The sequence below is a fragment of the Entelurus aequoreus genome, linkage group LG07 (assembly GCF_033978785.1).
Source record: "Entelurus aequoreus isolate RoL-2023_Sb linkage group LG07, RoL_Eaeq_v1.1, whole genome shotgun sequence".
NCBI lineage: Eukaryota > Metazoa > Chordata > Actinopteri > Syngnathiformes > Syngnathidae > Entelurus > Entelurus aequoreus.
Window position 1 is genome coordinate 23,563,002 of NC_084737.1, and position 72,089 is coordinate 23,635,090.

Sequence of the window (72,089 nt, forward strand, 5' to 3'; positions counted from 1 at the left end):
TGTGTTTGAATATAGAAAAATAATACTCTGAACTTTAATCAAGGGATTCTTTGGCGTACCACTAGATCAGGGGTCGGCAACGCAAAGCGGTGAAAGAGCCTGTGGAGGGGGGCGTGGTCTGCGGGCCTGACGCGGAGCGGGGTGTGTAAGGACTGGCCTCGAAGTCAGCGGCAGGTGAGTAGATTTCCCAGCTGGGGCTTGTTATCTAATCACCTGTTGCCCTTAGTAGCAGCAGCCGGAACGAGAGATGTGTTGGGAGTTGGAGCCAGAGAGAGACACACGCCAGAGACAAATATATATTGCTGGAAAGCAAGCCCACCCAAATAAAGCCTTGATTCAAACTGTCTACCGGGCTACCGAAGATCTGTCGGCCAGGAGAACCCACCACAGGAGGGCAACCTCCAAAGAGCCATACTGGACCTAAAATACAAAAAACTAACTTGTCTGGAGCCGCGCAAAATGAATAGCCGTATATAAGTCTTATAATGAAGTCAACACATGACGTAAGTGTCTATATTAGCTATAATAGCCTACTGTCAAAATGACTATGTGTGTCGCAGGCTGAATCAAATCTTTTAGAACATTAGAAACCATTAGTAAATCAGAGGCTACTCAGAAGGTAAGATAACTCCTGGAAATTACTGGCTTTTAATGGCCAGAGGTATAGATGTGTGTGTCCAAGTTAAAGGAAACAGCAGGCCGTCGTCTTCTTTTAGTGGATTTATTGCAATCTTTGGCAAGCTAGGTAATGTTTGCTGTGGTCTGGAACAACATGACACACAAACAACTATCTGAAATGCAGCCAATATTACATACAGATAATGTGTCATGAGACATTCAAACTAAATTATATACAAAGAGGATAAAAGTAAAGGATATTAAATGAGCTCAAACATACCTACAAATGAGGCATAATGATGCAATATGTACATAAAGCTAGCCTAAATAGCATGTTAGCATTGATAAGTTTGCAGTCATGCACTGACCGAATATGCCTGATTAGCACTCCAACAAGTCAATAGCATCCACACAGCTCACCTTTGTGCATTCATGCACAGCATAAAACTTTTTGTGGACAAAATGACACAAAGAAGGTGTGGAAGATTTTACATGTAAACAAACTGTTGCGTCACAGTCCACACTATGGTGAGTTCAAGAACCGCCGAAATTAGTAGGACAAAACTAAATTCACCAAGCAAACACACAATCATATTAAACAGTGGGCTTTCTAACAATTGGGAAGGTTTGTGTCATGTTTGTCCTCAAACAAAAAAACATACTAAAACAAAAAAAATCATTTTCCCCCCATCTTTTTTCATTTTCAATCCTTTTTTAAAAATGCTCCAGGGAGCCACTAGGGTGGCACTAAAAAACCCTGGGTTGCTGACCTCCGGTCTAAATGGAGCCCGCATACCCATTTTGATACACATACCACAGTTTGAGAATCACTGAGATATAGTCATTCAAGGTCCTGTGAGCTATGAAGAGATTTGTCTTATGTTGTTTTTTTCTTTTCTTTTGCAATGTCCCTGGTGATAACAGAGCCATTCTTTTCCTCGACAGTCCTGCTCATGTTTGACATGGCTAAACTGTTTTGCCAAGGAGACAAAAGAAAAAAGTCCTGTCTAGCAGGACGAGCTTCCAAGTCTGTGTCAGATCTAATAACACGCCTGCTGATCTTGTCGGGAAGTCCTCTGAGAACGCCACTGGAGTTCATCGGCGGGCCTTGTTTGAAAATGGCCGAGTGATATCAGGTTTTAAGTGAATCAAAAGACAAAACACTAGGGAGGCAGAAGAGGCTGTGTTATTTTTTTTTTCATTTTAAAGATAGACATGGTTTCGTGCTTGGTTCGACGTCCATGGAGACCTTTTTAATAATGACTATGCAGTGAGCCGTCCTAATGTGCCCAGTGGTGCTTACTGTAATCTCTTAGTACAATCCAAGAGTAATGGAGGCATTAAATACTTTTAAACACAGTCCACATTTCAATATCACAAATCCTTCTTACTGTATCTGTAATTAGGGATGGGTACCAATTTTGATACCTTATTAGAGATTGACTGAATTCCGTCAAGTAAAATCAAAACGGTGCTATATTTTGATATTTTAGTTTGTCGTGATGTCACGTCTTGCTGCACACTAAACACCGGCTCAAACACTTGGCGGAGAAAACTAGCTCTTAAGGAGCACTCAGAGCAGACTCAGCCAAACTGCCTCTAAATAATGTTACAATGTTCAATGTGTTACGGTACAGGGGGAAGAAGAAGACGGCACAGAATGCAGGGGTGTAGTTAGCTCAAATGATTAATATGTATAATACAAACCCCGTTTCCATATGAGTTGGGAAATTGTGTTAGATGTAAATATAAACGGAATACAATAATTTGCAAATCCTTTTCAACCCATATTCAATTGAATGCACTACAAAGACAAGATATTTGATGTTCAAACTCATAAACTCTATTTTTTTTTGCAAATAATAATTAACATAGAATTTCATGGCTGCAACACGTGCCAAAGTAGTTGGGAAAGGGCATGTTCACCACTGTGTTACATGGCCTTTCCTTTTAACAACACTCAGTAAACGTTTGGGAACTGAGGAAACACATTTTTTAAGCTTCTCGGGTGGAATTCTTTCCCATTCTTGCTTGATGTACACCTTAAGTTGTTCAACGGTCTGGGGGTCTCTGTTGTGGTATTTTAGGCTATTTTAGGTTTTTTCAACTTTGCACCTATAACAATCCGGAGGGTTCTTTTCCTCTTTGGTCCTGAGGACACGACGTCCACAGTTTCCAAAAACAATTTGAAATGTGGACTCGTCAGACCACAGAACACTTTTCCACTTTGTATCAGTCCATCTTAGATGAGCTCAGGCCCAGCGAAGCCGACGGCGTTTCTGGGTGTTGTTGATAAACGGTTTTTCGCCTTGCATAAGAGAGTTTTAACTTGCACTTACGGATGTAGCGACCAACTGTAGTTACTGGCAGTGGGTTTCTGAAGTGTTCCTGAGCCCATGTGGTGATATCCTTTACACACTGATGTCGCTTGTTGATGCAGTACAGCCTGAGGGATCGAAGGTCACGGGCTTAGCTGCTTACGTGCAGTGATTTCTCCAGATTCTCTGAACCCTTTGATGATATTACGGACCGTAGATGGTGAAATCCCGAAATTCCTTGCAATAGCTGCTTGAGAAAGGTTTTTCTTAAACTGTTCAACAATTTGCTCACGCATTTGTTGACAAAGTGGTGACCCTCGCCCCATCCTTGTTTGTGAATGACTGAGCATTTCATGGAATCTACTTTTATACCCAATCATGGCACCCACCTGTTCCCAATTTGCCTGTTCACCTGTGGAATGTTCCAAATAAGTGTTTGATGAGCATTCCTCAACTTTATCAGTATTTATTGCCACCTTTCCCAACTTCTTTGTCATGTGTTGCTGGCATCAAATTCTAAAGTAAATGATTATTTGCACCAAAAAAAATGTTTATCAGCGTGAACATCAAATATGTTGTCTTTGTAGCATACTCAACTGAATATGGGTTGAAAATGATTTGAAAATCGTTGTATTCCGTTTATATTTACATCTAAAACAATTTCCCAACTCATATGGAAACGGGGTTTGTAGTATGGAGTGTGAAAACTAATCCAAAATGTGTATGCTTGCGACTATGTGTAGGGATTAAATGTTGAGTGTTACCGGGAGTGTTGAGCTAGGTGCGGAAGTCCAAGAGGGGCAAGGCAGGCTCGGAGGTCTGTTGGCAGGCGTGAGGTCAAGGGCAGGGGTGAGGCGTCAAAATCCGTGTCCAGGCGGGAGGTCGAGACCCAAGAGGCAGCCAGGGAATCAGAGGGAATACGGGGAGACGAGACACACAGCTCGTGACGCGGGAAACGGAGGAATGCTGCTGGATGACGACAAGGGACACGAGACAAATGAACAAGGAGGGGGAGAAACACAGAGAGAGAGAGAGTGTGCATAGAGCTAGAGATTACGGCCTACTGTACTGGAACAGGTCGCTACGTTCTGGCCCGGAACGCAGGTTTGACCTGGCTTAAGAAGCCCAGGGAACTTATCAGCGACAGGTGTGCAGATTGCTGATTGACAGGAGTGGCGCACACAGGAGCGCGCCTGGAGGTGCACTCAGCGCAGGGCACAGATGAATACGCACTGGAATGTGCCCGGGCCGTGACACGTTGTCAACAAAGCAAATATGCCTGAAAAAAAAAAGTATACGTAAAGTAATACTCCACTTTTTCCAAAATGCGCTAGCCTGATGCCAATTTACATTGCCATTGCTATATCAAAGAAGTACTTCATTTATTGTCACATGTAAAACGTAAGTAAAGCGAGATTTAGTCCCAGCATTTGATCCATCCTCTCTTGAGAAGCAGCGGGCAGCCAACGTGCCATACCAATTAGCATTAGGGATTTTACATTGCAATTTCAATACCTTCAAATTTGGTAATGAAAAATACAGCTAGGATGCACGTTACAATCAAGCAGCAAGAGTGTAGCACAGTAATTACTTACAGGATAAACATGTTCTAGGGTGCAACATAAAACTTAACCGACATATTGCAGGATTTCTCCGAGATTACCAAAATACCTGTGGCGGTGGGGTTGTGGTTTGGGGTGTGGGGGGGGCGTGGTCAGCATGACATCATCGTATAATTTGCATAAGTTACTATGATGATATGATTTTCTGTAAAAAGGCTAATATACATACATTTAAAAACAAAGATGTGTTATTATTAATTAGTATTAACATATATGTTTTATATTATATAGTTTTGCTCTACTTTCAATTGTTGCTTCTTATTGTACAATGTATTTTGTTGAGAATTTTCACTAAAAGTCTCTAGAGACTTTTAGTCTCTAGAGACTTTTAGTGACTTTTTCTTCATTAAAACCAACTAGCAACAAATTAAGCATATTTTTCTGGTGTTATTGTAGAATGTACTCGTGTTTAGAGAATCTATACTTCTGTCCCTCAATGTCCCCGATGAAAATTCGAGCTGCAGCGAGCAAGACGACACATTTGCTTCGCGCTGCTGCTCCAGTTGGACTTTCTCTCCTTAAAAGCCGCAACTGTCCTCTTAATATTTGCACATTGTGTAGATTGCTCTCTGCGGGTATATCTCGTGTAAATTGAAGTATGTCCACATTGCAGACATGCTGCCTCCACTGGAGACAATCCTGTGCATATTGCCAACATCGTCAAGACATCCGGTTTAGTGCACAAATAATAGGCTTTATGTATCCATTCATACTGTAACGACCTGCTGGTGGTAATGTTTTATGTTCGTGTGGTTTATACTGTTGTTCGTCGTTCCCGTGATCGCGAATATAGCGTCCATGTCAGAAAGGAGATTGGCGGAGAATGGGGACCTGTTGTGTGTCTGGGAGTAAAGCACAAATACTGACGTGTGTGCACGGGAAGAAATATGTGTTTGAATTGGGCCCGGTTGTTAGCATAAGATTGGCAATAAAAGTTAAGAATAGCGTCAGAGTTTGTGTGACTTCTTCTGTAGGCTACAATACTTTATGTTACTTTAATTTGTTTTCACAGTAAAAAAAACGTATTTTTAAGATGTGGCAGCTTTAATTTTGCAGAGGCAGTGTGTCAAGATCACTTACATTAAGGGGAAACTCTTCATGGCAAAGACTACTTTCTGCCTAGGCAAAACACCGTAGTCTATGTAACGGGGCCGGGGTCGAGGAGGCATGGTGGTTACGCGGATTGTTCCTCCGAGATGATGTAGCAGGAACTCCGAAGACAGAGTGCAGGTAGGAGATGATTTATTCCAATAAATCATTCACGAACAAACAAACAACACAAGGAGAGTGTGTGCCTAGCACAAGGAACGCTAACTAAATAGCTAAGGTGAAAACATAAGACAAAACTTAGCTCAAGGAACACGGGGGACTACCGTAACAGTTGTGTAAAGCAAACAAAAGCATCAGACTCAGTGGCGGGAAAAGGCAGGACTAAATAGCTCTCTGGTTAGTGCTCGGGAACAGGTGAGCGTCCCGAACACTAATCAGAGGCAGGTGAAAACAATAAATAACCATGGCAACCAAGGAGACACATAACAGGGGTGCTGAAACAGAACTAAGCCGACAAGAGACATAAAACGTAAACAAATTATGATCCGGGCAACGGATCATAACAGTCTATACAATACTGCCATCTAATGTCTTGGAGTTTCAACTGCATGCAAAGTCTATTATATAATACTTGCAAATGATACTCAACAATTTAATTATAAAACAAGATATAACTAAACTAAATAGCAAAGTTATCACCAACTAATTTTATATGCTTCAATAGTATTTTTTTTTGTTGAGCAAAACAATTGACATTTATTACCACACACAAATTCACAGGAAAATGGGATCATATCTGCAATATCATGTGAGGAAAGTAACAAGCTCACACCTCCCTAAAACACAGTACTCCCACAAAATAGCACATCTGTTTCCTAGTCCTGTGTGGTATATTAGTGTAGACTTTTCTTCAAGGCAAACTAATTGACTTTCACCACAATCCATTTCTGACAGTGTATGGAGAAGAGTGTTGCGGAAGTGAGAACAAAAGAAAATATGTTTTTTTTTCCTTTACAGTTTCAAAAGCTTCAGGAAGACATCCTAAAAGTTTTTGGAGTGTGTGGAGATGTGTTCCTTAAGAACAGCGATGGAGTCAGAGGTCACTGTTCCCATAAAGTTGGAACATGATGGTCCAGCATGTCTTGGTAAGATTAAGAATTGATTACTAAAAGGTACACCAACGCCTGATTGGTTCATTTTAATTTGGCCCATCATTCACAATCCTTATGTGAGACATGAACACAAATGTATTTGTATTTTCTGTGTGTTCTATATAATACAAATAACTGCTAGCAAGAGGAGTCTAACAATGCAGGTAACGGGGATCCATATATTCTGCCTATAAAGCCCTCTAAGAAAACCTCTAAAAACCTGCCAACAACGGTTCATTTACATGCCGTGACCTGCATACTAACCAAGGTATAGTGACATTGTTATTGCAAGAGCTACCACAGAAGAACTACTTTTAGTAACACAGCGCCTTGTTCATAGAGTCGCTCACACTGCGCCTACAGCCATTAGCGAGAAGTAAGTTAGCAACTGAGCTATTGCTGCTGCTGAATCGCCTCTGAAATTATAAAATGTTGCGCTAGATTATAAAAAATGCCTCGCACTTGTTTAGTACAAGGTTGTGGGCATAAGCTAAAAAGTTGGTCAACTTTGAAAGTCAACTTAGGCCCGGAGACATTGCTAGGAAGACATGACACGTTGCTTGTTTCATCCCAGCATTTTAGTGAGGATTATGATAATTTCATCACCTAAACAGGGAAAACAAGTCTTGTGCTGAAATATGTAAACATCCCATCAGTCAGCATCCCACTGACAGCAGACATTGTACAGTAAGTTATTGTTTTACTCTCTTCGTAGTTTGTATTTCTTGTTTAGCACTTTGCAATACTGCTACATTATGCTCAGTGCTAAGCACCCAACTTCTAAAACGTGTACCTCATCCTCCGTATGTTCAGGGACGGCGTGGCTCAGATGGTTGAGTAGCTGTGACAGCCACTTGAGGGTTCCAGGTTTGATTCCAGCTTTCGCCATCCTAATCAGGGCGGTTGGTTCTTGCACAGACACTTTTACCGCCTTGCTCTCAGTGGCACCCACATTGGAGTATGAATGTGCAGGACTACCTTGAAAAAGAGGTTCTTAATCTCAATGGGTCCTTTCCTGGTTAAAAAAGAGTTTTAAAAAAAATGCTCAAAAAGATAAAGTTCTGGATCATCATTTGTCCCAAAGTATTGGCCCTCACAAAGTCTGCCATAATTAGTAGTAGTTGTTTCTGAAAGAGTCTGTTACTACATTACATACATACTTACAGCATGTATATAAAATGTTGTTGGCGGTTTTTGGATGTTTTTTGTAAAGTGCTTTATAGGTGAAATCGATCTTACCTGTACTGTTATCCGCCTCATGATAGACATTTTTTTCCCCTTTAGATTGCACGAAACAGAGAACGACATGAGTGTTGCCTCACATAGGGCTTGTGGATGATTGGCAAAACATTTTTTTTAAAGTGTAGTTCCCCTCTAAGTTGGTCCTGCTTCTGTCGCCTTAGACGTCTATGTAGAAAAACATATCAAGTATGTTGTTATTAAAGGCCTACTGAAACCCACTACTACCGACCACGCAGTCTGATAGTTTATATATCAATGGTGAAATCTTAACATTGCAACACATGCCAATACGGCCGGGTTAGATTAGTAAAGTGCAATTTTAAATTTCCCGCGAAATATTCTGCTGAAAACGTCTCGGTATGATGACGTTTGCGCGTGACGTCACGGATTGTGCGGACATATTGGGACACCATTGTGGCCAGCTATTAAGTCGTCTGTTTTCATCGCAAAATTCCACAGTATTCTGGACATCTGTGTTGGTGAATATTTTGCAGTTTGTTTAATGGACAATGAAGACAGCAAAGAAGAAAGCTGTAGGTGGGATCGGTGTATTAGCGGCTGGCTGCAGCAACACAACCAGGAGGACTTTGAGTTGGATAGCAGACGCGCTACCGTGGATATGCAGCTTTAGCTTCCAAACATTTGATCACTTGCCCGTACGTGCGTGCCGCTATGTGCATGTCACGTACGTAACTTTGGGAAAATATATGTGCTGTATGAACTTTACGGAGGTGAGCGGTACTTTGGGCTGTGGGATTGAGTGTGTTGTGCGGGTGTTTGAGTTTTATTGGTGGGTTATATGGACGGGAGGGGAGAGGTGTTTGTTATGCGGATTAATTTGTGGCATATTAAATATAAACCTGGTTGTGTTGTGGCTAATAGAGTATATATATGTCTTGTGTTTATTTACTGTTTTAGTCATTCCCAGCTGAATATCAGGTCCCACCCGCCTCTCACAGCATCTTCCCTATCTGAATCGCTTCCATTGCCCTCTAATCCTTCACTCTCACTTTCCTCATTCACAAATCTTTCATCCTCGCTCAAATGAATGGGGTAATCGTCGCTTTCTCGGTCCGAATCGCTCTCGCTGCTGCTGGCCATGATTGTAAACAATGTGCAGATGTGAGGCGCTCCACAACCTGTGACGTCACGCTACTTCCGGTACAGGCAAGGCTTTTTTATCAGCCACCAAAAGTTGCGAACTTTATCGTCGATGTTCTCTACTAAATCCTTTCAGCAAAAATATGGCAATATCGCGAAATGATCAAGTATGACACATAGAATGGACCTGCTATCCCCGTTTGAATAAGAAAATTTCATTTCAGTAGGCCTTTAATATTACTAAAAAAGTGCCTGTGTAAGTCGACGTTGGCATACATTGTCTGCTTTATTTCCAGAAAACTGTGCAATATATGTTGTCAACTTCCGTAATGTTGCTGAGCCCAGGGGCGCCGCTAGGGATTTTGGGCCCCATGAAAATAATCTTTACAGGGCCCCCTGTATTATAATTTCATCATCATTAGGGGCCTCTCTGGGCCCCCCTCCATCATGGGCCCCTAGAATCCGTCTGCTTTACCCCCCCTTTTCGGCGCCCCTGGCTGAGCCACACCATAATTACTGTGGTTTCACAGTATTCAAATGTGACTGTGACTTCCTGTTCGGTGCAAAATAACCTTCAAAATAGAAGCACGACAGTGTTACCCAAAATTCTACGGCCATTCAATTTTATAGAATTTTCAAATTTTCCACAATCGAAAGCTTTATTGTCATCGTAAACAAGACTTGCAGCCAAATTACTGCGGCAGCTGTTATATAAGAGCATAAAATATTGTAAGGTCGGCGGAATGACAATAAGGGAGCATGACTGTGCGCAAAAACAGCATTTTATTGGCATCTACAAAACAGCACTGAGTACCTTTGAGAGCAAGACACACTACAATTCAATGCGACCAACTGCCTCTTCTTCCACTTCTTGGATTAGCTCTAACAGGCAAACACCACTGTCCCCTACTGATGAACCCAGGAATCACAGCATTACTTCTGCTATTACAAAATGATATTGGAACATAAGAAACAAAATAAAAACATTCAATAATGGAGGAAAACCATGTCAACCAAATGCTGTAGGTTCAAAAATCATTGGCGTACCACTAGGTGGTATCGCCCATTCTCCTTATGTCTGTGTCCAAAGACCCAAGTTAATATGCAAGTAATTGTTAGTTTCAGTTTTGATTCCAGCTACGTCGACAAAGTCGGACAATCTGATGGGCATCAAGATAAGCAAGTTCAACTGTATTAAGATATGAAAGCAATAAAGCAATGTCTTAACTTTGATTGTGCTCTTCATAGCTACTTCTTCGAACATCCTAACCAGTGTTGACAAATGATTATATCTTTTAATCAGATTAATCACACTTTGGAATTTGGAATGATCCTGATTTTTCACAGGTTATTATTAGCTTTTATAATTTAAAGTGGTCATATTATGACTTTTTTCTAAATCTAAAACACTTCATTGTGGTATACATAACAGGTAATAGTGGTTCTTTGGGCAAAATTTTGATTTGTTAATGTTTTACATTCCATTTTCGCGGCCGCTTTCTGACCCTCTCTACAGGTTGCACCATTCTGTGGGTGGCTCTATATATGTGCCGAAGCCTTCCTACAGGCCAAGCTCCCTTTGACTATGTCTCCAACCCGTCAGACATGTTGTCATTTTTAGCCCCTCCATATCGAGTCTACTAACAGAAGTTAAAACTATAAACTACAGCAGTGGGTTTTATTGAAATACCTCAATAAAGTCTCAACATTTCTAACCATTATTTGAGAAGGACTTTCCATAAGGTGACCCCTGGCGGCCTACCTGGTTTCTCAGGATGGAGAGAGTGATAGTCTCGCGGAGGGGATGGATCGAGGATACAGGAGCTGCACACCCATGAGCGCTCTTCAGGGCCATACCCTTAACAGTCAACCAGATACTGAGCTCTCCTGTCCCACCTGGAGTCTAAAATTGCCTTCACAGTGTAAGATGGGTGACCATTGAGCATGCATGGAGGAGGAAGATACCGATGAAGCGCTAGCTGTTCAAAGTCGGGACCCAGGATGGACCACTCCTCTTTGCATCAGTTGGTGACGTCTCTGCGCTGCTGACTTGCCTCCAATCAAGATGATCCCCTGCTGGCCTCCCAATGGACTGGACTTTCACATGAAGTCGGGACCCGGGGTGACCACTCCTTATGTATCAGTCGGTGACGTCTCTGCGCCGCGACATGTCTACATGCAAGAGGATCCTCTGCTGGCCCCACTATGGACTAGACTCTCACATTAACTTTATCCACTCGGCATCCATTGCACCGGTCACCCAGGGCGGGATCCCCACATCTGCGGTCCCTTTCAAGGTTTCTTGTTGTTCCCAGTGGGTTGAGTTTTTTCTTTCCCTGATGTGGCATCTGAGCCGAGGATGTCGTTGTGGCTTGTGCAGCCCTTTGAGACACTTGTGATTAAGGGCTATATAAATACACTTTGATTAATTGATTGAGGGCTGATGATCCTGGTGATCTTGAAAGGTCCCACAAACCTGGGAAAAAGCTTACCGGAGAAGCAAGCCAATAGTAAGTCCCGAGACGACAGCCCTACTTCTTTTCCAGGTTGATAAATGGGGGATGGTATCCTGCTGAAATCCGCAAACATTCGGTTCCGGGCTGCCGTCCTGGACAGACCAGCTCTATGAGCTTGGCGAATGTGCTGGTAGACGAAAGGGATAGCGATCTCCGGCAGCATCGGACACCTTTCTCTCCACCTCCAATTAGAGTGTTCCTATTACTCCTCAGCGACAGGACCGCAAATTCTGGAGAGCACATGGGGCTTGGTGTTGCAGCAGCCGGGTCCGTAAGTAATGGAAAAGTTGAAGCATGTGAGAAACAGTGACCAACGCGTACTAAACATTTGTTTAAGCAAAAAAAGGCAGCCTCAGCTTGTGGGGTCCACCTGAATGGTACCTTAGTGCATGTGAGTCTCGTCAAAAGTTTAGCTTTGCTGCTAAAGTTACAGATGAATCGCCTATAGAATTTAACAAAACCCAAGAACTTTTGCAAGTGCTTCCTTGATGTAGGAGATGGCCTCTCGACCACTGCCTGGAATTTGGCAGGATCAGGTTTGAGATGGCCCTTCTCCACGATGGACCAGAAACGACACCGATGTAAAGTTAAATTCGCACTTTTCAGGTTTGACATATGGGTGATTTTCCAATAACTGCTGTAAGACGAGAAGGGTGTAGGGGGCATGTTCTTGGAGATCTCCGGAAAAGATAAGAATGTCATCAAGGTACACAAAACATCATTCATTGATTATGTCCCTAAGGACATCTTAATTAAAATTTGGCAAACTATGGGTGCATTAGTGAGGATAATAGGCAAAAATAAATATTCAAAATTCCCCATAGGAGTGTTAAAAGCCGTCTTCCACTCATCCCCCTCCTTAATTCTCACCAGGTGATAAGTATTGCTTAAGTCTAATTTAGTGAAAACAGCTGCCCAAGATAAAGAAGTAAATGCCGAATCCATAAGTGGCAAAGGATAGCTATTCTTCACAGTTATGTTGTTTAGTACCCCCGCAAGGAACCTGACAGATTAATGGTCTCATTTAGAGTACCGTATTTTTCGGAGTTTAAATCGCACCGGAGTATAAGTCGTACCTGCCGAAAATGCATAATAAAGAAGGAAAAAAACATATATAAGTTGCACTGGAGTATAAGTCGCATTGTTTGGGGAAATTTATTTGATAAAACCCAACACCAACAATAGACATTTGAAAGGCAATTTAAAATAAATAAAGAATAGTGAACAACAGGCTGAATAAGTGTACGTTGTATGACGCATAAATAACCAACTGAGAACGTGCCTGGTATGTTAACGTAACATATTATGGTAAGAGTCATTCAAATAACTATAACATATAGAACATGCTATACGTTTACCAAACAATCTGTCACTCCATATCGCTAAATCCCATGAAATCTTATACGTCTAGTCTCTTACGTGAATGAGCTAAATAATATTATTTGATATTTTACGGTAATGTGTTAATAATTTCACACATAAGTCGCTCCTGAGTATAAGTCGCACCCCCGGCCAAACTATGAAAAAAACTGCGATTTCTAGTCCGAAAAATACAGTACCTGGCTCGGGGTGACCGCCAAGGGAACAGCGGAATGCAAACAATTAGCGTGGCAAAAAATGCTCCAATTCAAAACGGTGGTTCTATCCTAATCAATACTGGGATTATGCCGTTTTAGCCATGGCAGACCTAATACAATGGGTGTAGACTTACATGGAAAGATAAAGAAGAGTTTTGCCTCATGGTGATTACCTGATAGCTGTAAAGCTAAAATCTCTGTTTGGTCCCTCACCCTTGCCAGTAAACAGCCATCTAAAGACCGGACCTCCCCCGCCGAAGTCAATAAATATAAAAATCTTGACACTGCTTCCTTCCAATGACAAAGTTCCTGAAAGTATAAGTCTTTTTCCAGGTGTATGGGCCTGATAGGGTATTCACACAATCCATTAGTAGTAGGCTGTATGTTGATCCCCACAGGAGAGAAGACGCTTGAGGAGTGGGAGTTGCGAGCGTCGTCTGCCTGGGAGGATGAATGGAGCAGTGGGAGATATGGTGGTCCGGGTTTCAACAGTAAGGGCAGAGGCGTAATCTACGCCGACGAGCTTGCTCCGCAGCGGCAACTTGTCCACCAAGCTGCATAGGCATCTCTAAAGCATCGTTAGGCTGACGAGTGGTGGTTATGGCAGGAATGATTACAGGGTTGACTCCTGCCACTGTATATATCGCTCCCTTAGGCGAAGACGTAAGGTATCAGTTATCTTCCTTAGCTTCTTATCGATCATACTTGCGTATTATGTCGTCTTGACGAATGGCTAAATTAATGGGTGTGTCAAGGGTGGCATTTTTGTCACGGGTAGCAAATTCGTTCTTGATGCGACGATTTAATCCCTTGCGAAGAATGCTGCATGAAGCAGCGTCACTAAATCCGCTCTCTGCAGCCTGGATGTGTAAGTCTATGGAGTATGTGGCCAGAGAGAGCTTGCCTTGGCTAGAGTCCAGCAAGCGGCTGCCTGATTCTCTGCTTTTTAGGGGGTGATCAAACACCTTCATCATTTCTTTAGTAAACAAGGGTAGTGATGTGCGCACAGCGGGAGTATTCTTACTAACCGCCATGGCCCGGATTACAGGCTCATGATGAAGCTATTTTAGTCCGGTCAGAGGCATAGGAACCAGACTGTTGATCAAATATTAATAAGCACTGATGGACTGATGAAGGAACTGCTTGCAACATACAGACTTACCACTGAAACGGGTGGGCGGGTGAATATTTGGCTCCCGAGGTGTGGGAGGAATAGACTGTGGTGGGCGTGAGGTGAGGGTTGAGGGTGACATTCGCAGACAGCATCTCGAAGGCATCAGCTGCTCATGATTATCGAAAGTCTGTCCAAAGCCAGTCAGCGCAGAGTTAATGCGTTCCTTTTCTGCGGGGTCCTTGATGGCCAGTAGATTTGTCGCGACCGGCTGTAGCCAGAGTAGGACCCCCACGCAGAGAAGAAATAATAACAAGAACAAAAAGCGCACTCAAAAAGGTGTGAAGTAAAACAACTAAGGATTCACACAAAAAGTGTGGAGAAACGGAAAACACACACAAGAGGTGTGGAGAGAAAACAATTAACACTACACGGTAGTGCCGGAGCATAGACACAGGAACGAGGAGTGTGAGTGGAGCCAGAGAAGAGGAGATGAACACGACTGGAAGGGTGAAACATCAATAATCTACTGGCGCAGAGTGATTAGGACTGGATAGCTTAAGTAGTCAGGCGGAAATGGGTATCAGGTGTGTGCAAAGATGGCTCCGCTCCGTAGCCCAAAAACCAGGCATTGTGATATTTTGTGATTAACCGCATGAGATAACTGGTTATTTTTGACAGCCCTAATTCTAACATTATTCAAGCTTGTCACACAAATGTAAAAATAAGTCAACCACTATTAAAAACCACAAATGCTGAGCCTCATGTGTGTCAGCTTGCCTGAAGTTACCCCCACCTTACCCCCACCTGTGTTGCAAACGAGCCAAGGAAAAAGTTAAACACACACAGTTAACTGGGTTAATCACATGATGCAATCGTGACTACACGTGACGCGATGCATGATGGCGGTTCAAAGTGCAAAAATAGTGCAGTAAATGCCAATTTGTCTTTGATTATGTTATCTGCTTTCTACATACTACATGCGGGAGAGAAAAAACTAAATATGAAAAATAAAAAAAAATGTAGGGCGTGATCCACTAGGATCCAGATAACATACATCAGGGGTGTCCAAACTTTTCCCATTGAGGGCCGCACACGGAAAAATTAAAGCGTGTGGGGGCCATTTTGATATTTTTAATTTTCAAACCATAACAAAATATATGGATTTTTTTATTAATTTTCCCTTTAGAGGTCCAGGGTACCATAAAGGGTCTCAGTCATTAAAATTTAAAAAATAAGTCAAATTATTATTACATTTTTTTATTTAACGCTTACAGTAAATCTCTATATCAACTTCAAGATTATATAAAGTAATAAGAAAAAAGGTTTTATGGCTTTTCTGTCAAAAACTAATTTGTTTTTTATAGTAAAACTGAAATATGCAGTATTTAGTCATTAGAGCCCTAAAAGATCAATAATGCAGGACACCATTGATTTTAATTATTTAATATTTTTGAGTAATCACAGTGTATAAAATAAATAAAATACCACTAAATATATTTGGGATCCAAAAGGTGCCCCACTCATAAAGTGAAACATTTTTATTAGGTTTTTCTTTTACTTTCAACACTTAAGTTACAAGATCAACTTCAGATATATCTGTCGATTTTACGTTTGAACTATTATTTTGTTTGTTTTATGCTCTTTTGTCAAATAAAACTTTGATGTTTGTATAAGGCAACTACACAATATATGCAATATTTACCACGTAATACATTTTAAAGTGAAATATTTGAAGTAATTGGAGCTTTGAAAATAATTCATTATAATAACATGGATTTTTGTCATAATTTTTTTTTTGAGCAATGGCAAAAAAAGAAAAATAAAGAAAGACAAAAGGAAAAAAAACAGCCTGCATGGCAGCTTTGTGTCAACTTTGCTACTTTTTCTCGTTAGATTTCACCTCATTCCACTTTTTTTAATGTTCTTTTTTATTTTTGCAATAACATTTCCAGAATGTGTGGCGGGCCGGTAAACAATCAGCTGCGGGCCGCAAATGGCACACGGGCCGCACTTTGGACACACCTGACATACATGCTAAATAGTGTTTGCTAACTATAAAACCGCATGTACTTTTAGTGGGTGTGTTACATGTGATTTGCTAATAATGTGTGCACAATTTATAACAAGTGAAAAAGCGGTGCAGACAATCTTATTTTAATTAATTATACTGGCTGTCGCCGCGATGAAACATTTATGGCATATATGGTCCGACATGTGGCGTTGTTGACATGCAGCACACAAATACAATTAGAACCACCATTTCTAGACTATAGTGAAGTTCGATCAAGTCAACAGAACCTACTTTTAGCATGCTGAGGGTGCACTGTGGGAGGTGTTCTGCAGACGCAAGAAAAAGGATATTGCAATAGTTTTTCATATAGGAGATATATTATAACAAAATATCTCCTTTATGAAAAATATTACCACCATTAAAAAAATGCCAGTATACACCAAAACCAATCAATTTCATTTGTTTTATTCATCCCTTTAAGTCAGTGGTTCTTAACCTGGGTTCGATCGAACCCTAGGGGTTCGGTGAGTCGGGCTCAGGGGTTCGGCAGAGGTCGAAACACACCCGACTCATCGTGTAAATAAAAACTTCTCCCTATCGGCGTTTTACGGATACGGCAACAGCAGAAGTCACACTGATTTGCAGGTGTGTAATTTGTTGTGAGTTTATGCACTGTGTTGGTTTTGTTGTTTGAACAAGGTGATGTTCATGCACGGTTCATTTTGTGCACCAGTAATAAAACATGGTAACACTTTAGTATGGGGAACATATTCACCATTAATTAGTTGCTTATTAACATGCAAATGAGTAACATATTGGCTCTTAACTAGTCATTATTAAGTACTTATGAATGCCTTATTCGGCATGGCCTTATTATAACCCTAACCCTCTAACCCTGACCCTAACCAAATAACTCTAAATTAAGTCTTTGTTACTTAGAATATGTTCCCCTAGTGTCCAAAAAACTCTAAATTAAGTATTTGTTACTTAGAATATGTTCCCCATACTAAAGTGTTACCAAAAACATAACTTTATCTTGAATTTAAAAAAATTAATAAAAAATATTTTTCACTAAAGAAGAGTTTGGTGAATTCGCATATGAAACTGGTGGGGTTCGGTACCTCCAACAAGGTTAAGAACCACTGCTTTAAGTCATCCAGCAGGTATGAAATTAAAAAATAATATTTCTGAATAGACTATTTGTCTGTTAGTTTTTATTTATGACAGTCTAATTGTGTTGATGGACACATAGGACGAAAGATTTTCTGTCCACGGTCTGTCTTTGCAGCACAATCTTCTCTTTTCTCACCGCTATTTGTGCGTAGCGGTTCAAGATTGCACACACATTTCAAGCATGCTAAATATAGACTCAAACCCTCATCCGCAGATCAGTTTTATCTTTGAGAAATCACATTTCGGGCACAAAATGATTATATTTGCTTTTGTTTGCATATATTCTGCATTTACATGAAGACAGACACACTAAATGTTTGCTCATTTAAGAGACGCAAGAGGGATTCATATGGTTCCATTCCTGGGTGGATCTTCTGTGAGACGAAGAGGGAGGGTAAATAATTTTGCAATGCAGTCTTCTGAAAATGACGGAAAGCGCCACTCTACTTAGCAACTGACGCTGTGGTCAAAGTTGGAATTGCCACTAAACACGTTTTAAGATATTCAACACTGCCATCTGGTGGCTTAAGTGGATAGTGCAAACCCCCAATTTGTCATGTTTCATGTGTCGGGTAAACCTTGACGAATAGGGCCGTATGAATTCCCCTTGTACTGTAGCAAACCTTTAGTAGATCAGGCCCATAGCGTTTCTCTCAGCCATACATACCGTAATTTTGACATTTCTATAGCAAAAAAGGAGCATTTTACTCATACGCTCAAAGTTCGACATGGACCACGATTTTTCACCCGTTTGTATTGCGGTGTGGTAGACGGTAGACTGGGGTGTAGGACTAGTCAACGAGCTAAACCAAGATGGCGGCGCTTCAAGGCAGCGGCTTCTTGCGAGCGCTCCTGGAAGTGTAGACCGATTTGGCAAAAACACCCAGCTGTGGTCTTACACAAATAATAAATGAACCCACGCATCGCAACGGTAATACGATAGATCTAGTGCTTGTCAGGGGTGTCACCACCTCTAAAGTTACGATACTCCCATACACTAAAGTAATGTCCGATCATTACCTTATAAAATTCGAAGTTCTGACTCATTGTCAACAAACTAATAATAATAATAATAACTACTATAGCAGCCGCAACATTAATGCTGCCACAACGACGACTCTTACTGACCTACTGCCTTCGGTAATGGCACCATTCCCAAATTATGTGGGCTCTATTGATAACCTCACTAACAACTTTAACGACGCCCTGCGCGACACCATTGATAGTGTAGCACCGCTAAAGCTAAAAAGGGCCCCTAAAAGGCGTACCCCATGGTTTACAGAAGAAACTAAAGCCCAGAAATGATCATGTAGAAAGCTGGAACGCAAATGGCGTGCGACTAAACTTGAGGTTTTCCATCAAGCATGGAGTGATAGTTTAATAACTTATAAACGCATGCTTACCTCAGCTAAAGCTAAATATTACTCAAATCTCATCCACCTCAACAAAAATTATCCTAAATTTTTGTTTAGTACAGTAGCATCGCTAACCCAACAAGGGACTCCTCCCAGTAGCTCCACCCACTCAGCAGATGACTTTATGAATTTCTTTAATAAGAAAATTGAAGTCATTAGAAAAGAGATTAAAGACAATGCATCTCAGCTACAACTGGGTTCTATTAACACAGATACGACTGTATATACGACGGACACTGCCCTCCAAAATAGTTTCTCTCTCTTTGATGAAATAACATTGGAGGAATTGTTAAAATGTGTAAATGGGACAAAACAAACAACATGTTTACTTGACCCAATTCCTGGGAAACTTATCAAGGAGCTTTTTGTTTTATTAGGTCCATCAGTGTTAAATATTATAAACTTATCACTTTCCTCTGGTACTGTTCCCCTAGCATTCAAAAAAGCAGTTATTCATCCTCTACTCAAAAGACCTAACCTCGATCCTGACCTCATGGTGAACTACCGACCGGTGTCCCACCTTCCGTTTATCTCGAAAATTCTCGAAAAAATTGTCACACAGCAGCTAAATGAACACTTAGCGTCTAACAATCTCTGTGAACCTTTTCAATCCGGTTTCAGGGCAAATCACTCTACGGAGACAGCCCTCGCAAAAATGACTAATGATCTATTGCTAACGATGGATTCTGATGCGTCATCTATGTTGCTGCTTCTTGATATTAGCGCCGCTTTCGATACTGTTGATCATAATATTTTATTAGAGCGTATCAAAACGCGTATTGGGATGTCAGAATTAGCCTTGTCTTGGTTCAACTCTTATCTTACTGACAGGATGCAGTGTGTCTCCCATAACAATGTGACCTCGGACTATGTTAAGGTAACGTGCGGAGTTCCCCAGGGTTCGGTTCTTGGCCCTGCACTCTTTAGTATTTACATGCTGCCGCTAGGTGACATCATACGCAAATACGGTGTTAGCTTTCACTGTTAAGCGGATGACACCCAACTCTACATGCCCCTAAAGCTGACCAACACGCCGGATTGTAGTCAGCTGGAGGCGTGTCTTAATGAAATTAAACAATGGATGTCCGCTAACTTTTTGCAACTCAACGCTAAGAAAACGGAAATGCTGATTATCGGTCCTGCTCAACACCGACATCTATTTAATAATACCACCTTAACATTTGACAACCAAACAATTAAACAAGGCGACTCGGTAAAGAATCTAGGTATTATCTTCGACCCAACTCTCTCGTTTGAGTCACACATTAAGAGTGTTACTAAAACGGTCTTCTTTCATCTCCGTAATATCGCTAAAATTCGTTCCATTTTGTCCACAAGCGATGCTGAGATCATTATCCATGCGTTCGTTACATCTCGTCTCGATTACTGTAACGTTTTATTTTCGGGCCTCCCTATGTCTAGCATTAAAAGATTACAGATGGTACAAAATGCGGCTGCTAGACTTTTGACCAAAACAAGAAAGTTTGATCATATTACGCCTATACTGGCTCACTTGCACTGGCTTCCTGTGCACCTAAGATGCGACTTTAAGGTTTTACTACTTACGTATAAAATACTACACGGTCAAGCTCCTGCCTATCTCGCCGATTGTATTGTACCATATGTCCCGGCAAGAAATCTGCGTTCAAAGAACTCCGGCTTATTAGTGATTCCCAGAGCCAAAAAAAAGTCTGCGGGCTATAGAGCGTTTTCTATTCGGGCTCCAATATTATGGAATGCCCTCCCGGTCAAAGTTAGAGATGCTACCTCAGTAGAAGCATTTAAGTCTCATCTTAAAACTCATTTGTATACTCTAGCCTTTAAATAGACTCCCTTTTTAGACCAGTTGATCTGCCGTTTCTTTTCTTTTCTTTTATACTCTGCTCCGGGGTGGACCGCTAGCCTGTTCATCAGATGGGGACATCTCTACGCTGCTGACCCGTCTCCGCTCGGGATGGTTCCTGCTGGCCCCACCATGGACTTGACTTTCGCTGATGTGTTGGACTTTCACAATATTATGTCAGACCCACTCGACATCCATTGCTTTCGGTCTCCCCTAGAGGGGGGGTTACCCACATATGCGGTCCTCTCCAAGGTTTCTCATAGTCATTCACATTGACGTCCCACTGGGGTGAGTTTTCCTTGCCCGTATGTGGGCTCTGTACCGAGGATGTCGTTGTGGCTTGTACAGCCCTTTGAGACACTTGTGATTTAGGGCTATATAAATAAACATTGATTGATTGATTGATTGATTATGCGTCTTAGCCGGCTCACCGTAGCTTGTGGGCGATTTAGGGCTGCTACAAACGGAGCTAGTTAGCGTGTCCACAGCATCTCAAGCTACGAAGGGGCGGCTTCGGCCCGGGGCTTGCTTAGCACACAAAATAGAAAGATAGTGCAAAGTAGAGCATTTATTGGCCGATAATATCGGCAGGCCGATATTATCGGCCAATAAATGCTTTAAAAATGTAGTATCGGAAATTATCGGTATCCGTTTTTTTATTATCGGTATCGTTTTGTTTTTGTTTTCTTTGTTTTTTTTTTAATTAAATCAACATAAAAAACACAAGATACACTTACAATTAGTACACCAACCCAAAAAACTTCCCTCCCCCATTTACACTCATTCACACAAAAGGGTTGTTTCTTTCTGTTATTAATATTCTGGTTCCTACATTATATACGTTATATATATATATATATATATATATATATATATATATATATATATATATATATATATATATATATATATATATATATATATATATATATATATATATATATATATATATATAACAATACAGTCTGCAAGGGATACAGTCCGTAAGCACACATGGTTGTGCGTGCTGCTGGTCCACTAATAGTACTAACCTTTAACAGTTAATTTGACTAATTTTCATTAATTACTAGTTTCCATGTAACTGTTTGTATATTGTTTTACTTTCTTTTTTATTCAACAAAATGTTTTTAATTTATTTATCTTATTTTTTTTCTTTTTCTTTTTTTAAAAAGGACCTTATCTTCACCATACTTGGTTGTCCAAATTAGGCATAATAATGTGTTAATTCCACGACTGTATATATCGGTATCGGTTTATATCGGTATCAGTAATTTAGAGTTCGACAATATCGGAATATCGGATATCGGCCAAAAGCCATTATCGGACATCCCTAGTGCTTAGCTTTGTCAAAAAAAAAAGGATTTCTATATAACGCAATTTGTGTTTTATGGAGCCCAATGACCGCGTTATATGGAACTTTGAGTGTAGTCAAGCGCTGTATGCCTGTTAGCTCGTACAATATGTTTTAAAGTGACTTGTGATGCTTATCCACATCCTTAAGCAAACTGGCGTCACAAGTATGTCGAATGGCCGTCACATTGAGATGACCATATGGCGCTTGTTTCATTAAAGCCCCTCGGTTGCCTCATGCTGACCGCTGTTGGCACAGATGGTCTCTGTCTTCGGCTCAGCTCCTTCAAATTCTAGGCGGCGCTGTCACCACACACCACAATTTGAATTTGTGAAGGCTGCTAGTTTTGCTTTCACTTTGCTGGGAAGCTGAAGCTCGGGCCCCCTCTGCACGCCACTCCTCCATAATACATAGGTTAACATAACGCAGCCTACCACACAGCACCTCCTCATGCACGGGCCACTTCGATGTGAGAATAGCGACCCTGTCACGGTCACGGCTCATGCATATGGGTGTGATTGACCTTTGAACTAAAACAAGATGATGCTGCCAGCTCGTATCTGCTGGTAGCAACGTTCTGGCAGCTCAAGGTTTATTGCACGTTAATCTGATTGTGACAGAATAGGTTACTGTGTCATTGGCTGCTTCCCTTTGGTCAAATATTATTAAAGAACGCTAAAAAGAAAGAAATTCTAGAAATGTGATTGTTAAAGATGCTGCCTCGAAGCCTCAAGCTCATAGCATTGTATTTGAAGTCTTTTAAACCTCAAAGTTACGGTTTGATGTGTTGTGTCATGCTATTCACAGCTCCATTCTTCCAAATGTCTTTCATGTATAAAAAAAAATAATCCTGTCTCTGACCGTGCCTCACCCTCCCACCACTATGATGGTGTGATGGTGTGGAGCACAGCAGAGGCCAACCCAGTGCATGTGAGTGGTGAAATTGGATTGCAATTGCAGCAATTGTATGTGCACAATATCTATTATTTATTGTACATGTTGTTGTTTTTATGTTGTACTTTACTTTTGTAGAAATGGCACTTTTGAAGTAGCAGCTGGTTGCATTTAACCTGACTCAAATGTGTCCTTTGCCATTTTTAAAGAAAGTCTGTTTTCCTTTCAGATGACTGTAAAAGCAGAGATGAATATATATCTATCTCAGATTATATCTTCTAACTGTAACAACCCCAGAGCTCTGTTCAAAACTATTAACATTGCCATTGATGCTCCCAAATCTGTTGGTTTTGATGCTTCTTTTTCGAACTCTGTGAAAATTGTCTCCATTTTTTCACTGACAAAAATTGTGTCAACTAGAGCCAGTTTATCTCACCCTTCATATGGCCCTTCTATTCCTCTGCATTTCTCTTCTGTTTTCCATCAGTTTGAGCCGGTGTCCTTTTCTTTTCTAAAGGACACAGTTAGTCATATGAAGCCCTCTGGTTCTCCTGCAGATCCCCTCCCACCTCGCCTGTTTAAGGAGGTACTTGCTACTATTGGATCAAGTGTCCTTAACATTATCAAAAGTAGCCTCTCTTCTGGAATAGTTCCAGTAGAGTTTACCCCTCTCTCCTCTCTAACCTTAGACCTATCTCTAATCTTCCATACATTTCCAAAATATTAGAGAAGGTTGTCTACAGTCAGTTGTTGCCCTTCTTAGAGGATAATGGTTTCACTGAGCTGGTCCAGTCCAGTTTTAAAGCCCTCCACAGGGAGAGGGATACAAAAGCCAGCATTAAGCTTCAATGTAATGACTTTTCAAAGATGACCAATGTCTCAGAACAGTGTTTTTCAACCTTTTCTGAACCAAGGCACATTTTTTTCATTGAAAAAATCTCGACGCACACCACCAGCAGAAAACATAAAACAATGAAACAGCCGATATTGATAGTAAAAAGTCGTTCTTGCAATTGTTGGATATGAATTCAAACCATAACCAAGCATGCATCACTATAGCTCTTGTCTCAAAGTAGGTGTACTGTCACGACCTGTCACATCATGCCGTGACTTATTTGGAGTTTTTTGGTGTTTTCCTGTGTGTAGTGTTTTAGTTCTTGTCTTGAGCTCCTGTTTTGTTGTTGATTGCCATGTCATGTACGGATGTACTTTGTGGACGCCGTCTGCTGCTCCACACGCTGTAAGTCTTTGCTGTCGTCCAGCATTCTGTTTTTGTTTACTTTGCAGCCAGTTCAGTTTTAGCTTCCTTTTGCTTAGCCATCCCTAAGCTTCAATGCCTTTTCTTAGCGGCACTTGCCTGATAAACTTTTTTTTTTTCAAATAATCATTAACTTTAGAATTTGATGCCAGCAACACGTGACAAAGAAGCTGGGAAAGGTGGCAATAAATACTGATAACGTTGAGGAATGCTCATCAAACACTTATTTGGAACGTTCCATAGGTGTGCAGGCTAATTGGGAACAGGTGGGTGCCATGATTGGGTATAAAAAATGCTCAGTCTTTCACAAGAAAGGATGGGGCGAGGTACACCCCTTTATCCACAACTGCGTGAGCAAATAGTCAAACGTATAAACAAGAATGGGGAAGAATTCCACTTTCAAAGCTTCAACAATTAGTTTCCTCAGTTCCCAATCGTTTATTGAGTATTGTTAAAAGAAAAGGTGATGTAACACAGTGGTGAACATGCCCTTTCCCAACTACTTTGGAGTGTGTTGCAGCCATGAAATTCTAAGTTAATTCACCCAGGACCTCAAGTGGGAGCAGACCATCAGCTCCCTCATCAAGAAGGCCCAGCAGAGGATGTACTTCCTGCGGCAGCTGAGGAAACTTAAGGTGCCGACCGAGATGCTGGTGCAGTTTTACTCAGCCATCATAGAGTCCATCCTGACCTCCTCCATCACAGTGTGGTTCCCCGGCGCCACAGTCCAGGATAAGAATAGACTGCAGCGCATCGAACGTGCTGCTGAGAAGGTGATTGGCTGCAAGCTCCCATCCCTCCAGGACTTGTTCTCCTCCAGGACCAGGAGGCGTGTGGGTCGGATCACAGCTGACTCTTCTCACTCTGGACACAAACTATTCTCCCCTCTCCCCTCAGGCAGGAGACTACGCTCCATCCAGACCCACACCTCCCGCCACCTGAACATTTTTTTCCCCTCGGCCATCAGGCAAATGAACAATAACTCCTAACAGTAGCTCCTTGAATTCCTTGAATTCCTTGAATTCCTTCTAAGTCTATCTGATAGCTCAGTCACAGCTCTTTTTATTACCAAATATGTGTTATATGTGTTTTATGTTGCACGATTGCACCAAGAAAAATTCCTAGTTTGTGAACCCGTACTCAAACAATGGCAATAAAACTATTCTGATTCTGAATTATTATTTGCAACAAAAAAAATAAAGTTTATGAGTTTGAACATCAAATATCTTGTCTTTGTAGTGCATTCAATTGAATATGGGTTGAAAAGGATTTGCAAATCATTGTATTCCGTTTATATTTACATCTAACACAATTTCCCAACTCACATGGAAACAGGGTTTGTACAAAGCAATTACCTACCTGCTGCCACCTACTGATATGGAAGAGTATTACACGGTTACTCTGTCGATCTCAAGACAGCACAGACACTCAACAACGGCACATTTGCGGACTATAAATACTGGTTTGCAAAAAATATTTTTAACCCAATTAGGTGAAATTACATAATCTCCCATGGTACACTAGTGCAGTGTTTTTCAACCACTGTGCCGCGGCACACTAGTGTGCCGTGAGATGCAGTCTGGTGTGCCGTGGGAGATTATCTAATTTCACCTATTTGGGTTATAAATATTTTTTGCAAATTAGTAATTCTAGTCTGAAAACGATGTGTTGTTGCTGAGTGTCGGTGCTGTCTAGAGCTCGGCAGAGTAACCGTGTAATACTCTTCCTTATCAGTAGGTGGCAGCCGGTAGCTAATTGCTTTGTAGATGTCGGGAACAGCGGGAGACAGTGTGCAGTTAAAAAGGTATCTAATGCTGAAACAAAAAATAAACAAAAGGTGAGTGCCCCTAAGAAGCTTAGGGAAGGCTATGCATAACAAAACTAAAACTGAACTGGCTACAAAGTAAACAAAAACAGAATGCTGGACAACAGCAAAGACTTACTGTGGAGCAAAGACGGCGTCCACAAAGTACATCCGAACATGACGTGACAATCGACAATGTCCCCACAAAGAAGGATAAAAACAACTGAAATATTCTTGATTGCTAAAACAAAGTAGATAGTAGCGGGAAATATCGCTAAAAGGAAGACATGAAACTGCTGCAGGAAAATACCAAAAAAAAGAGAAAAAGCCACCAAAATAGGAGCGCAAGACAAGAAGTAAAACACTACTCACAGGAAAACAGCAAAAAAGTCCAAATAAGTCAGGGTGTGATGTGACAGGTGGTGACAGTACACCTACTTTGAGACAAGAGCTATATTGATGCATGCTTGGTTATGGTTTAAAGTCACATCCAACAATTGCGACGACGACTTTTTACTGTCAACTGAGTTTAGTTTTTTAACAATTTCTGCTGGTGGTGTACCTCCGGATTTTTTCGGCGCAAAAAATGTGCCTTGGCCCAAAAAAGGTTGAAAAACACTGCACTAGTGTGCCATGGCACAGTGGTTGAAAACACTGTCTTAGAAAAATATATCACTCTTGAATCAACACCATAGTATAGTTAGGGTTACTACGCTGATCGATGTTTGTTACAAAACTAAATGTGGGACATAAACAATAATGGAAGTATAAGTGTTTGTATATAGCATATTATTGGTCAGGACTCTGTGCAGGCCAGTCAAGTTCATCCACACCAGACCCTGTCATCCATGTCTTTATGGACCTTGCTTTGTGCACTGGTGCACAGTCATGTTGGTGATGTATGGCTTAGATCAGGGGTGTCAAACTCATTTTAGATCGGGGGCCACATGGAGAAAAATCTACTCCCAAGTGGGCCGGACTGGTAAAATCACTGCACGATAACTTTTACACATGGTTTTCTTTGTTTAAAAATAGAACAAGCACATTCTGAAAATGTACAAATCATAATGTTGTTGGTTTTTTTTTACACTTACATGTTGTGGTTAATAGTATTCTACCTTTAATAGTTGTTATTTATACTTTCTGAATAAATTATGTGATAATGTTCATCAGCCAACTCATTGGTGTTAATTTTCAATCTATCAAGATAAAAATATAATATCAAAATCAAATTAGTATGTTATTCATGTCGTTTGCTCATTTTCCTCGACTGATATACTAACATCATGTAGGTTTTTGTTTTTGTTTTTACATATGTAACATCATCTACAAAGATACAAATAATTGCTATTGCGACATCTAGTGGACACATTTAAAACAGCAGTTTATTTCATAGAAAAATGTTGGTTCATTTTATACTTGGCAAAGTCATCCCGCGGGCCGGATAAAACCTGTTGGCGGGCCTGATTCGGCCCGCGGGCCTTATGTTTGACACCGCTGGCTTAGATAATAATAATAATAATAATAATAATTAGCTTTATTGTCCCCGAGGAGAAATTTGTCTTGGAGTGATTAGGACACCCAATTCTGATCATTTGGATGGGTGGCCAACCACTCTGACCACCTTATAATGCATGCACTGCTAGCAAGGTGCAGCACAATGATGCACATGTGCCATTTCCCTAGACTTTAGCTGAAGCCTCACCCTCTTTTCCTCCCCCAGCAGCCTGACAAGAGTGCAAGGTCCACTGCTGCCTGCAAGTACACCACAAGGAAGGACTCCTCATGCATTTTTCTATATTGAAATATTCCAACCCCTGCATGCGTGCACTGCAGCTTGCTCGGGACCGTCCCACTCCTGGATGACAGTTGCGTTAAGACCAAAGAGCAAATCACATGGACGGCATGAAAGCACACCCGGGGGGGGGGGGGGGGGGGGGGAAGAGGAGGTGTGGGTGTGGGTGTGGAGGGGGGAAGGTGGAGGGTCTTCCATTCCGCTTAATTGGCTGCAATTTGCGTGTTGGCGCGCCGGCATGAAGATAGGTTTGTTTGCTGAAAAACACCCTCCTGTCTTTGTTTAGTTTAGCCGAGTTATTGACGTTCAAGCCCCCCTGCACGGAGGAGGATGCGCCTCTCTCCACCCGGAGCAGCGAGAGCGCGCATCGGCCGTGGACGCACGGAGCTCGAACACCTGCTTCGGATAACAGAGGGATATCCTCCATCCTTGTTTCTATCACCCACGAAGCGTGGATGTGGAACTGATACGGACGCGAAGCTCATTTGGTAGCCAAAACATTTTGGAGGCTTTTTATATATATATACACAGGAGATAAATCCCCCCCACACCCCTGCAAGGATGCCGGGTGGACCTCTGTCCCTCTACATCGGCATGGAGGTGGCCATCGCGGTGGCGTCCGTCATCGGCAATGTGATGGTGGTGTGGGCGGTGAAAATCAACAGATCCTTGCGGGACACCACCTTTTGTTTCATCGTCTCCTTAGCCCTGGCCGACATCGCGGTGGGAGCACTGGTCATCCCCCTGGCCATCACCATCAGCATCGGACTCCAAACTCACTTCTACAGCTGCCTGATGGTCGCCTGCACCGTGCTGGTGCTCACGCAAAGTTCCATCCTGGCGCTGCTGGCCATCGCCATTGACCGTTACCTCAGGGTCAAGGTCCCCACCAGGTAAGAGAATGGTGGTGGCGGTAGGCTTGCATGTGTCTTAGTTTCCCTTTAGGATGCCTCCACCCGCCAGTCAGGACATATATATAGATGCAACTAGCCCAGGGGTGTCGAACTCATTTTAGATCGTGGGGCCACATGGAGAAAGATCTACTCCCAAGTGGGCCGGACTGGTAAAATCACGGCATGATAACTTAAAAATAAAGACAACTTCAGATTGTTTTCTTCGTTTCAAAATAGAACAAAATGTACAAATCATAATTAGAGATGTCGATAAATGCTTTAAAATGTAATATCGGAAATTATCGGTATCGTTTTTTTAATTATCAGTATCGTTTTTTTTAATTTTATTAAATTTTTATTTATTAAAAAAAACACAAGATACACTTACATTTAGTGCACCAACCCAAAAAACCTCCCTCCCCTATTTACACTCATTCACACAAAAGGGTTGTTTCTTTCTGTTATTAATATTCTGGGTCCTACATTATATATCAATGAGGCGGTATAGCTCGGTTGGTAGAGCGGCCGTGCCAGCAACTTGAGGGTTGCAGGTTCGATCCCCGCATCCGCCATCCTAGTCACTGCCGTTGTGTCCTTGGGCAAGACACTTTACCCACCTGCCCCCAGTGCCACCCACACTGGTTTAAATGTAACTTAGATATTGGGTTTCACTATGTAAAGCGCTTTGAGTCACTTGAGAAAAAGCGCTATATAAATGTAATTCACTTCACTTCACAATGTATAACAATACAGTCTGCAAGGGATACAGTCCGTAAGCACACATGATTGTGCGTGCTGCTGGTCCACTAATAGTACTAACCTTTCATAGTTAATTTTACTCATTTTCATTAATTACTAGTTTCTATGTAACTGTTTTTATATTGTTTTACTTTCTTTTTTATTCAAGAAAATGTTTTTAATTTATTTATTTTATTTTTCTTTTTTTTAAAATGGACCTTATCTTCACCATACCTGGTTGTCCAAATTAGGCATAATAATGTGTTAATTCCACAACTGTATATTTCGGTATCGGTTGATATCGGTATCAGTAATTAAAGAGTTGGACAATATCGGAATATCGGATATCGGCAAAAAGCCATTATCGGACATCCCTAATCATAATGTTTGTTTTTTTGTTTAAACGTACATGTTGCGGTTAATAGTGTTCTATCTTTATTTGTCGTTATTTATACTTTCTGAATAAATGATGTGACAATGTTCATCAGTCAACTCATTGGTGTTCATTTTCATTTCTTTTTTTTTTTTTTTCATGTATTCATTTATTTCAGGCAATGACATTAAAAAAAATAAAAAATAAAAGTACAAGGTAGACAATACATAATAATATAAATTAATATAATCAAAACTCAGTGGCCTAGTGCAGTGGTTCTCCACCTTTTTTCAGTGATGTACCCCCTGTGAAAATGTTTTTAATTCAAGTACCCCCTAATCAGAGCAAAGCATTTTTGGTTGAAAAAAAGAGATAAAGAAGTAAAATACAGCTCTATGTCACAGTAAAGAATATGAAGTGATTTTTGGTCTAGAACGTGTTTTGCTTTATTCATTAATGACTTGTTTCTTGCTACTTTATGTTGTATATTTTTTACATGAGATTTCCAATTAATTTTATCATCTATTTTTACACCCAAAAATGTGTTTCTTTTACCCTTTCAATATGTACTCAGTCTATCTGTATTTGTGTTTGACTTTCTCTTCTACTGGTACCAAATAGCATTATTTTAGTCTTACTGAGATTCAAAGATAGTCTGTTTTTGTCAAACCATCTTTTTAATTTGTTCATTTCTTATGTTATTATTTGTATTATCTGCTGTGTGTTCTCTCCTGAACAAAACACAGTTGTGTCATCTGCAAATAATACTAACTTTAAGTCCTTTGTAACTTTAAAAATGTCATTTATATAGAGATTGAACAATTTTGGTCAGAGTATTGATCCCTGAGTTACGCCACAAGATATGTTTAGCTCTGTGGAAGTGTGTTCGCCTATCTTCATGTATTGCTTCCTGTTGGTTAAGTAGCTACGTACCCAGGTCAAGACCAACCCTCTGATTCCATAACGTTCTACTTTGTTTATTAAGATGCTATCATTAATTGTGTCAAATGCTTTTGTTAAATCCATAAACACTGCAGCAGATTTCGATTAAGGTGGGAGGAAGTAATAATAATAATTGATTTTCTCACTCTTGGTTTTAATCATATTCAATAATTACATCAAACTTAGAGTTTGCAACTTTGTCAAATTGATGAAACCATATGTTAATCACAAAGATTATTATTTATTTGACACATAAACCTTAGACTTAAGTTAAAGTTAAAGTACCAATGATTGTCACACACACTGTGGCGAAATTATTATCTGCATTTTACCCATCACCCTTGATCACCCCCTTGGAGGTGAGGGGAGCAGTGGGCAGCAGCGGTGGCCACGCCCGGGAATCATTTTTTGGTGATTCAACCTCCAATTCCAACCCTTGATGCTGAGTGCCAAACAGGAAGGTAATGGGTCCCATTTTTATAGTCTGTGGTATGACTCGGCCTGACTTAGGTCAGGCTGATTAAAAAAAAAAAAATACTAACAAAATATATTGCATAAGAAGAGACTCATAGATATCAGACAAAAAAATACTTGTACATACAATTAAAATATGCTAAAATAAATAAACTAAATTATTAATGGACATGTTTCTGTTACGGTTTACTAGGGGAGGTGACGTCAAACATACACCAGGGGGCAGTAAGAACAATGTTTTATTATATATATATATATATATATATATATATATATATATATATATATATATATATATATATATATATATATATATATATATATATATATATATATATATATATATATATATATATATAACCAATACAACTACACTATAGAATGAAGTGTGTGACCAAAATACCAGAGTGTGTGATGTAAGACTATGTGTGTAGTTAGCTGTTGTGTATTACCGTGATGTTGGATGAGGAAGTAGACAAGTCCAAATTGGGCAAGGCAAAAGGGGTCCAAGATGCGCGAGGGGTCCGTGGGGCAGAGAGAGATGTCAGAGTCCGGGGGGCGAGCGAGGAGTCGGGAAACGAGGAAGCCAGTCCAAAACACAGGGGAAGATCCAGGGAATAGTGAGACGCACAGCTCACAGTCCAGGCGACGGAGGGTACTGCGGGGACACGGGAGAAAACAAGGGACAAGTAAGCCACGGAGAGGGAAAACCAGAATAGTTTTGCTCACTGAACACCATGAGAAAACTAAGTTCCCGCGCCAATCCTTGGGTCCACCCTGCCTTTATCCGGCACGCCCTCATCAGTCTCAGGTGTGCCGATAGCCGGTGAGTGTTTGCAGCTGGCGGCTGCTGCAGGGCGGAGACGCGCACGGCGCGTCCCTGGATTTGCGCGGCCGTGGGCGTGTCCCAAGGTGCGCGCAGATGGCAGGGGTCTGAGCCGTAACAGTTTCTTAAATAAACTGTCCATAAAATTAAACTGCAAATGTAAATGCATCTTCGCCACTTTATTCATATTTTTTGCGCTTAAAAAACTTCTTAAGGCCCTAGCCCCAGAATTTGTCTGTTTGTTTGACGTTGTCATTAAGTGGTGGAAAAGTGTATTATAACGGAGTACCACTGTGGCCCATACGGACCACAGCTGAGAAACAGATATTTTTTGACGGCCCTCTAGGAGGCACTTGCAACCCGATGATGGTTAGGAAACACTGTGGTAGAAAATGCATGGATGAATTCAATCATTTAGGGCCCTTTTCTCCCATGTGTTTAAGTGAAAAAAGCTGTGCAGCATGAATTCCCACAGTTGCACAACTTTTTTAATTCCTCAACATGACTGAAAGGAGAACCAGGTAACTACCGACCTGTTTCTATTCTCAGTTCCATTTCAAAAGTAATGGAAAAAATAGTTTATGAACAGGTCGATAGAAACCTTGCTACTAATAAACTCATGTACAAATTCCAATCCGGCTTCAGAACTAACCACTCCACTGACACATGCCTTCTCTATCTGACCGACCACATCAAACGTGAGGTGGACGCGGGCAAATACTGCGGCATGGTCATGCTGGACCTTCAGAAGGCCTTTGACACCGTTAACCACGCTATACTATTGGATAAGCTCAGAGCAATCGGATTTGATAAAACCTCATTGAGCTGGATGCAATCTTACTTGGAGGGGAGGAAACAGGTGGTAGAGGTGAACGGCACCATGTCCCCCCCCCCTTTCAGTAAGCTGTGGAGTCCCCCAAGGCAGTATATTAGGGCCTTTACTGTTCCTAATATACGTAAACGACATGTCATCAGCATGCGACGGTGAATTGTTCCTGTTTGCGGATGACTCGGCCCTGCTGGTATCCGGCAAGGACAAGTCACAGGTGGAAAAAATCCTCAGTGCTGAACTCCTTAGTATTTGCACCTAACTCGCTGACAATACACTTAGGTAAAATGGAATCCATCCTATTTGGGTCCCAAATCAATCTCAAGAAAGTCAGTGACTTCACTATAAAAAAGGGTGACATTGTTATCACCAGGAAAGATGAGGTCACCTACCTAGGTTCCATTCGAGAGGCTAATCTTTCCTGTGATAAAATGGCAACCAAGGTAATCAAAAAGGTCAACCCACAAATGAGATTTCTCTACAGAATCTCCTCTCCGGTCAACAAAAGCACCTTGAAGATTCAAGCGGGAACTCTCGTTCAACCCTTTTTCGATTACGCTTGCACCTCCTGGTACCCTAGCACCTCCAAAACCCTCAAATATAGACTCCAAACATCCCAGAACAAGCTAGTCAGGTTACTTTTAGACCTCCACCCCAGATCACACCTCACTCCAACCCACTTCTCCAAAGTGGGCTGGCTCAGGGTGGAGGACAGAGTAAAACAACTTGCACTGAGCCTAGTCTATAAAATCCACTACACCTCCCTGATACCGAAGTACATGTCAAACTAACTACTACCTTAATGTAAATGACCGCCATAAGCTCAACACCAGGGGGAGTTCCACAAACCACGTTAAACCCAGATTCCGATCTAACAAAGGTCTAAACTCATTCTCCTTCTATGCCACATCAATGTGGAATGCACTCCCAACAGGTGTAAAAGTAAGTGCATCTCTATCCTCCTTCAAAACCGCACTAAAACAACACCTCCAGGCAACTTCAACCCTTGACTAACACCCTCCCCCTTCCACATCCCACCTCCCCGGATTGTAAATAACCAAATGTAAATAATCAAATGTATTTCTAATGTATATACTTGTTCTTATGCTTTCTGAACTCATTATGTTCTCTGCTCGCTGTACATATCCTACCAAGTCAGACCTACACTGTTTCAATGCCCATTTCTCTGATGATACAATTGTTGATGACTGAAGTGCTGTTATCAACCAAATGCTCCTCATCCCACCCCCTGGATTGTAAATAATGTAAATAATTCAATGTATATACTCTGATGATTAACTTGTGTGATGACTGTATTATGATGATAGTATATATTTGTACCATGAATTGATTTACGTGGACCCCGACTTAAACAAGTTGAAAAACTTATTCGGGTGTTACCATTTAGTGGTCAATTGTACGGAATATGTACTGTACTGTGCAATCTACTAATACAAATTTCAATCAATCAATCAAACTGCACTTTTTTGGGAATTTTGCCTATCGTTCACAATCATTATGAAAGAGATGATGACGGATGGATAAAAAAAAAAAGCATTCTAAATATTAAATAAATGCGATCAAAAGTCTATGGGAGCCATTCAGTTCTGCTATAAAGCCCTTAAAAAACATCCAAACACCTCCATTAAGGTTTTATATACATGATGTAAGTATATATGTAATGTAGTAACAGACACATTTAAAATAACATGTAATATTTACATATTATGATCATTTTAAGTATATGCGGCGCATTAATTTAAAAAAATGCATCACGTTTGCTTTTTTTTCTCTTCATCATTGATTATTACTGACTGCAGACTTCATGAGAGCCAACAAACATAATAAAACATCACTTACTGTGCAAGGTCCGCTATCATTAGGATGCCGACTGCCAGGATGTTTGTAGCTGTTGCTGGGAGAGTTTGCATGCTTAAAATATGTGTCATAAATAAATAAATATGAATAAATACGTTCATGATGCAGAGTTATAAAATATTACAAAGTGTGTGATTGTAAAATATCCTGGGGGAATGTATATGTTTTGTGTTAATTGTGTTGCAAAGCGGAACGAGTGTTGGGACGGACTGTAAACACTGGTTATCTTCAGCTCTTCGAAATATTTAAAGTAATTTATTTATTCATTGATTTGTGCAAAACTTCAAGCAAGTCTTTGTTAGAACCTCTTTTTTCGCTACAAGCAGCCAACGAGGTATTGTATTTTTTGTAATTTAATTTATTTCCGAGTGTTTATTGATGCGAAACCGAAGTCTGATGTACTTTATTGTACTGTATTTTCTAAGTTCTCATGGCGTGGATGGTGTGTACAGCAAGAAGGAGTTGTCAATAAACGCCGGTTTTATATGCAATCTGTTGTTGTATTCCCTATTTTAAGTGTACATAAATGAAGGTATGTGTTGCTGACTTCGACTTGGATGTGATGTGGACTGTACATGGGTGCTTAATTTGAAAATGTATTTTTGTTTGTGGATTGTATGCAACCTGTTGTGATCCCTGGTTTTTGGTGTACATGGGTGAAGGTGTGTGTTGCTGAGCCCGATCTGGACGTAATCTGAACTGGACCTGGTTTTAAGAACCCTTTTGAACAATCTGATTTTATTGACAACCCGGTCTGGTGAAGTTAAGGTCCTTTGTTTGTTTTGTTTGAAAGTAAAACAAATTTAAAAACAATTACATAAAAAATAGTGATTAGTGAAAATGTTAGTGGACCAGCACCACACACAATCATGTGTGCTCGAATGACTGTATCCCTTGCAGACTGTATTGTTCTATACTGTAGGAACCAGAAGTTGTTGTTTTTTTAATAACAGAAAGAGACAGCTCCTTTTGTGTAAATGAGTGTGGATGAGTGTGAATGGGGGAGGGAGGGTTTTCTTGGGTTGATGCACTAATGGTAAGTGTATCTTGTGTTTTTTTTTAAATGTTGTTTGAAATAAAAAAAATAAAAAAAAAAAAATAAAAAAAAACATTCATACTCGGGTGTAGTGGCAGCGAGGTGGTTGAAGTGTCTTGCCCAAGGGCCATCCATTTTCTACCGCTTGTCCCTCTCGGGGTCACGGGGTTGCTGGAGCCTATCTCAGTATGTATTTAATATTTGTTTACTTACTATGGTATATTACTTGTTTATTATTGAAAGTTCTGTTACAGAGAACAAGGAAATGGGACAACATTTTGCTACGGTATGAAAAGGGGTAGGATTAAATAAGCTCTGCTTCTTCCTACTCCTTTTCAAACGTTCTGTGATGAAGCAACTGGAAACATGTGACACATTCCATTGCATCGTATGCATGTTCCAAATAAACTCAACTGAATGGCTTCAGTTCTGCAGGCTTCAAAAAAAAAAAAAAATAAATAAATAAATAAATAAATAAAAAAAAAACGCCGGTTTTACAAAAAATGACTTTCCTGTGTTGCCGTATATCGAAAGGAGTTACAATGTTCATATATTCCTATTTATAAATAGTTTGTTTGCGTTAGCGTTTATAATAACATTATCACAAATACTTCTTAATATTTAAGTCATGAAATGTTTTTTGAATGGTCATTTATCGGATTTTATGAGCGTAATAATGGAGTTACCATTGGCTCCGCTGTAAGAAGACTTTTATTTATGTTTATTTAATAATTAGAATGGATTTTTTCAAAATCCATCTGTCGTCATGTCTTTCATAATGATTGTGAAAATTTGGCAAAATTCCAAAAAAAGTGCAGATCCCCTTTAAGTCTGTCATTGCGCGTCTTCATCCAAGATGCACACTTTGGGTGGAGCAAACCTTAAATGTGTACGCTCCCTGGCAAATCTAGCCTTTTGCATGAATATGGTAAACAAATATGGTAAACTATGGTAAACAAAATGACTTGAGTCGACGGGAGAATTTTGTTCTTACGCGCCTTTCGGGCTGGAATAGTCCAGAGCCCATAGGAGGTGAAACATTAGGATAAGGTAGGATAGGATGGACATTATTCATCATACAATAGGGAAATTATGTGATTGCAGTACAGATACAAAAAGTCCACAAAAAATAGCATAAAAAAACCCCATATGAAAACATTATGAAATTGAAGTTTGGATCTAATGTACACCACACATAACAAAGTTATAAGTAATTTCCAGAAATGTATCAAATCTTTATATTAAGACACCTGGAAACATCCATTGAGATGATTATAAAAGGACCGTAAAGCCATTTGTAACTATCAAATTTTAAATAGACATCCTTGTTTACTGAGTGCGACTACAGTATCAATTGATTCCATTGATTTTTTTTTACAGTTAATGCCAATCTGTCACCTATCATTCTCCGACTTGCGCACACATACACACCAGCCGCACGGGAAATGTCCAAGCAAGCCCCTCTGATGTGTCACAGCTTCACAAACATTTGTTCTAAACACAACTCTTAACATCACAAATGACACCAGGAGGATTATTATTATAATTGGAACAATGTTTAATCTACGAATTATTATTTACATTCCGCAAGGAAGAAGACGCTGTTGTAGCATGCATACACACACTACATCAGCATGACAACACATACAAGCGCCGCATGGATTGATACGTCCTTTTCAAATTTAGAGTGTTACCCATTTCATAGATTTCACTGACATTCACAAGTGTAAGTTTTCTTAACACATACGCGTAGTGGCCGCGTCCGCAGGCTGGATGAGACAATAAGAACAAGAGAAACGTGCGTAACTTCCAGCACGTCAAAAAACACTTAAACACAAACGGGAGAATAGGGACCTTAAAGGCCTACTGAAATTAAATGTTCTTATTTAAACGGGGATAGCAGATCCATTCTATGTGTCATACTTGATCATTTTGCGATATTGCCATATTTTTGCTGAAAGGATTTAGTAGAGAACATCGACGATAAAGTTTGCAACTTTTGGTCGCTGATAAAAAAAAGCCTTGCCTGTACCGGAAGTAGCGTGACGTCGCAGGTTGAAGGGCTCCTCACATTTCCCCATTGTTTACACCAGCAGCGAGAGCGATTCGGACCGAGAAAGCGACGATTACACCATTAATTTGAGTGAGGATGAAAGATTCGTGGATGAGGACGTGAGAGTGAAGGACTAGAGTGCAGTGCAGGACTTTCTTTTTTCACTCTGACCGTAACTTAGGTACAAGGTCTCATTGGATTCCACACTTTCTCCTTTTTCTATTGTGGATCACGGATTTGTATTTTAAACCACCTCGGATACTATATCCTCTTGAAAATGAGAGTCGAGAACGCGAAATGGACATTCACAGTGACTTTTATCCCCACGACAATACATCGGTGAAGCACTTTAGCTACGGAGCTAAGGTGATAGCATCGGGCTTAACTGCAGATAGAAACAAAAGAAATAAGCCCCTGACTGGAAGGACAGAAAGAAGATCAACAATACTATTAAACCATGGACATGTAACTACACGGTTAATGCTTTCCAGCCTGGCGAAGCTTAACAATGCTGTTGCTAACGACGCCATTGAAGCTAACTTAGCTACAGGACCTCACAGAGCTATGCTAAAAACATTAGCTATCCACCTACGCCAGCCCTCATCTGCTCATCAACACCCGTGCTCACCTGCGTTCCAGCGATCGACGGCGCGACGAAGGACTTCACCCGATCGCCGATAGCGCGTCTGCTATCTAACGCAAAGTCCTCCTGGTTGTGTTGCTGCAGCCAGCCGCTAATACACCGATCCCACCCACAGCTTTCTTCTTTGCAGTCTCCATTGTTCATTAAACAAATTGCAAAATATTCACCAACACAGATGTCCAGAATACTGTGGAATTTTGCAATGAAAACAGAGCTTTTTGTATTGGGATACAATGTGTCCCAATACTTCCGCTTCAACCATTGACGTCACGCGCAAACGTCACCATATCTAGACGTTTTCAACCGGAAGTTTCCCGGGAAATTTAAAATTGCACTTTATAAGTTAACCCGGCCGTATTGGCATGTGTTGCAATGTTAAGATTTCATCATTGATATATAAACTATCAGACTGCGTGGTCGGTAGTAGTGGGTTTCAGTAGGCATTTAAAGTACTGTGGACATCCTTGCATACCTCCAGGCAGCATTTTGCTTAGTACAACACAGACATGGAAGCAGGATTTCAGAACATTCTGAGAAATTTAATTAAATTAAAATATTTGATAAAGCAACTGCTTGTTAATTTCCCAGAGTACCCAGTTCTATTTATGCCCATCCATCCATCCATCCATCCGTCCCTTTTCTAAACAGTTAGTTCTCATAAGCGGCACGGGTAAGCTGGAGCCTATCCCAGCTGACTATGGGCGAGAGGCATGGTACACCCTGAATGGTTATGTGTCAATCACATGACACATATAAACAAACAACCATTCACAGTAAAATTACACCTATGGACAATTTAGAATCTCCAATTAGACAAATGTTCATATTTTTGGAATGTGGGAGGCAGCTGAAGTCCCCAGTGAAAACCCCCCACATGCATGGCTCCAAACAGAGATTTCAAACCCTCAATCATCTGACAGCGTGGCCAACATGCTAACCACTCGGCGACCATGTGGCGTTCTATTGACGTAAACAGTAAAATAACAGCACGTGTTAAGCACAACACCACTATTGCATACATTGGTTTTTCCTCCTCCTCTACTCTTTGGGAGACACCGTCCTCCAGGCTTAGCGTGGGAATTGCTCCACTTTCGAGACTCAGCCGTCCCAACACTTAACATCTGCAATCAATACTAATCCAATGCATGCCGGCCGAGCCTAATTGTAGCATTTCCTCCTGCTTCAGGCTAGACATGTGTGGATGTGGTGTTTTCTGCAGAGTGGGAACAGCCATCCTGAAAAGTGTCCATCATTTCTCTGTCTGCATCTTTTAACTTCACCCAACCTTCCCCAACAGAATCAAATCAGGTGTGGTGAATAAACCACCGTGTGTACTGTGTTGGGATGTTTTTGTAATGATGAATTATTTATTGAATTTCCTCCGACTATGCAGGTGTACTTCATTCAATATGAGTCCAAAAATATAATTCCCGTTCCTTCTGTCATTTGGTATGTTTTTGGTGTTAAGCCCGATAACAAAAGTAAGTCAACGGCAACAATTAATTCTTTTTTTTTACTTCAAGTCCCTTTTAAGGTCTCATGTGGACTGTGGACCCAAACTTGGGCAAGAGGTGGGGTACACCCTAGACTGGTTGCCATTTAATAACAGGGCACATAAATAGACAACCATTCACACTCACATTCATCATTTTCAATTAACCTAACATGCATGTTTTGGACTTTGGGAGGAAACACAAGTCCAAGCTTTGACTTAAAACCGAAAACACCTGGCTGTGAGACAGATGTTCTTACCATATGTCCTGCTGTGTTGTCTAAATATCTACAATCTAGGATCTAAATGGCTAAAAGGAGGTCAAGTTATGTGTATATGAAACGGAACAGCATATAAGATTAGTGACAACAAGAGAACTGCAAATTGTTGACCACTTGCCAAGATTTAAAATGTAATTTCCAGATATGTGCTTAGTTTTAAAACAGGTTTTATCCGGCCCGCGGGATGAGTTTGTTAAGTATAAAAATTCACCTGAAATTTTTTAATTAAAGAAACAGCTGTTCTAAAGGTGGTGTATATGGGAGAAGCAAATGCTGCATATGAGGCTTTTCTTAATATATATTTATCATTGTATGAAAAGCATTGTCCGAATGTATGGAAACAAAGAGACAGCTACAATAAAAAGCCTTGGATTATAAAGGGACTACAGAATGCTTGTAAAAAGAAAAACAAACTTTATAGAGATTTCATAAAAGTAAGAACAAAGGATGCTGAAATGAAATATAACGTTTACAAAAACAAATTGATAACAATAATGAGACAAACAAGAAGAGAATATTATAATAATTTACTAGAAAAAAATAAAAACAATATCAAAGGAACTTGGAATATTCTGAACAAGGTAATAGGAAAAACATCGGGCCTACAAACCCACCAAGCCATTTTATCAATGAGGATAATAAGATGATAACAAATATGAATGAAGAGGCAAACGGATTAAATTATTTTTTTGTGAATGTTGGACCCAAATTGGCAGAGAGTATTGGAGAACATAAAGATATACAGAGTGGATGGAGGGGGGGAAGCAAAGTGCTACAGTCCATGCTTCTGGAAAATGTTAGTGAAAATGAAATTGTATCGGTGGTAACAAAACTGAAAAATAAGACATCAACAGACAGTGATGGTATAGACATGATATTTGTAAAAAAGACTATTGACTGTATCATCAAACCTCTTTGTTATGTTTTTAATCTTTCTTTTCAAACAGGGACCTTTCCAAATAAAATGAAGGTAGCAAAGGTAATTCCACTCTTTAAAACGGGAGATAAACATAGATTCACTTATTACAGACCAGTGTCACTGCTGTCACAATTTTCTAAAATAATTGAAAAAATGTTTGTAAAAAAATTAGACAGTTTTATTGAAAAGAACATGCTGTTGAGTGAGAGCCAGTATGGATTCCGGACCAATAGATCCACTGCTTCAGCTGTAATGAATATAATTGAGGATATAGCAACAGCAACTGATAATAAGAAATAGACTATAGGGGTATTTATCGATCTTAAAAAAGCATTTGATATTATAGATCATTCTATATTATTGTCCAAGTTGTATTCATTTGGTGTGAGAGGAGTAGTTTTAGACTGGCTAAGAAGTTATTTAGATAATAGACAACAGTTTTTGAATTTTGTGGGTAATACATCTGAACAAATGAGGATTGAATGTGGAATTCCACAAGGTTCAGTTTTGGGACCAAAATTGTTTATTTTATATATTAATGATATATGTGAGGTATCAAAGTTATTGAAATGTGTATTATTTGCGGACGACACCAACTTTTATAGTTCGGGAAATGACTTAAAAGCATTATCAAACATTATTGAACAGGAAATGATTAAACTTAAGAGATGGTTTGATGTCAATAAATTATCATTAAATGTAGAAAAAACAAAGTTCATGATTTTTTGTGAGAGGAAAAGGGAGGAAACGATCAAATTGTCAATAGATGGAATTGATATTAAAAGGGTTTCTGAACTTAGATTTTTAGGAGTGATACTGGATGACGGTCTGACATGGAAATCTCATATTGCCCATGTACGAAAAAAGATGTCTAAGAGTATTTTTATATTAAATAAGGTAAAATATGTGTTAGATTATAGGGCAATGCGCATATTGTATTGTGCACTTATATTGCCATATATCAGCTACTGTGTGGAAGTGTGGGGGAACACATATAAGAGTAACATAAAGGCATTGTATCAACTACAGAAAAGAGCTATAAGGATTATTCATAAAGCAGATTACTTAGAACACACTAACATATTATTCATTAATTCAAGTTTATTGAAATTACAGGAGCTAGTAAAGTTACAGACATTATGTGTCATGTTTAAGGCTAAAAGTAAAACATTACCAGCAAATTTACAAAAAATGTTTGTCGTCACTTCTGAGAATGAAGAGCATAGAAGAAAAGGTCATTTCCAACATCAGTATTCAAGGACAACTTTAAAACAAATGTGCACATCAGTGGTGGGGGTTAAACTATGGAATTCTCTTTACAATGAGATAAAAGATTGTAAAAATATATTCCAATTGAAAAAATATACAACGACAGAACAATAATATCATATGGACAGCCATAAGTGTTTACATTTTGCTTTATAATTATTATTTTACTTATTTTTTGCCTGGTTTTGTATTTGTTTTGTATCATCCCGTGAGGTGTATATTACTTCTTTTGTTTTTTTGTTCGGTTTGTACTTCATGAAGTTTTGCACTAGTGTTTTTTTGTTTGTTTTCGTTATATTTGGATGTAATTGTTGGTTTATGTACCATTAAGTAAGACTACGCATTATGTTGAAGGGGGCAGGAAAATATAAGATTTTTCTTCATCCTGCTCCTTCTCAGGCATTGGCGTGTCACTGTATAACTGAATAATTGTGGTAAAATTGTCTATCAAAGATGCACATCAATGAAGGAGATAAATAAAAATGAAATGAAATGAAAATGAAAACCAAATGTGTTAGGACCTCCGAGGCAGTCCAGATACCGGCGGATACGGCCATGATAACAAACACGCATACATTTTTGTGAAAGGCTATGACGCATTCTGGGTTGCAATGGATTAAATATTTAAAAAAATAAATTAAAAAAATGTGTCCACTGGATGTCGCAATAGCAATTATTTGTATCTTTGTAGATAATGCTACATATGTAAAAAATAAACCACAAGATGTTAGTGCACCAGTCGAGGAAAATGAGCAAACTACATAAATAACATCCTGTAATTTGATTATGATATTATTTTTTTATCATCATAGATTGAAAATTAACACCCATGCGTTTGCTGATAAACATTTTCACATCATTTATTCAGAAAATATAAATAACAACAAATAAAGACAGCATGCTATGAACCGCAACATGTAAGTGTTAAAAAAAAACCCAACAACATTATGATTTGTACATTTTCAGAAAGTGCTTGTTCTATTTTTAAACAAAGAAAACAATCTGAAATTGTCTTTATTTTTAAATTATCGTGCCGGCCCACTTGGGAGTAGATTTTTCTCCATGTGGCCCCCGATCTGAAATGAGTTTGACACCCCTGCTTTAAGAGCTATTTATCTATTTTTAGTCATTGACTAATCTAAATTGTACCATGACTAATAATATTTTGTCTATTGTAGTTTAAAAATCAAAACATTAAAACAATTACTATTCAAATGAGATATTTTGGTTTTCCACCACATACCGTAGAAAGACATCCCGAGGATGCTTAATTCAGGAAATTGCAAGTTGACTGTTTTCAGAAGAAAATACTTATTTCAATCTGAAAAGTCCTTCTAACTTCTAAATGTACAAATGCTAATTTAGGATGTATTATCAAGTAAAATTATATGTCCATGCAGTTAGTTAATTCCACTAGTTTTTAGTATGTATTCTAAAATCTAGTCTTTTTATCTTAGCTCTTTTTTTTGCAATGTATGGGCATTACCATTGTTACATTTACTAAACATGAGTTTTGGATTTAATTACTTTGATTGCGAAAAAGGTTTTCAAAGTGTGAGGAGAGGTGCAGCAGCATGAGAGAAATAAAGAAAATACATTTTCCAACCTGCAAAGATTATACATGTTTTTGGTTCACTATAGCGAGAGAGTGAAAAGAGAGCAGAAAACTCCACAAAATGTGCTCCAGAAAATCTGTCTTTTATGTATATTATGTTCTCTGAGGGGAGGCTCAATGCACCACACTTAAAAAAAAAAACCCTGGACTAGATTGTTAGAGATGAGTGGCAATAGTGAAATCCCTTAGGATATAGGCTTTTTTTTTTGTTCCAGACTAAAAGAAATAGCAACTATGTTGGAGAGATGCTAGTCTGCTGACAGATTCTTCATCACTGACAGCTCTCCTTGCCTGTATGTGTGTGTAGTTGGGGTCTTTGTGTGGGGCACAGTAATGCATACAACACAATATACACAGCAGAGTGACGATGGAAATGCCCTTTAGGGAAAAAAAACAAATAATGTAAATAGAATAAAACTTGGGGTTTGACATTGCAATTCATGTCCCTACATACACTCATCAGAGGAGATTGTTTAAACAAGTGATTTTTTTTCATAACTATTTCATCATTGGTGAGTCTATCGAGTGAGAACATCTCACCATATCTTAGTAAAAAGTCTGGGTTGATATTTCATAAACAAATAGAGTAGAGATGGGTATAACATATATATTGTGATATATATTGCAGTGCTCTGCAGTCTGCAATAACAATACATATGTATCACGATGTGTTATTTGGTATGTAAATGATAATAGAACCATTTTTAAAATGAGTCGCAAAGGCTCGTAATTTGGCTGCTGTTGTATGCGGTAACATATTACGTAATTTTCCGGTTGTATAATTTTTTCAAAATGTATTGGTTACTTTCAATCAATCAATCAAAGTGTATTTATATAGCCCTTAATCACAAGTGTCTCAAAGGGCTGCACAAGCCACAACGACATCCTCGGCTCAGATCCCACATCAGGGCAAGTAAAAACTCAACCCGATGGGCTACAATGACAAACCATGGAGGGGACCGCAGATGTGTGGACACCCCCCCCCCCCCCCCCCCCCGGATCTAGTTCATAGTGGGGCCAGCAGGGGATTATCTTGAGTTGAGACAAGTCAACAGCGCAGAGACGTCCCCAACTGATGCACAAATGAGTGGTCCACCCCGTGTCGCGACTTTGAACAGCTAGCGAAAATCAGGGGTTATCCTTCCGTTGTTTGGATACTTTACATTAGTTTTGGGCGATACTACAAATGTGAGTATCAATCCAATACAAAGTTGTTACAGGGGCAGAATTGGTCATACAAATATTCGTACCTAAAAATGTTTGACATCATTAAATTGTTAAATTTTCTTCACAATTATGTTTAGACAAAAACACTGCAACAATATCAATGAAGTATTTAAATTGTTTCCTATTGGCTATGATTTAAATCCTGGTTTTTGCCCTTAAAGCCCTCCTGTGTCCAGGGACTTATTTTACGAGTTTGTAGACAATAAAAAAAAGAACAAAAGATTTTGTGAAAATATCAAATCACTGTAGTTTCCACCATATACTGTTACTATACTTGGTATCGCTACTGACGATATTTGTATCAATCCGTTAACCTTTGTTTACATTAAAGAGTACTATTTTAGCGGTTAGCATGACTTATTGTACCCTCCCATTAGCTAATCTAGTGATGATACTTGTAAGAATTTTTTTATTTTTTTTCCTGCCATTGAGGCGAGGGATTAGTGACTTAGAAGTGGCTTTGCACTGTGCGGGGACATTAGCCGCTAGCAAGAATGCTACATTGCATTTAGAACACCATTTGTTTGTTGCTTGTCGCCGTCAAATTTGCAGAACACAGCTAGAATGTGTCCTCAACATGCAGTAATTTCCACCATATACTGTTACTATACTTGGTATCGCTACTGACGATATTTGTATCAATCCGCTAACCTTTGTTTACATATTTTGGCGGTTAGCATGACTTATTGTACCCTCCCACCGTGTGCAGTGTAGCATGATTAGCTAATCCTAGTCCTCTAGTGATGATCATACTTGCCAACCCTCCCGTTTTTAGCGGGAGAATCCCGATATTCAGCGCCTCTCCCCACAACCTCCCTTCTCCCGACAAACTCCCGGTATTCAGCCGGGGCTGGAGGCCACGCCCCCTCCAGCTCAATGCGGACCTGAGTGGGGACAGCCGTTCTCACGTCCGCTTTCCCACAATATAAACTTGCCTGCGTCATAACATCTACGGCTTTTGGGAGTGCACAACAAGTATTAGTAGACGCAGCAGAAGAACGAGGAATACAGCCATGGCGACGCCGAGCAAGATGAAGAAATACGCTTGCAAGTTCCAAAGCGAATGGAAACAAGAATTTCAATTCATCCAGGACAGTTCGAAGGGGAAGGGGTGTGTTGCCTGTAAATTTTGTAGAACAGACTTCTCAATTGAACACGGTGGCCGAAATGATATAATCATTCATGAACGGAGAGTGAAGCACAAGGTCACAGTCCAGTATTATGGGCCACCTCGCAAAATGGAGACCCGATGGTGTAATATATGCCGAGACAAAGATGACTATGCTGATAGCTGCAAGCAACATCCCATTCTCATTTGCGGATGTTTACAACAAATCCGTGAAGAATATGTACCCGGATTCAGAGATCGCTTGCCAGTACTCAAATGGCAGAACAAAGGCGACTCAAATAGTGAAAGGTAAGTGTTTTTTTTTTTTAGCAAGCAGCAAGTACAGTACAGTTAGTAGAACAACTGTGTTTTCATTACTGTGTATTTGATAGGTGCCATTGCCCCGGAATTGGACAAGGAAGTGATGGAACTTTGCCAAAACCAACCCTTTGGTCTGATGTGTGATGAAAGCACAAGCAGAAAGACGGATAAAGTATGTATTTTGTATTTACACTTCTCTTGTAAAGTAATGTTGTGGCTGCTGTGAAAATTGCTTTCTAAATATATTTATATATATATATATATATATTTTTTTTTTAAGGAGTTTGTGATATTGGCCAGGGTTTGCGATCCGAAAACTGAGGAGGTGGTGACGAAGTTTCTGCACATGCCAGTGTGCAACATTGGCACAGCAGAGAACTTCTTTGAGTCACTGAACACCAGGGCCGGCCCGTGGCACAGGCCGTATAGCAGACCTGGGCATTCAGCGGCCCGCGGGCCGCATCCGCCCCTTTGTGCGTCCCTGTCCGGCCCGCGTGAGGCCAATTATAAATTACAAAATAAATTTTAAAAAGTATCTTTGTCGAGTGTGCAATACAACGGTGCTGCTTTTGTTTTGAAAATCGTTATTTGTATTACTTCCGTGTGGACGTATGCGTGTGCGTGATTGTGAGTGAATGTGAACAGCTGCAATTACAAAATAAAGTTGAAAAAACATCTATGTCCTGCGCGCAATACAACTGTGCTGCTTTTATTTTGAAAAGTATTATTTATGGGCGTGTGTCCGTGTGTAACCTGCGAGTGAAGGTGCACATGCAGCGACAAGTGATGCACGGTTTACACCCGAGACGCTAAAAAGAGAAAAGTTGATGAGGAATGCCGTGTTTTCAACAAGACATGAACTGCAAAGCAACGTCCCCTCTAAGGTGCGCGCCTGCGCAATTGCGCACTGCTCAAGCGTCCGCTGCGCGCAGCAAGTATATTCCGCGCACCAAATCAAATCCCATCTGAATTCTAAACAAAATAAACATATTTATTCTATGGAATTTTGCAATGCAACTTTGAGTGACAGTGACAACAAGCGGCCCTAATGGTGTTCGTCAACACCGTTCAATTGAACACCGTTCAATTATTGTAACGTCTATCGAGATGCTTCGAGGACAGGAATTATATCGATCACTTTATTGAGCAAAACTGTTTATATTCGGACATAACCACACCAAAAACATAAGTAAAACAATTCTATCTCGAAAAACTAGTAATTTTCTGCCGTACAAACCAGGCCAATACCAACTTGTCATCTGTCACCAACACGCATAGCACTAAACCACTGGTGCGTTTAAGGCCACACAAAAAGTCGGACAACTAAAACACCACACAAAGTTACACTGTGACTCCTCAGTCATATGTGTGCTTATTTTACTGTCATTTATTATTAATGTTAATTTATTTATATTAGTCATGGAATGCTGTTACACACACTATGTTGAAGTATTACTATTATTATTAATTATTATTATTATTATTATTATTATTTATCTTACGGTATATATCAAAAATAATATTGAGCAAAATTTTATTGAAATATTGTCGATGTGGCCCTCCAGCAGTGCTCGGGTAGCTCATGCGGCCCCCGGTAAAAATTAATTGCCCACCCCTGCCGTATAGGCAAATGCTAAGGGCGCCGTCCATCAGGGGGTGCCACGCCAGTGCCACAAATGTTGGAGAAAAAAAAAAAAAAAGTTGGTACCATTATTTTTAAATACAAAAAATAATCCCACGTTAATTAAAATGCAAAGTAAAGCCTATTTAATAGAAATATTATTTGTTACAACATTACCCCCCCAGAGAGACGTACGCTCTTTGTGTGTGTGGGGAGGGAAGAGAGAGAGGGGGGAGGGGGGCGTGTCTGATCATGGCGGAGCTGCAGTCGAGTTTGTTACATGGAGATATTTTCACTACTTTCCTTTTGTCGACCACAAAGAAAATAAGATTTTAGTTAAATGTAAATTGTGCTTTGGATCAAAGATCCCATCTACTACCCAAAACAGCAATTCAAATGTGCTGAAACAAGCTACATAAGCAACATGCTTCGACGAAGCTAGTAAAGAGAGACAGAGACTCCAATGCTACTTTCCCTCCACCACCCCCACTTAAGGTACACACTCTGTCAGTCAATGTTCCCTGTCATTTTTCATGTGTGAGCAAACGCAAAAAGTCCCTGAGCATTGAGTGGAGGCCATGTGAGCAACATCAGACGTGCACACTGTGGCTACACCAGCAGCACACCTGGCCCAAACCTGACTAAATAACAACTTTAATCTCCATCCATCGATCCATTTTTTACCGCTTGTCCCTTTCGGGGTCGCTGGAGCCTATCTCAGCTGCATTTAGGCGGAAGGCGGGGTACATCCTGGACAAGTCCCCACCTCATCGCAGGGCCAACACAGATAGACAGACAACATTCTCTTATTATTATAATCAAATTACAGCAGTCATTTCCATTTGTAATATAAGTGTTTAGGCCCACTTACAATGACAATAACAACAAATATTGTTTTTCATGAACTGTGTACTTGTATTGTTTGTCTGGGTGGAGGTCCTGCTTTGGAAATCATTTGTACCCCTTTCAGACATTGCATTTAGTTCCCATTAAAACATTCACATGTTGCACAATGAGATGTAAGCAGGGGATCATGTGTACATTCCTGCAACTTTCTGCTTGTAAAAAATATATTTTTATTAGTATTTATTTAATATACTAACAGCATTTAATGATTAATATTTATAAATGAAGATTCCTAATAAATGACACTAGAATAAGCACACATTTGATTGGTAAATCATAGTGTAACGACCTGGAATGACACTTTATGTGTGGTGTTGGAGTTGTCCCACTTTTTGTGTGGCTGTAAACGCATCACTGGCTAAGTGCCATATGTGCATGTGTTGGCGCAAGTGAGAAAGAGCGAGCGGCTGCTGTTGATATAACAAAGTTGCTTTTGGTCTGGTTTGTACTGCAGAAAATGACCACTTTTGCTAGATATCATTTTTTTACTAATGTTTTGGTGATGTGTTTATGGCCGACAATAAAGAGTTTTGCTCAGTAAAGTGATGGATGGAATTCATGTCCTCAAAGCGTCTCGACAGACGTTACAATATTTGAACAATGATGACGAAAACAGTTTTCTCTGTCGTGTCCGTGTGTCGAAAATTGTTATGCACTTATTTTTTTATTTGATTTTGTGCGTGGCATAGATTTGCCGTGCGCAGAGGACGCTGGAGCAGTGCGCAATTGCACAGGTGCGCACCTTAGAGGGAACGTTGCTGTCAATTCTCTTATATACTTTTTCATTCTAGACTTCTAGAGTGTTTGATTATCACATCACTCTAAATGTATAGACTATAAAGTTCACAAACATAAAGAGGGATGCTAGAGGGCCAGGCCAATCTTTCCTTATCTCTAAACTAAAACTGGGGAAATGTGTAGAGTGTTCTGAGCTTCAGACATGATTTTGTGTCAGAATTCCTTGAGGAAAAAATGCATGGTTAGGCTTTGTGTATGTAGTGTGTGCCTTTCTTGCTTTTCAGCTATGCTGTTATTATGCTGTTTGTTACTTATGTATGTTATGTTGCAGCTATTTAAAATAGTTTTGTCAATTTGTTCTGGCCAAAAACAAATTGGCCCTTAGAAACATATCTTTGTCTTTGTGTGTTGTATGTAGAGCACATTGTTTGTGTGTTGTATGTAGAGCACATTGCTTAGCAGAGTTGAGTGATGCAAATGCATGTCAAGTTGATCAACACATTGTATTATTCTCCAGTGCAATAACAGTACAGAAATGAAGGCTAAAAGGGCATTAATGGGAGCTTTAAAAAAAAAAAGAAGAAAAAAAGAAGTAACTAAATAGTTACTTTTCACAGTAACGCATTACTTTTTGGTGTAAGTAACTGAGTTACTTTTAAAATGAAGTAACTAGTAACTGTAACTAGTTACTGGTTTTCAGTAACTAACCCAACACTGGTGATAGTAACCTAGCTTTTTAGCATTAAGCTAATGTTACATGATTCGGCAATTGCTAATCAATAAATAGCTAGTTCTGTTTTAACGTCGGGTTAGTATTGTGGAGGGGGCTAAATTGTTATGGAAAATAATAATGTAACGTTAGGTAATTACAGTACTCCCACAGTCCCACCTTCATTCCTCAGGGACATTTGTATTAGATCTTTTAAGCAGGTGTTTTTTGTTTACATTATTATTGCCTTCTGGTTAGCTAATGTTTGCCCTGCAGGTAATAGTCACTTTTCCACCCCTTTATATATTAGGTATAGTTGTAAGCCTAGTTGTTAAAGTGCACATCATTAATGTTAATTAAGCAATATCACATGAGAGGGAATGCTGTTTTTTAATTTGAGCACTGCTGTGATTCGGTTAAAGATAATCATAACATAAATAATATAAATAAATGATAAATGGGTTATACTTATATAGCGCTTTTCTACCTTCAAGGTACTCAAAGCGCTTTGACAGTATTTCCACATTCACCCATTCACACACACATTCACACACTGATGGCGGGAGCTGCCATGCAAGGCGCTAACCAGCAGCCATCAGGAGCAAGGGTGAAGTGTCTTGCCCAAGGACACAACGGACATGACTAGGATGGTGGAAGGTGGGGATTGAACCCCAGTAACCAGCAACCCTCCGATTGCTGGCACGGCCACTCTACCAACTTCGCCACGCCGTCCCTCATATAATATATTATACTGTTACTTTACATTCTGCTATTCAGCATTTCACTGTAATGATGACAATAAATTGTTAGATATTCATTTTTTATTTTTTTTATTCATTTATTTATTCTTTTTTTTTTTATCTTGTTAACTATTCTGATTGTTAATTAGCTTTCTTTAAGTAAAAAAAAAGGTCAAAGACAAAGCTATTCGGTTTCTTGTGAGTATATACACTTCACTGCCGATGTGGGGGGGCGCCACCTAAAATCTTGCCTAGGGCGCCAGATTGGTTAGGGCCGGGCCTGCTGAACACAGTGCTAAGGTAAATGTAAAGTCCCTTATGTGTAAATGTAAATATATTACAATATGCTAGGACAGTGGTTCTCAAATGGGGGTACGTGTACCCCTAGGGGTACTTGAAGGTATGCCAAGGGGTACGTGAGATTTTTTTTTAAATATTCTAAAAATAGCAACAATTCAAAAATCCTTTATAAATATATTTATTGAATAATACTTCAACAAAATATGAATGTAAGTTCATAAACTGAACATCAAATCAAGTAGGCTATTCCATTCATTACAATGCAATATTCAGTGTTGACAGCTAGATTTTTTGTGGACATGTTCCATAAATATGGATGTTAAATATTTCTTTTTTTGTGAAGAAATGTTTAGAATTAAATTCATGAATCCAGATGGATCTCTATTACAATCCCCAAAGAGGGCACTTTAAGTTGATGATTACTTCTATGTGTAGAAATCTTTATAATTGAATCACTTGTTTATTTTTCAACACATTTTTAGTTATTTTTATATATTTTTCTCCAAATAGTTTAAGAAAGACCACAACAAATGAGCAATATTTTGCACTGTTGTACAATTTAATAAATCAGAAACCGATGACATAGTGCTGTATTTTACTTCTTTATCTCTATTTTTCAACCAAAAATGCTTTGCTCTGGGTACTTGAATTAAAAACATTTTGACAGGGGGTACATCACTGAAAAAAGGTTGAGAACCACTGTGCTAGGAGACAGACCACTAATAAGTAATGTTGTGCTTTGTTTATTCCTAGTGACAGAAAAATTGACTGGAGAAACATTGTGGCATTTAATAGTGATAATGCCAATGTCATGAAGGGGAAGCACAATTCTGTTGTCAGCAGAATCAAAGACATGCAGCCATCCCTAATTGACATGGGATGCATCTGTCATCTGGTCCAGCTGGCCACAGGATGTGGCATTAAGGCTCTACACCAGCCTATTGAAGACATCCTCATCAGTATATATGCTCACTTTGACATCAGGTAAGCATATTGATATGCCGCATGTTACACTTGCACATAAGTTAAAAGAGAGCCTCTGTGCTACAATTTGACAGTTATTGGATGTCATCTTGGTTCCGTTGCTTTTCACTATTTAACAATATCTTTCCTATTTCTTTTTTTAACCTTTCTCAACTTCAGTGCCAAACGTTGCGAAATCTTCAGAGAGTTTGTGGAGTTCACAGACTCAGCCTGCCGACTTGCATAAACCGGGTGCTCAACCAGTGGGATGCACTGCAGGCATATTTTGCCAGTCAAGAGGATGTGGAGAAGCCTGGCAAGGTGAAGATGCTGGCTGAGCATTTAACCAGCAAGAAGACAAAGTTCTTCTTCCTCTTCCTCTCCCAGGCTCTGACACCACTGGCAGAGTTCAATGTTATGTTTCAGGTCAGCCAGCCTATCAAAAGATTAACTTAAATAATTATGATAATAAATAATGGTGTTATCATAATTTTTTTTATAACTTATAATCAATGTGTTTTTAGGCTGAAGGAGTGATGGTTCATCGGCTGCACCGGGAGATGACCAGCCTGGTGAAAAGAATAATGGGAAGATTTCTCCCTGCCAGCCTTATTGCTGATGTCCCACTAAAGGACATAAAGTTCAAGGATGCCAGCCTACAGTTGCCAGACAACGAACTCTTTCTTGGAGAAGCTGAACAAAATTTCTTGGAGGACAACATGGATGAACTTTCCTCCTCTGTCCCAATGATGATGAAGTAAACATGATTATTGTGTTATCCAAAGCTAACTAACTGATATTCCATCATACAATGGCTGTAATTTTTGATCTGATCATGTGTCACAGGGCAGTGAGAGACTTTTTTGTAGCTGTGACCACAAAGATGATGACTGCATTCCCCCTCGACAACATCATCCTCCAAAACCTGATTGTGTTGGACCCAGAGTCACGGCATCAGTTTTCCACAAACTCAGGTGCATCCCCTTTTTTAATTGATGGCAGTAGTTGTTTAGTAATCAACTTCAGAAGTTATAGAGCAGGGGTAGGGAACCTATGGCTCTAGAGCCAGATGTGGCTCTTTTGATGACTGCATCTGACTCTCAGATAAATCCTAGCTGACATTGCTTAACACGATAAGTAATGAGTAATTCCGCTGGTCATCACAGTGTTAAAAATAACCACGTATCAACCAGACTACGAAACCATGCAGCATTAATGGTAAGAAGTATTTAATTTATTATTGGTTACCTTCAGAATAACAATGTTATTAAAAAGAAAAAGAGACTTATTGTACTCTAAAAATGTTGGTCTTACTTAAAAATGCACGCACTTAGTTGTATTCAGAGTTAAAGAATATTATATGGCTCTCACGAAAATACATTTTAAAATATTTGGCTTTCATGGCTCTCATGGCTCTCTCAGCCAAAAAGGTTCCCGACCCCTGTTATAGAGGATAAGACTAGAGAAAGCAATTATATCCCAAGCTCACTTGTGCTTAATTTGCTCATTTTCATTTGCAGTTATGGAGCTAGGAAAAAGTCTACCGCAGCTAAGATTGGACCTGACCAGCCTCCGGGTACAAGTACTGGAGTACCAATTGCTTGCCAGGGAACATCTTCCCCAGGAAGCAAGGATTGACCGGTTTTGGGCCATGCTAGGGAGAGATGGAAGATTCCCCACACTCGTGCATTTGATGAAAGCACTTTTGTGCGCGCCACACAGCAATGCATCATCAGAGAGGGTGTTCAGTATGGTTCGAAAAATAGTGACAGAGAATAGAAAGAGGATGGACAATTCAACCCTTAACTCACTCCTTTCCTGCAAAATAAATTTCACAGATGCTGTCCACAGCTATATTCCTTCAAAGGCTGTGCTTCTGGCTGCAAAGCATTGTACTTTCAAGTACAACAATGAGTAGATGAGTGTTGTGTGTGTGTGTGTGTGTATATGTGTAAATAAATGAACACTAAAATTCAAGTATTTCTTTTATTTATATTTATATATATATAATAAAATAAATATATATATATAGCTAGAATTCACTGAAAGTCAAGTATTTATATATATATATATATATATATATATATTGAAATACTTGAGTTGGTGAATTCAAGCTGTAAAATACTCTCCTCTTAACCCCCCCCCTGGCCAAGACAGGAACAGGAACTCCGGAGGCAACGTGCAGAGACAATGATTTATTGTCCACAAAATCAGACAGGATACAAACAAAAGCAACGCATGCCGAATGCACAGGGAGCAAGGCTAAAGCTTAGCAAAAGGAAAACAAGCATAGGAATCGAAAAGGTAACGGTGTAACGTGTAGCATGGAAGCAAACAAAACAGCCAAACTGAATTGTGTGCGAAAGGCAGGAATGAGTAGCTCTCTGATTAGTGCCCGGGAACAGTTGAGCGTCCCGAACACTAATCAGAGGCAGGTGAAAATAATCAGCACCCATGACAACCAAGAAACACAAACCCAGGGGTGCTGAAACAGGAAGTGAGGGAATCGAAAACTAAGCAAACATGATCCGGTCAACGGATCATCACAGTAAGCTCTATCATCAGCAACTTTTAAATAATTTATATTTTTGTATATCGTGAAACCCTGAAATACAGAAATCCACACCAGTGTCCACGATGCCCAGAGCAGGGCCAAAGTAGTGTGCTTTGTTTCGGTGACTCTACAGCTGTGTGCACTCTAACAAGGGTCTTCTGGGGTTTCCTCTTTAAATGTCAAACCTTTATTGTCCAATCTGCTGACAGCATGCGTCCTCTCTGTTGGCTCCTGCAGGTACAAGAGTTTGGTGACGCCTCGTCGAGCGGGGATGGCGGTGGTGGCGTGCTGGACCGTGGCATTCATCGTGGGTCTCACCCCCATGTTGGGCTGGAACAACCTGGGGCGTCTTCAACAGAACGGCTCCATCAGCCCCGACCTGGTCATCACCTGCCAGTTCGAGAACGTCATCAGCATGGAGTACATGGTCTATTTCAACTTTTTCGGCTGGGTGCTGCCGCCGCTCTTGCTCATGCTGGTCATCTACGTGGAGATCTTCTACATGATCCACAAGCAGCTCAATAGCAAAAAGTTCACCAGCAGCCACGCCGACCCCAACAAGTACTACGACAAGGAGCTCAATCTTGCTAAATCTTTAGCTCTGGTCCTTTTTCTCTTTGCCATCAGCTGGCTCCCCCTGCACATCATCAACTGCATCACACTCTTCTGCCCCAGGTGCCAGAAGCCCATCATCCTCCTCTACGTCGCCATCCTGCTCACCCACGGCAACTCTGCCGTCAACCCCATTGTTTACGCCTTCCGCATCAAGAAGTTCCGCACAGCCTTCCGCAAAATCTGGCAGCAGTATGTCTGCTGCAAGGACACCCCTGCTCTGGAGATCCAGCCCAGTGACAGGAGGGAGATGTCCAATCTAGAGCCCCTGAAGGCCACGCCGCTGCAGCTCCCTTGGAAGAGGAATCAGACAGCCGACACCTTGCAGCTCTCGCCTCAAGCTGGGGAGTACCTGGACCAGAGGACCGAAACCTTGCACATGAAAGACCATCCCCGCTTGTTGGAGAAGAATGCAGTTTAAACTGAAAGCTGTCTGGGGATTACCGATCATAGCACAGCAACTGTCCATCCTCATTGGGAATATATTCTAATGAGGAGGAGGACTTCCTCCAAAGTGCTCGTGGATGCTGAGATGAACTAACCTGACTCTCGCCAGATCCTTGTAGTTCGCTGAGCTCCACACAAGAATCTGGGACTTCTCAATAGGAGATGTATTTCAGAAGGCGGGGCCTTGTAAAAAAAATAATTGTATGTGATTGGATAAACTACTTGTCCGTTATCTTGAATGACGTGCTACTTCAACCACTCACATCGAAATCAACCCGTGAAATCCAAACAGAACAGCCGACATATTGGATCATTGGTTCATCTTTTAAAGAATTATTATTCGATAGATTCGACAAAACAGTTTCGATAGCAGCATCAATGTCAGCACACGACTCCTTGCTGCGTGCCGCCATTGTTGTTTGAATCAAACAGTCGCTTCGGCGCTACGTCACATCTATGAAATCCCGCCCGGCGATCCTGATTGGTTCATTATTTTTTGCTACCTTGAAGGAGTTTGCATTGCCCTCGAGCCCAGATCCTTGTGTGGAGCTCAGCGAACTACAAGGGTCTAGCAAGAGTCAGGTTCGAGATGAACACGACCAACAGGAAGATCATTTGCCTTTACTCAAGAGGAGTGCGTAACACTGGAAATCTGAGCTGGAATAAACTTGCAATAATTGAATACAAGTCTATGACAGTGACATTATGTTTGCTTAGTGTGGGAGGCGGTTTCATTCATTTTGATGCATCAGTCCATTTGAAATAAGCAATCGAAGACATTGTGGTTTATGAGTATCAAAGTCAGATGTATACATGACTTGAGTGAAGATGAACACAATCAACAGTTAAGCCACTTTTTGGGCCAATTTTAAGTCGTTAGGCATTGCCAGTTCTGCAGTGTTCAAGTGGGTAAGGGAGGCCATTGGCAACTCCCTAAACGTATTTTTCTTGCAAACTCTCTGACCGTTTTTAATCACGGCGCCTGCACAAAGTGGATAAACAGCCAGCTAAAGTCACATTGCGAAGGGCATTAATTTATCGCAACTGGACTGTTCAGCTTGTTTAGGACAGGGGTGTCCGAAGTGCGGCCCGCAGCCCATTCTAAAAATATTACCATAAATTATAAACACCTAAAAAAGTGGAATAAAAGGGCAAACAGGTTTAATGTAACGGGGAAAAATTTAAGTATTGATGCATTTTCTGTAAATAATATTTCTTTCAAACTGACAAATATAAACATTTTTCTCTACGCAGTCCTCAGTGGATGAAAGTTTGGACACCCCTGGCCTAGGAAGACGCTTCACCTCTGATCCAAGCTGGCTCTGTCAGTTCATGCTCAGACTTAGAACTAACATGAAGTGGAATGTCTTGTAGAACAACATGCACACTCCAGTTTCCACGGATTCAATGCCCTGAGAATACATTGACAATATTCACAGGGAAGATTGTTGTAGTGAGTGTACATGCGCTTTGGTACAGATCCAGACGCACACGATGATACAAAGCATAATGTTTCTCAGTTTAGGTTGTTTTTAGCATCAGCACTAATGTCGTCCCAGTCCGATATTTATATCAGATATCAGCATAACAAGTATCGGATTATATCGGCTTGCGTTTACATTTTCCCATATAAGTCTCAGATACAAGCAGTCCTGCGGTGCATTTACTTGTACAAAGTTGGACAGCCAGTTAACATCTAAATATTCTTCAACAATCACACACACAGTTGGTCGTTTCCTGTATTTTAATCAAGTCATTTACAAAAATATAAATATTGTGGCCTGTGACTCTGAGGGAGACAATCGATAGAAAATAGATGGATGAATAGTTAGGCTGTAAGTTACTAGGATCTAGCAGCTACACAACAGCTAAGCACACAGTATCGTACAAGCTAGACATACGTAAAAACTGACCTTAATTGAACAATATTGCAGTCTAAAACACATTTGTCAATATAAACAAGTACCAAATAATAATAGTTGCATATTACTTACAGATACGAAGCCTCCAAGGCAACTAATACCTACTATTGTTCTCTGTTTGAGTAATGTTACTTGAACAACCTTTTTCTAACATGCCACACTACAACATAGTCAAAGTATGTATGATTAATGGTGATAATGAATAGGGTTAATATCAATAGCAGCCAATACTCAAGACCCAAATATCGGTATAATATCGGAAGTAAAAAGTTGTAGCGGGCCCCCACTAATTAACGTCATGCATCCATGTAAAATGAATGTATAACATCCCCTATGTTGTTTGTTCAAAATGCTTTGGAAAACATGCCAGCAAATACTGTATAGTACGGATATCCTCAGAGTTTCATTAGTCAAATGGTCAAAATTTTACAAGCGATTAGTTGCTTTAAGTCTCACCCGTGTCCTCACAAAGATGTTTTAGTTGATGGTGGCCGTGTTTTTTAACCAATCTTACTCAAATATTCTTGTCCCTTGTCCTTTAAAATGACCGTAGCGATTGGTCTAAAAACCCACAGGGTACAGCGGGTGTTCAGTAGAACGCAATAAAGGGGATGTTTGCAACTTTTATGAGGCTACCTAGAGGGTGCCAACACTCCAAAGGGATGTAATAATTTATTCCAGCCTTATTTCAGTGTTCTGTAGATGCAATGAATCTAAGTAATGCAGAAATGTAATTGGAGTTATCTCACATGAATACAATTAATACCCTAAACGACGCTACATATTTTTAAAAATGTTGTCATTTAACATATATGTTTCACACTACTAACGATCAAATATATGATTTATTGTGCTTTTTTAATCCACACATGAAACCATAACCCAATAAAATTTACACATTAGCTTGTTTAATAGTTTGTAGGGTGAAATATCAAATGACAAAAATATGTGTAAAAAAAAATTATAAAATATGCATAAAAATACACAGCGTGTATATTAAACGACAAAATACAAAACTATTGCGACAGTTATTATAACGATTGTACTCAGGGAAAGACGCATTCAATGCACAATTACATGTCTGCATTTCTGTGAATCATACGCATGGGCAGTTGCATGGGGTGCATGAATTCCAATGGGGAGCATGTCACACCAGAATACATGCTTTTAGCATCAAAACTACGCCCCCCCCCCCACCCCCACCTCCCAACACACACACACACACCCACATTACCTTTGTGTGTTGTCAGCTAATGATAGCGATTTGTCAAAGTTTAGCTTCTAACGTTAGCTATCATTGAATGTGTATTCTTTTACATGTGGTTCTCAGAAAACACGTAGCTCTCCAAGTACCACCATAATGACCAACAATTAAAATGCAAGAGCGTAGTAGGCCTAAGTATTCATTAAAAACTAGGCAGAGGTTTTATTTGACAAACATATCTTAATATTTTAGCCGCTGTAACATTACACTCAGTTTAAACAGTAACATTGTGTTTCAATATAGGAAACACGACCAAAAGTTTGAGAATCAATGTTCTATCATAATAACAGCGTGACTGCAATTTGTTAGTCGTTTCTCTGGGACTGCTTTTGTGTATGTGCACACGCTGTAAGTGACAAGCCTGAACACAAAACTAATTCCTTTAGCCCAGGGGTCCCCAAACTACGGCCCGCCAGCGTCCAAAATCCGGCCCGCGGGAAGTTAAAAAAGTTGAAATTATTTATTTATTTATTTAAAATTAATATTTTTTTAAATCTCTCCTTTCTAATCCATTTTCTACCGCTTGTTACTCTCGGTGTCTCCTAGCTGCTCAGGCAAATCATATTGTCTGAAAATGCATTTTCCCATCAATAACGTGACATCATCAGCGGAAAGTGCGCGCTCTTTCAGTCAATTATATATATATATATATATATATATATATATATATATATATATATATATATATATATATATATATATATATATATATATATATATATATATATATATATATATATATATATATATATATTAGGGCTGCAACAACTAATCGATTATAAAAATAGTTGGCGATTAATTTAGTCATCGATTCGTTGGATCTATGCTATGCGCAGAGACATTTATTAATTTGTTTTTTTATTCTTTTTATAAACTTTTATTTATAAACTGCAACATATACAAAAAGCTGAGAAACAATAATCAAAATAAGTATGGTGCCAGTATGCTGTTTTTTTTCAATAAAATACTGGAAAGGATAGAAATGTAGTTTGTCTATTTTATCCGATTATTAATCGATTAATCGAAGTAATAATCGACAGATTAATCGATTATCTAATTAATCGTTAGTTGCAGCCCTAATATATATACATATATACATTAATACACACATATATATAGACATATATACATATATAAACATACATATATACATTAATACATACATATATATAGACATATATACATACATATATATATATATATATATCTAAAAAAAAATTATATATATATATATATATATACATATATTTATATTTATATATATATATATATATATATATATATATATATATATATATATATATATATATATATATATATATATATATATATATATATATGTATATATATATATATATATATATATATATATATATACATATATATATATATATATATATGTATATATATATATATATATATATATATATATGTACAGCCCGGCCCCCGGCCAAATTGTTTTAAAGGCCTACTGAAACCCACCACTACCGACCACGCAGTCTGATAGTTTATATATCAATGATGAAATCTTAACATTGCAACACATGCCAATACGGCCGGGTTAATTTATAAAGTGCAATTTTAAAATTCCCGCTAAACTTCCGGTTGAAAAACTCCTTTGGATATGACGTATGCGCGTGACGTAGCCAGTAGAACAGAGGTATGGCTCCCCCATTGAGGCCAATACAAAAAGCTCTGTTTTCATCTCATAATTCCACAGTATTCTGGACATCTGTGTTGGTGAATATTTTGCAATTTGTTTAATGAACAATGGAGATTGCAAAGAAGAAAGTTGTAGGTGGGATTGGTGTATTAGCGGCAGGCTGTAGCAACACAACAAGAGGACTTACTTGGATAGCAGACGCACTAGCCGATGCTAGCCACCAACCGATGCTAGCCGCCAACCGCATTTGTGATCGGGTGAAGTCCTTCGTCGCGCCGTCGATCGCTGGAACACAGGTGAGCACAGGTGTTGATGAACAGATGAGGGCTGGCTGTCGTAGGTGGAGCACTAATGTTTTTATCATAGCTCTGTGAGGTCCAGTTGCTAAGTTAGCTTCAGCGTCGTTAGCAACAGCATTGTTAAGCTTTGCCAGGCTAAGAATTATTAACCGTGTAGTTACATGTACATGGTTTAATAGTATTGTTGATCTTCTTTCTGTCCTTCCAGTCAGGGATTTATTTATTTTGTTTCTATCTGCATTTGAGCCAGATGCTATCACGTTAGCTCAGTAGCTAAAGAGCTTCGCCGATGTATTGTCGTGGAGATAAAAGTCACTGTGAATGTCCATTTCGCGTTCTCGACTCTCATTTTCAAGAGGATATAGTATCCGAGATGGTTTAAAATACAAATCCGTGATCCACAATAGAAAAAGGAGAGAGTGTGGAATCCAATGAGCCAGCTTGTACCTAAGTTACGGTCAGAGCGAAAAAAGATATGTCTTTCACTGCATTCTAGTCTGTCACTCTAACGTTCCTCATCCACGAATCTTTCATCCTCGCTCAAATTAATGGGGTAATCGTCGCTTTCTCGGTCCGAATCGCTCCAGCTGCGTTGAAAACAATAGGAAAATATGAGGAGGTGAACAACTGACTACGTCACGCTACTTCCGGAAGGGGCAAGGCTTTTTTTTATCAGAGACCAAAAGTTGCGAACTTTATCGTCGTTGTTCTATACTAAATCCTTTCAGCAAAAATATGGCAATATTGCGAAATTATGAAGTATGACACATAGAATGGATCTGCTATCCCCGTTTAAATAAAAAAAATTCATTTCAGTAGGCCTTTAACCCAATGCGGCCCCCGGGTCAAATAGTTTGGGGACACCTGCTTTAGCCCAAAAGCAAATTTTATTTACTCTAATTAGTAACTATACTGTTATACTGATATACTGGTAGGAATATTTATTGAAGAAAAGGTCAAATGGCGATGCCACACGAAAGGAGCAGAATGAAGATGGTAAAACACCTCACTCTCTCAACAAAATGGCTACCTACAGGATGTTGTGGACAGTTTCTGAAAAACAGGATGTGCCAAAATAAAAGGCCCAACTTCAAAACAAATTTAACCAACTAAGTCTCTAATCTGTTACAATACAGTAACTGTGTATAAAAAAAATATATATGAAAATGTTCTGTTAAACCACTAATGGTAGCATAACCAGCTGGTGTTTTTGTTATGTTTTTGGTTTAAAAACATGGAACTTTAAGCAGGTTGCAAACAGCTCCTTTAAGCAGTGTAAACAAATTCAAGTTAATCTGATTTACTGTATGTGTTTAAATGTTGGGTTTTAATAAAAGCGCCACCATGTGGTGTTTTTGTCCAACAAAAGTAAATAACATATATCGACTATTGTTCAAATGGAGTAAAAGAGTAGAAGACTAATATTTCACACAATACTGTACATGCGAAGCGACAAATTCTTAAATGGTTTTGACAATTCACAACTGTTTGAAACACATATCTGACCCCTCCATAACCTCCAATCAAATAGAGCAAGGATTCTCAAACTGTGGTACGGGTACCACTAGTGGTACGCGGGCTCTATGTAGTGGTATGCTAAAGAATCACCTTATTAAAAATTGCAATGTAACAGTTGTATTTCTCTATATTAAAACATAGTTGTATTGTTTAAACCAGAGGTGTCAAAGTTGTTTTTACTGAGGGCCACATCGCAGTTATGTTTGGCCCCACAGGGCCGCTTTGAAAAAAACACACAATTTTTATATGCATTTTATTAGATTTTTAAAAAAACTAAAATGTCAAAAAAATATAGTAAATTGCAATAACTTCACCTCAAAATGTAGTGTATATTACTGTAAATAAAAAAAACAGTACTGCTGTTTTTATGGCAAAAAAAAAAAGGCAGCTCAGTTGCCAGAATTGTACTGTAAAATTGACATTTGTTTTTTTACTGTAAAAAAAAAAACTGCAATTTTTTGGTAAAATGTTGGCACTTGAGCTGCCAAATTGCTTGTTTGTTTTTTGTTTTTTATTACTTCAAATCAACAACTGTAGATTTTTCAGTGTATTACTACCTACTCAGTGGGCTAGTGGTTAGAGTGTCCGCCTTAATATCGGTAGGTTGTGAGTCATACCAAAGACTATAAAAATGGGACCCATTATCTCCCTGCTTGGCACACAGCATCAAGGGTTGGAATTGGGGATTAAATCACCAAAAATTATTCCTGGGCGCGGCCATCGCTGCTGCTCACTGCTCCCCTCACCTCCCAGGGGGTGATCAAGGGTGATGGGTCAAATGCAGAGAATAATTTCACCTCCCCGAGTGTGTGGGGGACAATCAGTGTTACTTTAACTAAAAATGCCAAAACGACACCACAGTTTATTACAGTAAAAACCACAGTAAATTTCACAATTTTACCATGAAATCTATTGCTACTTTTAACATTGCGCAATTTGATGGATAACTTGCTTTGAAATCATAATTATTAGTATTTATTTATATTTAAAAAATGGTTTGAATGCTTGATAATATATTTTTGCATAATTAAACAATATTTAAGTTGACATAATTTGAGATTACATGGAGTACATATTTTTTTCTCCCACAAGAGAAAGAAAGAATACATTTAGTAAGAAAAGTTACAGTACTTTATTGATACATATTAGTTCAGGCTTTCTAGGGCCAAATAAAATGAAGTGGCGGGGCCACATTTGGCCCCCGGGCCTTGAGTTTGACACCTGTGGTTTAAACTGTGTGTAATGTTACAATATACTTGCTCAATAAAACCTCTGCCTTGTTTTTAATGAATACATAGGTCTACTACGATACTGTGTTTTAATGTTGGTCACTATGGTGGTACTTGGAGAGCCAGGTGTTTTCTGAGGTGGTACTCGGTGAAAAAAGTTTGTTTTTATTGAATACGTAGGTCTACTACGATACTGTATTTTAATGTTGGTCATTCTGGTGGTACTTGGAGAGCCAAGTGTTTTCTGAGGTGGTACTTGGTGAAAAAAGTTTGATAACCACTGAAATACAGCATTCAGTTCATACATTTAAATTAGACGTGCGGGATTGAATTTACGGTTTATGCCCGTCCTATTACTGTTTTCATGCGCTGGCAGGAGAGCTCAAGAATATGAATGTAATATTTATGTAAATATAACACGAGGACAGCATCGCTGTGAACTTCTTCAGGGTCTTAATCGCACAACAGTGACATACAAGCGGCGCTAGGAGAGAATATTTTTGCACAAAGGTGTGTATGTGCTGAGAATTTCTTTATTTTTATTTTTTTTGGTGCGTAATCCCCTAACTCTTCTTCTCTCAATGATCTAGAACAGCAGAAATGCACTTGCAGGGATGAGACAAGAGGGGAAAGACATTTGAAGGCAAATACTTTTAACCTTTAAGAGACTACACGCAGGAGCCTTTTAGTGATGGGATGGCTTATATTCTTAGGGGAGAAAGCGAAGATGCACTTAAAGCGCCGTCCTCTGGTCTTTACCATCTGGTGATGACAGTGAAAGTGTGTGGATGGATGACGACCTAATCCTGGTCTACCACTAGAAGCAGTGGCTCCCATGGCCTTATTCACTGTGGACTGGTTTAACTGTCTCGGGAGATACATCACATGGACACAAGTATCGGGACACCTGGCCACCACACCTACAGGAAGTGAACATCAAATCGGCGCTCATTTTGTTGTGTCCACCCGCAGACTTTCCACCAGATGTTGCAGTGTTGTCCAGGTGAGGTCAGAGGTCACTGATGTCTGACCAGAGAGGGTCACCATTTCCATTCTAGTTCATCCCAAAGTTGTTTGATGGGATTGAGATCAGTGCTCTTTAGGGATGGGTACCTTTCAAAATTCTACAGTACCTGGGAATCGATGCGGTTATTTAACGGTACCAATTTTCGGTACTTTTGTGTGTGTTGATAAATGTTATTGTTTAATTAAAATATATATTGTTTTTAATGTAACATTTAAAAATGAGCTGGTATAATACATTTATTACATCTTGTTTTCTTATTGCACAGTATTAAAAAGTGGACGTTGCATGCATGTGGTTACGATTCCAAGACGTTAGATGGCAACAGTGCAGGGCTATTCAACTGGCGGCCCGTGGGCAAAGTCCAGCCCAGGAATGACACCATACCGACCCCCCCGAGTTCAATTCAAAACTTGTGGGAGAAACATTTTTGCAGCCAATTCCTAAAACCACTAGAGTGCTCCTGTTGTATATAGAACAGTGTTTTTCAACCACTGTGTGCCATTAGATACAGTCTGTGCCGTAGAAGATTATGTAATTTCGCCTATTTGGGTTAAAAATATTTTTTGCAAACCAGTAATTATAATCCGAAAATAATGTGCCGTTGTTGAGTGTCGGTGCTGTCTAGAGCTCGGCAGAGTAACCGTGTTATACCATACCATATCAGTAGGGGGCTAATTGCTTTGTAGTGATCACAATATGCAGACGACAGCGGGGAGGCAGTGTGCAGGTAAAAAGGTATCGAATGGTTAAACCAAAAATAAACAAAAGGTGAGTGCCCTTAAGAAAAGGCATTGAAGCTTAGGGATGGCTATGTAGAATGAAACTAAAACTGAACTGGCTACAAAGTAAACAAAAACAGAATGCTGGACGACAGCAAAGACTTACACCGTGTGGAGTAGAGATGGTGTCCACAAAGTACATCCGTACATGACATGACAATCAACAACGAAACTAAAATGGCTACAAAGTAAACAAAAACAGTATGCTGGACGACAGCAAAGACTTACGGCGTGTGGAGCATAGACGGCGTCCACAAAGTACATCCGTACATGACAATCAACAATGTCCACACAAAAAAAGATAGCAACAACTTAAATGTTCTTGATTGCTAAAACAAAGGAAGACATGAAACTGCTACAGGAAAATCCCAACAAAAGAGGAAACCCCACCAAAATAGGAGCGCAAGACAAGAACTAAAAAACAGGAAAACACCAAAACAACTCCAAATACGTCACGGTGTGATGTGACAGGGTGTGACAGTACATCTACTTTGAGACAAGACCTACAGTGATGCATGGTTGGTTATGGTTTAAATTCATATCCAACAATTGCAAGAACAACTTTTTATTGTCAATATCGGCTGCTGAGTTTAAATTATTTTATGTTTTCTGCTGGTGGTGTGCCTCTGGATTTTTTCAATGAAAAAAAATGTGCCTTGGCTCAGAAATGGTTGAAAAACACTGGTATAGAAGACCTTAGACCACTGTAAACACATTGGCTGATCCTTCTATTGACACTTTAACTGGGGTGCACACTTGTGATTTTTGCATACTGAGGCCTCAAAATCCCCTTATAAGTCCTTTCGTTTTTGGCAGTTACAATGTTTTTCATGAAGTGATGTATGTAACTAAGTTGCTGTAGCTTGTTTACTTCAGATGCAATCAGTAGTCATTTTTCGAATGTTTTAGTTACAGTATATGTGTGGTGGTCATCAAGGTTCACCGGAACTCTTTTTCATAATTTGAGCTATTCAACTGGTGGCCTGCGAGTTCAGTTAAAAAAATGTGTGAGAGATATTATTAAATAGTGCTGTCATAGAGATGATCTTTGACTAGCTTTTTTTTTTTTCAGTAGGTCCTTAAAAACAACAGAGCACTCCTAAAACTCTCACTAAATAAATAGACCAAAATCATATCAAATGTCTCTGGGAGACGCTGGTTCTCCAGAACATACAAAATAGGACTAACGGTGAAGGGATAAATCCTGCCCCTCTGTCTTTAGCTTTCTGTAAATACAAACAAATGAGTGGAATATCCCAGCAGTAGTGTATAGCCTACAGTGAGTTGTCCAGCTAAGAAGTAGCCCTTCGTAGAGGTTAAAGTGTGTGTTTTTTTATAAAAGCCTTTTTTTTTTACACTGATTTTATGTAACTGAATTTTGTGCGTTTGAATTTTCTGTACTGAATTTTTTTTTTACACCAATTTATGCTGACAATTTCATTGAATAAAAATGTATTTCAAAATCCAGTTGATTAAAATGCAATTTATAAAAATTCAAGACAAAAAAATAGTGCAGGAATATTAATTGCTTCAAAACTCAAGACCCACTTTCGGTCGGTAAATTAGGACTGAAGCAGTCGATCGTGTTTCAGAAACGGCCAATGAGGTGTCACGTGACACGGCTCTGAATTTTTAAGCAGACACTTTTTGCTAAATTTTTATTTAATAAAACTGCCACAATAATTTGATGTAAAATAATTTAGTTCACAAAATCTAACTGCAAAAAAATTTGGTTAATAAACTCAGTGTCCAAAAACACATGAAGCTGTCTAGTTTGAATTGTGCCCTACAAAGTGTTTGTACTGTAAGTATTGCACTACAGCTGTTTGATTGTAACGTTCATCTCAGTTGTAGTCTTCATTACCACATTTGGAGATGTTGAAATCTCCATGTTAAATCACTAATGCTAATCAGTGGCATTATTATGGCACAGCCAATCAAGCTAGCACTTTTTGGGAAAGTGTAGCCTTACTTTACGTTTGAGCGTTTTTTTTATCAGGCATACTTGCTTTGTTGGCAGCTAAAATTGCAACATTACCTTGAGGCAGTTTGTCTGAGTCTGCTCTGAGTGCTCCTTGAGTGCTTGTTTCCTCGCCAAGTATTTAAGCCGGTGTCACAAGCAACAAAGGTATCGAAATATGGCACTGTTTGATTTTACGTGAATCGTACCTTGTAGAACTGACGAAATTTGGTTGGTGCCTATGAAAGTACGGAATTGTGTACCCATCCCTAATGTGCTTAAATTCTTCCACATCCAACTCATCCAAGCATACCTTGTGCTTTACCAGTGGGGCACAATCACTCAATGTGTTCCTTAAAGGCCTACTGAAATGCGATTTTCTGATTTAAACGGGGATAGCAGGTCCATTCTGTGTCATACTTGATCCTTTCGCGATATTGCCATATTTTTGCTGAAAGGATTTAGTAGAGAACATCGACGATAAAGTTCGCAACTTTTGGTCGCTGATAAAAAAGCCTTGCCTGTACCGGAAGTAGCGTGACGTCACAGGTTGTGGAGCTCCTCACATCTGCACATTGTTTACAATCATGGCCACCAGCAGCGAGAGCGATTCGGAGCGAGAAAGCGACGATTTCCCCATTAATTTGAGCGAGGATGAAAGATTTGTGGATGAGGAAGGACTAGAGGGCAGTGGAAGCGATTCAGATAGGGAAGATGCTGTGAGAGGCGGGTGGGACCTGATATTCAGCTGGGAATGACTAAAACAGTAAATAAACACAAGACATATATATACTCTATTAGCCACAACACAACCAGGCTTATATTTAATATGCCACAAATTAATCCTGCATAACAAACACCTCCCCCCTTCCGTCCATGTAACCCGCCAATACAAATCAAACACCCGCACAACACACTCAATCCCACAGCCCAAAGTACCGTTCACCTCCGCAAAGTTCATACAGCACAAATATTTCCCCAAAACCCCCAAAGTTACGTACGTGACATGCACATAGCGGCACACACATATGGGCAAGCGATCAAATGTTTGGAAGCCGCAGCTGCGTATTCACGGTACCGCGTATCCAACTCAAAGTCCTCCTGGTAAGAGTCTCTGTTGTCCCAGTTCTCCACAGGCCAATGGTAAAGCTTGACTGTCATCTTTCGGGAATGTAAACAATGAAACACCGGCTACGTGTTTGTGTTGCTGCAGCTGGTCGCTAATACACCGCTTCCCACTTACAGCTTTCTTCTTTGCTGTCTTCATTGTTCATTAAACAAATTGCAAAATATTCACCAACACAGATGTCCAGAATACTGTGGAATTTTGCGATGAAAACAGACAACTTAATAGCTGGCCACAATTGTGTCCCAAAATGTCTGCTACAATCCGTGACGTCACGCGCAAAACGTCATTATACCGAGACGTTTTCAGCAGGATATTTCGCCGGAAATTTAAAATTGCACTTTACTAATCTAACCCGGCCGTATTGGCATGTGTTGCAATGTTAAGATTTCATCATTGATATATAAACTATCAGACTGCGTGGTCGGTAGTAGTGGGTTTCAGTAGGCCTTTAAACATTGTCCAAAATATATTTCCAAAATTAATTCAGATGAATTAAATGATGGGGGTGTTTCTCAAGACTACTGCAAACAGTGATGATTGTGTGTACTGTATCTCTGCCACTCTATAAGCTCAATATTCTGCATAAAAATGCCAAACTGAGACATGTGTAGCTTAATAATGAAAATATGTTCCATATCACTGGCATAAAAACGATCTCACTAGCGTGTCTTCTCCTGAAAAGTAATTATTCTCAACATTTGTGGTTTTCACATATGAAAAAAGTGCCAAGTTAATCGTAATGTTTAAAATGCTTAATTCAGACGGCGCACTCTCGGTTGCCATGTGTGATTACTCCTCAGAAACCAACACTTTAAAAGTGAGGATATTTCGAGGTTCCACTGGTGCTCTTCCTGCAGCGCTGTCAGAATTCTCATTACCACAGTGCAATAACGCAGCGGACACTCTTTGATGAGTCGGGAGATGTCAACGCTCTGACAGCCCACTTCTCCACTTATTACACCTTCATTTGGAGGGAGCAAAAGACTGAATATTCCAACTGTCAAGATGTTTTCTGTTTGTTTTTCTTCCACCGTAGCAGAAAATATACCTGCACATTGCAGGAAACCGTGATTGCGCCGAGCAAAACTGAAATAAATCGATGCCCTGGTTCAATGAGTGTGTTCTTAGCATGCAGACTGTGTTTCCTGGACAAATGCATTGTTTCATGCTACTGCTATATATCATATTCACATAAAAACTGTAAAGAGAGTGTGAGTAGAGGTGACCTTTACTTGCAGTAATTCTGTCCTTTGGGGCAATGTGGTTGTGTAGGCTCACTTTTCTCCTCAAAATATGTACACTATATTGTCAAAAGTATTTGGCCACCCATTCAAATGATGAGAATCAGGTGTCCTAATCACTTGGTCTGGCCACAGGTGTATAAAATCAAGCACTTAGGCATGGAGACTGTTTCTACAAACATTTGTGAAAGAATGGGCCGCTCTCAGGAGCTCAGTGATTTCCAGCGTGGAACTGACATAGGATGCCACCTGTGCAACAAATCCAGTCATGAAATGACCTCGCTCCTAAATACTCCAAAGTCAACTGTCGGCTTTATTGGAAGAAAATGGAAGAGTTTGGGAACAACAGCAACTCAGCCACGAAGTGGTAGGCCACGTAAACTGACAGAGAAGGTTCAGCGGATGCTGAAGCGCATAGTGCAAAGAGGTCGCCGACTTTCTGCACAGTCAGTTGCTACAGAGCTCCAAACGTCATGTGACCTTCCAATTAGCCCACGTACAGTACGCAGAGAGCTTCATGGAATGGGTTTCCATGGCCGAGCAGCTGCATCTAAGCCATAGATCACCAAGTCCAATGCAAAGCGTCTGATGCAGTGGTGTAAAGCACGTCGCGCGTTCTCTAGAGTGATAAATCACGTTTTTCCATCTGCCAATTTGATGGGCGAGTCTGAGTTTGGAGGTTGCCAGGAGACCGCTACACTTCGGACTGCATTGTGCCGAGTGGGAAATTTGGTGGAGGAGGAATTATGGCGTGGTGCTGTTTTTCAGGAGTTGGGCTTGGCCCCTTAGTTCGAGAGAAATATTTTTTGAATGCTCCAGGATACAAAAACATTTTGGACAATTCCATGCTCCCAACCTTGTGGGAACAGTTCGGAGCGGGCACCTTCCTCTTCCAACATGACTGTGCACGAGTGCACAAAGCAAGGTCCGTAAAGACACGGATGACAGAGTCTGGTGTGGATGAACTTGACTGGCCTGCACAGAGTCCTGACCTGAACCCGATAGAACACCTTTGGGATGAACTAGAACGGAGACTGAGAGCCAGGCATTCTTGACCAACATCAGTGTGTGACCTCACTCATGCACTTTTGGAAGAATGGTCGAAAATTCCTATAAACACACTCCGCAACCTTGTGGACAGCCTTCCCAGAAGAGTTGAAGCTGTAATAGCTGCAAAAGGTGGAGCGACATCATATTGAACCCTATGGGTTAGGAATGGGACGGCACTTCAAGTTCATATGTGAGTCAAGGCAGGTGGCCAAATACTTTTGGCAATATCGTGTATATTGTATGGTGCAAAAAAAACATGTTCTGGGTCTGTGGGATGGATGAGCAAATGACTGCAAATTACCTTTTTATTTGTAGGCCCTGGTGGTTAACTGTCCAATCTGTATTTCCTCGGGGTGCTTTCAATCTCGTCAGTCTTTTGCTGAACACTAACTGACGTTATTAGTTGTTCCCTTGGCATCAGCAAACCGTCATGTGCATGTCATATCTCAGTAAGGGGGCTCTTTACATTAAAAATGGAAGAGGCAGTTTGATCTACCTGGACTCTGATCAGGAGTCATAAATAAGCAAGAGTGCTGTGCCCGTGGTGCAGCTTGACAACAGAAAACGGGACTACTTGTCAGAACATTCTCCACTTTGTACCCTGCATGCATCACTCCAAAAGAACTGCTTAGACCGGTGGCGTTTTCA

General features: G+C 39.8%; 1 protein-coding gene and 1 long non-coding RNA gene across 2 annotated transcripts; both read left to right on the forward strand.

Moving 5' to 3' along the window:
- Nucleotides 1-28,023: 28,023 nt before the first annotated feature.
- Nucleotides 28,024-59,503, forward strand: adora1b (adenosine A1 receptor b). Its single transcript, XM_062052931.1, has 2 exons — nt 28,024-28,746; nt 55,539-59,503. The coding sequence occupies exons 1-2, from the start codon at nt 28,415-28,417 to the stop codon at nt 56,332-56,334; spliced, it is 1,128 nt and encodes a 375-aa protein (XP_061908915.1). The 5' UTR covers nt 28,024-28,414; the 3' UTR covers nt 56,335-59,503.
- Nucleotides 46,439-47,071, forward strand: LOC133653544 (uncharacterized). The gene is made up of 3 exons (XR_009826746.1): nt 46,439-46,758; nt 46,842-46,942; nt 47,051-47,071. It is a non-coding gene; the product is annotated as an uncharacterized LOC133653544 (long non-coding RNA).
- Nucleotides 59,504-72,089: the final 12,586 nt, after the last annotated feature.

Excerpts from the sequence above, each read along its gene's own strand:
- adora1b (XM_062052931.1), top strand. The coding sequence starts at position 28,415 with ATGCCGGGTGGACCTCTGTCCCTCTACATCGGCATGGAGGTGGCCATC. Across the intron at positions 28,747-55,538 it reads AGGGTCAAGGTCCCCACCAG|GTACAAGAGTTTGGTGACGC; the intron begins GTAAGAGAATGG and ends TGGCTCCTGCAG.